Source organism: Carlito syrichta, unplaced genomic scaffold (genome assembly GCF_000164805.1).
Source record: "Carlito syrichta isolate Samal-C Ts95f unplaced genomic scaffold, Tarsius_syrichta-2.0.1 Scaffold302307, whole genome shotgun sequence".
NCBI lineage: Eukaryota > Metazoa > Chordata > Mammalia > Primates > Tarsiidae > Carlito > Carlito syrichta.
The window spans coordinates 525,937-597,532 of record NW_007246403.1 but is presented as its reverse complement, the minus strand read 5'-3'; the positions used below and the strand labels follow the sequence as shown (position 1 = coordinate 597,532).

At 47.7% G+C, this 71,596-nt stretch overlaps 1 protein-coding gene across 1 annotated transcript; it reads right to left on the bottom strand.

The window, feature by feature from the left end:
• Window positions 1–12,593: 12,593 nt before the first annotated feature.
• Window positions 12,594–29,730, bottom strand: NCF4 (neutrophil cytosolic factor 4). Its single transcript, XM_008056283.2, has 10 exons — window positions 29,577–29,730; window positions 24,282–24,366; window positions 23,745–23,898; window positions 21,785–21,855; window positions 18,867–18,994; window positions 17,755–17,812; window positions 16,754–16,852; window positions 14,266–14,396; window positions 13,995–14,060; window positions 12,594–12,792 (listed from the first exon to the last, which is right to left on the bottom strand). The coding sequence occupies exons 1-10, from the start codon at window positions 29,606–29,608 to the stop codon at window positions 12,597–12,599; spliced, it is 1,020 nt and encodes a 339-aa protein (XP_008054474.1). The 5' UTR covers window positions 29,609–29,730; the 3' UTR covers window positions 12,594–12,596.
• Window positions 29,731–71,596: the final 41,866 nt, after the last annotated feature.

The window sequence follows — 71,596 nt, the reverse complement described above, 5'->3', positions numbered from 1 at the left end:
TGCCTCCAGATTGCAGCCACCATTACTGTGCCCCTGTTCCTGGCTGTACCACAGTCACCATCTCGAATTGCTCTGAGTTTCTTGTTAAACTTCTTTCCAGGTAGTCTTCTTTTTATGAAGCCTGATTTATTAAGTGAACGTTGTATGCCAGGCAATGTAAAAAATGTATTTCCTAGGCCTGGTGTGGTGGCTCACGCCTATAATCCTAGCGCTTTGAGAGGCCGAGGAGGGAGAATTGCTTAAGCAAGTTTGAGACCAGCCTGGGCAATATAGCAAGACCTTGTCTCTACAAACAAACAAACAAATAAATAAGGCAGGCATGGTGTTGTGCTCCTGTAATCCCAGTTACTCAGGAGGTTGAAGAGGACGGTTGCCTGAGTTCAGGAGGTCGAGGATGCAGTGAGACGTGATTATGCCACAGTGCGACAGAGTGAGAGTCCTACTCAATAAAATAAAATAAAATAAAATATCCTTATTTTCACAAAATTCCTGTGACAAAGGAAAGTAAGAAGATAAGGAATCTCATTTCCTAATACTTGGTTTTTCTGTTCAATGATGTTTCTAAGAATCATCTAGGTCATCATTGTGCTATAATCATTGTATAAACCCACTATTATCTGGACAGGTGTTTGAGTTGTTTACATTTGTTGGGAGCAATTACAAAGAGAACTGCCATTATTATGAGTCTGTTTTACAGATGGGAATACTGAATCTCTTACCCAAGTTATCCAGCTGGGAAGTGGTGGAGACAGAACCCATGTTTTCACTTCCAGAGCTCATGTACTCCCTACTTTCTTGCATTCTCTTCGTAGCAGCCCCCAAGTGAGTAACCGCCTTTCTATTTCAGCATGAACTGCCTTCTCTCCATCCCCACGCCCATACCCAGTTGAATTTATCCTTCCTTCCTTTCGTCCCATTGCTCATTGACCCTTAAGACAACCTCCAGTCACGGTTACTGTAAAGGTTTACTGCACTTGTTTGCAGGGAAACAGCATATTAACCAGAACTTCAAAGGTGGAAAGTCCCGAAGTTTTCAGCCAGGGAAGAGAGCTCCAGGTCTCTCCTGATGGCAGTGCTGGACTTAGACTGGGGAGGCTCATCCCACCCTGTATTGCAGGAAAGCCCCACTTCTATCATGTTGGCCAGCAATGTAGAGAAAACACAATGAGGTCACGTTCATGAACTGCCTATTGCAGCCTTGGTTGCTGAAAAGAATAGAAACCTCTCCCTCTCAGAATCACCAGCACGGTGCGGTCACTGCAAAGAGGTGATATGCCATCCCTCATCCTGCCATGCCCTCTGGGGCCAGGAAAGAGAGGATTCATCAGTATCAATGTCAATAGCTGTGCAAGGTGACCCAGGGCTGGGAGGGAGTGGACGCTCTCCTGGAATAACAGATCAAAATAGTTAGTTCACACAAAATGAAGTCAAGGTTCTAAAAACTGAAGAATATGAATCTTCCATGGAAACCAATTTTTTAAACTTTTAATCTAGATGATATCTTTAATGTCATGTTTGATACATACAAAAGAATATATGTGATATATGTAAGTCATGAAGTATAATATAACAAACAGCTGTGAACCCACCATTGAAGCCCAAGTACGAGAACAAGTTTCAATACCAGTTGCTTGGGTCTACCTATGTTCCTCCCAGAGGAAACTACTACACTGAATTTTGTGTTTGCTATTTTTGTTCATAGCTCTTGGACTTTATAAGCATAGAATCCTATCTTCTGATACTTGATTTTCTCATTTGATTATGTTTCTAAGAATAATTCTTGCCACCCTTGTGCAGTAATCGCTGTACAAACCTACTATTCTCTGGACGGGTGTTTGAGTTGTGTACACTTGTCAGGAATTATTACAAAAAAGACCTGCCATGAATGTTTTTACTTAAGTCTCCTGATCACATGTAAGACCTCACTGCTAAGTCGTAGAATATGAGAATGTTCAACTTTACAAAATAATTACAAATGGTCTTTCAAAAAGAGGAAACCAATTTTGCATTCCTCTTATTACTGTTGAGCATCTTTTTAGTATTTATTGACGTTTGTTTCCTCCTTTTTAGTGAGATACCTATTCAAGTTTTTTGCCTATTTTCAATATAAATGTTTACATTTTTCTCATTGATATGTGGGAACTCTTTATATTATAGATAGTAATCTTTTGGTCATTATATTTCTTGCAAATATCTTCTAATTTTGGTTTCTCTTTTTCTTGTGTCTTTTGATGAAGAGAATGGTTTGAACTTATTGGAGTCAAATTTACTAATTTTTTGTTGTTGTTAAGAAACCTTTCCCTACGCCAAGTGTATGGGAACAAATTTCAGTATCCGTTGTTCAGTATCTACCTATGTCTTCCTCCCAGAGGAAACAACTATCCTGAATTTTGTGTTTGCTATTTGGTAGACAATACCCTATATATCTTCTCAACGTATTGCTTTTCTCTCTTACAATTTACTGCGTCTAAAATTGTCTTTTGGGATGGTTTGAGTTAGAAATTCAGTCTCACTTGCATTGTGTTCTGTGTAGTTGCACAACTGACCAAGCACCAGTCTTTGATTCTGTTCCTTTCTGACTGGTTTCCTTTCCTTTGATTGTGTTCCTTTGCCACTGATCTGCAAAGCTACCTCTAATGTATTTCTTTTTTTTTTTTTTTTGAGTTGGAGATATCACGTGCCCAGGGTATTTCTGAGCTCTCTGTTCCGTTGCTAAATTGTCGATCCCTGGGGCCATATTACATTGTTTTCATTTCCACTGCTTCATAATGAGTCTTGCTCTCCAGAGGGCATCTCCATCACTTCATTCTTCTTCAGGAGTATCTTGACTGTAACAAGTCCTTTACTCTTCTATGTAAATCTTAGAACAAATATTTGAAATTCTAAAGCAAACAAACAAAAAAACATGGGATGTTTTTCTTCTTCTCCTTCCTTCTTCTTCTTTTAGTTGAGGGGGAGTCTTACTCTGTTGCCTAGACTAGAGTATAGTGGCACAATCACAAGGCTCATGGCAGTCTTGACTTCCTGGGCTCAGGCAATCTTTCCACCTTAGCATCCCGAGTAAGTGGGACTGAAGACGTGTGCTACCATGCCTGGTTAATATATATATTTTTGTAAAGATGAGGTTTTGCTGTGTTGCCCAGGCTGGTCTTGAACTCCTGAATTGAAGCAATCCCCTACCTCTGCCTCCCAAATTGCTGAGATTACAAGCAAGAACCACTGTGCCTGGTCATGTTTTTTAAATTGCATCAAACCTATGGATGGATATCTATGGATCAACTGGGAGAACCAACAGTTGTATAATAATGGCCTCCTATTCATGAACATAGGTTGTCTTTTCATTTATTTTGATTTTCTTTAGTCTTTTAGTCAGATTTTATAATTTTATACATCCAGGTTTTGCACACCTTTAGTTAAATTTATTCCCAAGTACTTTAAAGATTTTATTGATGTTTCAATATCTCTTTAAAATTCTTCTCAAATTGTTTATTGCTGAAAAATAGAAAGGTAATCAATTTCTAGTATTAATACAATAAGTCACATAGTGAAACAGAGACCCAAGAAATCAAGAAACTTAAAAAGCCATACTTGCTGTAAAAGTAGTGTTTAGTTCACTATATTTTATATATCCCTACCTCATGTTCATTGTACTTTATGAAATCTTAGTACTTTAAATCCTACCTCAGACCCCGTAGAATTAGGCGTATGTTGGTGCCGGGTAGCGACTGATAGTGTAATTATATAATGTCTTAAGTAGTGTTTGTATTTAGAACTCTTGAGTTAAGCATTGTTAGTCCCAATTGCCATGCTGACTTCTGCTTTTACAATGGGATGTAAATATTAAAGCGATACGCCCCTTTCAGACATTCTTTTGCAGCAGACTTGGAGACCTAGTAATCTGCCTGCTTGCTCAGGTTAATTTATACGCAGTGACTGTATGAACCTAATTTATTTGACATTCCACTCTGCCCATTGGGTGGGTTTCTGTCAATCACGGGCAGTCAGGTTGAAGCCCACGAAAGGCACCTACCAATACCAAGTGTTCCCATACCCATTAGGAGAGATTACCCAATCATGTAAAATCAAGTTTAGAGTTCTTTCCCCTCCCTCTGTAATGGTGTATAAAGACTGCTTGCCATGCTGGATCAGGGCTCTTGTCCCTGAAGCCACAGCCGGCTTCGTTCGTGAGCCCAGACTCGAGCCTGAATAAAGATCCTTGTGTGTTTGCATCAGAGCTGGCTCTTTGGTGGTCTCTCAGATTTTGAAATTTGGGTTTAACAAAACTTTATTAGCACATATAATAATTTGCCTATATATTCTAGGGTGTTCTATATAGACAATTATATTAAGCATGAATAATGACAAATATGTTTTTGCCTGCCAATCTTTATGCTTTAATTTCTTTTTAATGCCCTACTGTGCTGGCTGGGGCCTCCAGTGTGGATAGATGAACCATAGTGGCATTTTTTCCTTAAATTTTTTTTTAATAGACAGGATCTCACTTTGTTACCCAGGCTGAGGTGGAGCGACACACTCATAGCTCACTCCAGCTTCAGATTTCTGTGTTCAAGTGGTTCTCCTGCCTCAGTCTCCTGAATAGCTGGAACTAGATTCCACCACATCCAGCTAATTTTTTATTTTTTGTAGAAATGGAATCTCACTATGTTACCCAAGCTGGTCTCAAACTCCTGGCCTCAAACAATCCTCCTGCCTTGGCTTCCCAAAGTGCTAGGATTACAGGTGTGAGCCCACCTTACCTGACCAAAATCTGCTATTTAATGTTTGGTACACTTTACCCACAAAATTGTGTATGCCTGATAAGGCAACACTTCCATTTCAATTTATTTGATAGCTAAAGGAAAATTCAGGGTGCTAGTTCTCTTTATTTTTAAAACCAAATTATAGTATTCTAAGTATTTGTTTAATCTATATTTTAAATATTAGAATATAAGACTTCTGATGGAATTCTCTTAGTATCTTTTTTTTTTTTTTTTGAGTTGGAGTCTCACTCTGTCGCCCAGACTGGAGTGCAATGGCACGCTCCTGGCCACCACAGCCTTGACCTGCTGGGCTCCGGTGATGCTTTCACCTCAGCCTTCCAAGTAGCTGGAACTACAGGCACGCGCTACCATGCCCAGCTAATTTTCTGATTTATTCTAGAGACAAGGTCTCGCCAAGTTGCCCGGGTGGGTCTTGAACCCTCAGGCTCAGGCAAACCACTCTCCTTGGCCTCCCAAAGTGCTGGGATTGCAGGCTGAGCCACCGAGCCGGCCCTCTTAGTATCTTTTAGGTCTCTGTTTTATTTACAATTATGGCTCTTCCTCATTCCTGATACTATTTTTTCTTCTCCTTGTTATCTCTATAAGTCTTTCCAAATACCTGTTTTGGGCTTTGCTGATCTTTTCGACTGTATTTTTGTCATTGTTGGCGCTGAGTTCTGACTTACCTTCACTAGCCCTTCCTTTTCTTCTTGAGCTAATTCTATTGTTCCTTTTTTCTGGACTTCTGATTTTGAAAGCTTTCCTTGTTAATTTCCAGCTATTTTTCTTTTTATACACTCTGTGTATTGTTATATTTAACAATCAAAAATGTTTTTTAAAAATTCTTACACATTTAGAAATTTAAAATCACACTTGTAAATAACTAATAGATCAAAGAAGATAATTATAATTGAATGTAAAGAATGACTACAATCAAATGACAAACTTGTGGGATATGGCACAGTGACATTGTTAAAAAGAGCCATTTGAAACACTGTGCTGTTAAGCCAATAGATGGAAAGGGGGGTCGTTATTCACTGAAAACCCTGTTACCAAAGGGAAATTAGGTTGTTAATACAAAAGAGGCAGAGAGGATGATGTCTAGAACCATGATGATTCCTGTGGTGATTTCTTAGCATTTGCTCACCTAATAGTTCTGGTCCATGGAATACTGAGGCAACCTAATAAAGCCAAGACAAGAGCTCAGATCCCATAGGAATTAAGTACTGGGTCACCCCACCAGATAAAGACCCCTATGGGTTCAATGCTCTCACAAAGAGTAAGAGAACATGAAATGAACAGTGAGAGGAGGTAGCTCGAATGACCAGTTGAAGACTCATGACCAGCTGCAGATGCAGGGGCTGTAACCATAGGTGCATATTATTGAATTCATGCCCCCTCCCACTACTTTAGATAAAGAATACCTGGAGCAGTTAACGTTTTTGAGTTGTAGGTGGGAGTACGTCTACATTGACATGGCCCTATACTGATATTGTAGCTGCTGGGAATTCCTGTGTTTCCTGTCTTGAGAACATTGGAGTTTTCACTTGCATAAAGGATAAGAGTGGGGGGGAGGATGAACAAGGTGGATTGTGCCAGACATCTTCATTTCTCCATTCACAGTCCACTCTCTCCTCTGCTCTGCTCTCAGCCCTAGGAAGCCAACCTGTGTGGATTATTGTCTCCTAGTCCTAGGGCTTCCAGTTCCCTATGGTAGTGGGGAACCCCTACCCTGAGGCAAAACAGAAGGAAGAAGGAGAAGAGGATGGCATAGTTATTCCTCTGGTCCCCTCCCCATAGGGTTACTTTGGGTCAATTGTGTCCACCAACCAAAGGTCACTGGTCAAAGAGACCCTCTCTACACAAGCCCACTCGTTCCAGGTTTTGGGAACACTTTCTTTATTCCTTTGGGCCCAGGAGTGAAACAGGTCTAAGGTCCTATCTCTGAGATATTGAATTATTTCTTGTAGTTTTCCTACATGCTGCCTACATTTTTGTCAATACTCCCTTTATTAAAACCTCCTTGAGTTATCCTAATTTGAGAATGCTACATTTTTTTCTATTGGATATATGTGATGAACCAGGAACAGAGTCATTGAACCAAGAAGCACACTGCAATTGATTTTAATGACTTCTTCCAGGGTCATTAACTTAGATTCTTACTTAATAAATCTGTTTTTAATTGGGTAATTTCCCATTATCTCCTGGTCACCATTAATTGCAAATTGTTCAAGGCCAGTAGTTAGCTAATCACAAATATTTACCATATTTTCAATGAGAATGTTTTCATCTGTGTTCATTGTGTTGTCATTAACATCATGACTTCCCATCAACCCTTATCTGTATTTATCGGCAATTTCCCGTCATGCAAAGAATGAACAATAGATGAACACTTTTCTTGTAATAGAGCTCTTTTAATGTATTTACACTTTTGGCTGATAAACGTTTTTGTACAAAAATAAAGTTTTATGTCATCTCATTAGTCACAAAAATTCTTCAAAGCCTTTATGGGCAGGTTTGTTTGCAAAAGTCATTACAGTTAGTCTGTGTCAAGCACTGGTTAATGTTGCTTTATCAACATCATTCCAAACATTAGCAATTGTGTAAATGATATTCTTAAGGTGAACTCTTCAGATGATTCATAGAATCTTAGTCTCTGTGATTACAGCAAGCACAGAGTCTAAAACTCATATCCCACTGAGGAGAAATAAAAGCTGGAACACTGCTTTCCACAAGTTGTTCAGGAAGGGGTTGTGCACAGCAGTTTTCCAGGAATAATAACAAGGTCAAAGATCACCACCAAATAAGTTTTGGTGCCAGATTTACACAAAAGTAGATTATGAATCTGTATCAATGTCCCAGCTATCTTTTGGTTAGAAGTTTCCAGAAATATCTCTTTCCATACTTATACTTTCAATGTTCTCATGTCTTTGTATTTAATGTGATTTTCTTGTTTATATGACACAAGGATTTAGGTTTTATTTATTTATTTATTTATTTTATTTTTGAGTTGGAGTCTCACTCTGTTGCCCAGACTGCAGTGCAGTGGCCGCTCCCGGCCACCGCAACCTCGACTGCTGGGCTCTGGTGATCCTTCCGCCTCAGCCTTCCGAGTAACCGGAATTACAGGCGTGTGCTACCACACCCAGCTGATCTTTTGGATTTATTGTAGAGATGAGGTCTCACCAAGTTGCCCAGGCAGGTCTCAAGCCCGCGTGCTCAGGCAATCCACTCACCTCAGCCTCCCAAAGTGCGGGATTACAGGCTGAGCCACTGAGCCCGGCTAGGGATTTAGGTTTGAAAAAACTCAATCTCACAATCTTTTAATTAGTGCATTAAGTCCATCTATGCTTACAGTCTCAGAATTATTGAAAAATGTGGATTTATTTTTACCAAATTGCCTTTTGAATTCTACACACACACTCACACATATATGCATACATACATGCACACATACACATATACCTTCTTGCATTGCACATCTAAAAACTTGCCTGGATTCTCTTTTTACTTGTTCATCTTTGTGACTTTATCCTTTATTTATTTAAATATTTTAGTCATGTAGTTCAATAATTTGTAGTCTTTGGGTTCTAAAACTAATTTTTTTTTCAGTTGCATGTTTTAAAGCTTTCATTTATTTATTTATTTTAATTTTTTTAAAAATGTGGGTAACAATTCAGTGTTAGATATACAAACATTGATTATGCACGGCCCTGGTTGATGAGGTATGCCCCTCCCTTCCTTAGCAGTATCCCTCCACTGCCAATCTCACCCCTCCCCTTAAACAGTTTTCCACTACTGGCAATCATTTTTTACAGCACTATGAGTGATCAAGTTCAGCTCATGAGTGAGAACATATGGACCTCTGTTCTTTGTTTCTGTGATAAATCACTGAAAATGACCTAACGCATATCCAGAAAAAGTTCTGCAAAATCCTTATATCTGTCCTTTTTTATGGCTGCATAATATTCTACTGGGTATATACCACATTTATTTTATCTATTCCAGCTTTGATGGGCAACATGGTTGGTACCATGTTTTATTACAATTGTGATTAGAGCTGCAAAAAACATACTGGTGCAGGTATCTTTTTGGTAAAATGATTTGAGTTCCTCCAGGTATATTCTTGACAGAGGAATTACTGAGTCACATGGTAGGTCAGTATCTTGTCCCTTTACAAACCACCAAACTGGGTTCTAAAACTATTGTTTATTGTCTCTGCCTATTCTCACTTACAGAGATTTGGTGATCTTTGACAATGAGGCTTTTGCTTGATATTAATTTGGGTGACTGACTCATGTCAGCCTAAACTGGGAACACTTATAGGCAGAGAGTCAACTTTCTTCTGCTTGAAGCCAGGGATGCCACTCTTTGAGGATCCCCTCATCCTCACTCTCAGGTCCTAGCACAGGACTCCTCGGTCCAGCCTTCCCATCTCATGGCCTTTCCAGAAGTCTGCATTCTCAACTGCCTCTACTTTCCAGAATAAAACCCCAGATTCTAGCCCCACCTCTGATTATAGTTTTTTTGGAGGGAGGGAGGGGAGTTAATGGGAGAGTCATTGGAGTACCCCTCCCTTCTTGTGAAGCTTGTGATTCCTCAAAGGGTGTGTCCTACTAGGGTCTAGTTGTTTCTTGGTGAATCTGGTCAGGTAACACATTAGAAGCTAAATAATTAGGTTTGAAAGAACACACCTTGCAAGGTCTGTTTAATTTTTCTTAAGCAGTTATTTTCTAGTGTACTATTATAGGTTGAATTGTGTCCCTCCAAAAAGATACATTGGAGTCCTAACCCCCAGTACCCCTGAGTGTGACCTTATATGAATATAGTGTCTTTTCAGAGGTAATCAAGTTAAAATGAGGTTATAGAGTGTGCTGCTTTAAAATTTTTCATAAGGCAAGTCTGCTTCACAATAAATTCTCTCAGTTTTTGCTTGTTTTGGAAAGTTTTTATTTCACCTTTATTTTTGTAAGATAGTTTTGTTGTACATAGGATTCTTGATTGAAATTTTTTCTTTCATTCTTTCAGCACTCTGAATATGTCATCCCATTGTCTTCTGGCCTTCATTTCTTCAGATTAGAAATCAGCTGCTAAGCTTACTGTGGTTCACTTTTATGTAATGAATCACTTTTCTGTAGCTCCTTTCAAGGTTTCCCCTTTATATTTGGCTTTTAGTATTTTGACTATGATGTGTTTAGATGTGGATCTCTTTGTATGTATACTTCTTGAAGTTTGTTGAACTTTTTGGAAGTGTAGACTGGTGTTTTTAATAAAGTTTGGAAAGCTTTCAACCATTTTTTAAATCTTTTTTTTTCTGTCTTGTTCTCTCCTCTCTGGTACTCTCATTATGTATATGTTGGTGCACTTCACGGTGCCCCACATTTCTCTGAATCTTGCTCATTCTTCTTCATTCCTCTTTTTTTCTTAAGATCGTATAATCTTGATTTATTTGTCAGTTTGCTTATTCTTTCTTTGCCAACTCAAATCTACTCTTGAGCCTTTTTGGTGGATTTTTCCTTTCAGTTGTTGTTCTTTTCAACTTTAGAATTTCAATTTGGTTCTCTTTCAAAAAATCATTTATATCTTTGTATTGATATTATCTATTTCATGAGTCATTGACACCACACCTATTGTAATTCTTTAAACATGGTTTCCTTTAGTTCTTTGAACATATTTGTAGTTCATAATCTTTGTTTGCTAAGTTCAGCATCTGAACTCCATCACCCCCCCCACACATGCACAAAACTGTTTCTTTTGCCTGCTTTTATCCTTTCTGTGTATGGTTTATACCTGCCTGTTTCTTTGCAATTCTCATAATTTTTTGTCAGGAACTGAACATTTTAGATAATATTTTGTAGCAACTCTCAATACTGTCCTCCTGTTTCTTCTAGAGCTTAATATTGTAGTTATTTGTTTAGTTACTTGTATATTGGTTTAATAACTTGACTAAACTAATTTTTTGACATCTGTTTCCCCCACAAGTGCAGCCTGTGATGTCCCTGCTCAGTTTTTCCATCTTGTTTTTCATTCTATTTCTTCCTAGGGGTTGCCACTGGGTCTGCATAAACCTCCTACTGGTGAGAAGTTATGCTTAAGCTCTTTTAACCAGTTATAGTTTCACCCTCTACTTTTGGCTGTGCATGTGGCTTGGAACATCTTTCATAGATCAGAGTGTTTTTTGCCCCATGTTCAATCAGGAGCTAATAGCTCAGAGTTTCTTTCTCCAGTCACTCCTGAGAGCGATCAACCTTGGGCATGCACACAGTCTTATAGACTACCAGGAAATGAGTGCAATTTTATTTTTAAGCCTGACTTCCTAAGAATTCCCTCTGGGTCAGAGGAGCTTATTGTTCATCCATTGCTTGGTCAGAGGTTATGCTTAAGCCCCTTGTGCCAGTAAGACTGGGTGCTTTACTGATGGATCTGTATGTGGCTTAGGGAGTGACTTCAAGTCTGCCACCCTTCCTACTTTGATTTCTCCTGAATGCAGCCTAGCAGATGTGTACAGTCTCCTGAATCCTTGGAAATGACTGTAATCCTAGAAAAGATATTCTTGGTTGTTTCTTTACCTGATTCTCTGTTGAATTTCTAACCTTACCTTTCTCTTGCTGCCATGAGCATCTTGCTAATATCAGTCCCCTCTTAATTGCTGGCCACCAAGATTCCCATTATTTTTGACAACTTCTTCAGGATTATTTTCAATAAAGTCAGTCCACACAGGAAAAACTGTGGAATTCTCCCTCCTTAAAGCCTGACTCTCTCCATGGGCAGAACATTTGCTGGGTGCAGAGAAATTAGACCATTTCTCCTGGAATGATATCCTGTTCTATGAGTGGGAAATGGAGTGGGGCACTGTACCCCTGGATCTTCTCGGGTTGTTCCTCTCAGCATAGAACCTTTGCCCTACAAGAGAATTAGGGACCAGCACTTCTGGTCTGCTGCACCTGTGGTAGAGACTTCTCCTTAGTAGGAGATAAGTAGTAAAAGGAATGTTACGGGTTGAATTGACAGATTCAAATCACAAATTATATGTTGAAGTCCTAACCCCTAGTACTCCAGAATGTGACCTTATTCAGAAATAGGGTCTTTACAGAGGTAATCAAGTTAAAATGAGGCCATTAGGGTGGGCCCTAATCCAATATGACTGGTGTCCTTACAAAAGGGGGAAATGTGGACACAGAGACAGACATGCACAGAGGGAAGATGTATAAAGACACATCGGGAAGATGCCTTGTGAAGACAGCTCCATCTACAAACTAAGCAGTGTCAAAGATTGCTGGCAAACCATCAGAAGCTAGGAAGAGGCAAGAAAGATTTTTTTACAGGTTTCATAGGGAGCACAGTCCTGTGGACACTTTGATTTCTATCTCCTAGCATCCAGAACTTCTGCTGTTCAAGCCTCCATTCTGTGGTTTTGTTTTTGTTTTTTTGATATGGCCACTCTCAGCTGTGATTGCCTAGAAGTGTGACAGGTCTGCAAAGGTAAGAGAGATTTGCAGCCTGTCCCTTCTGGGGTGAAACTGCAGAAGGCTAGGAACTGAGGGGTCAGCTGTCTTCTCGTTGACACCCATCCAGAATAGAGCATACAGAGTGGAGTTTCTGTTGTATGGCGCTGGGGGTTGGGAATGGGAGAACATTATGGTTCACATGCCACAGACTCACCGTCTTATTGAGATTTTATGATCTTCTTGAATAAATGTCTCTTTATTTTTTATATGCCCTTAGAACAATTACTGGAGACTTTAAATAATTGATTAGAAGTATTTTTCATAAGTTAAACAGTTGTTTCACTAGAGAAAGTTTCCACCAAGCTCCTCATACCACAGTTTTGGAAGCTCAGGGCACTGTGTTGTAGACCCCATAGTTGTCCTTCTGGGTGACGTGCAGCTTCCAGGGGAAGAGGCGCTTCTGGGAGGGGAGGCCTTGCGCCTGCCTCACCATGAGTCCCACGTCCTCATCTGAGAGCAGCCGGACCAGATCCCCCTCAGCATCCCGGTAATTCAGGGCGATGTCCTCCCTCTGGAACTCCCGCCTGCATGGGAAAGGTCAGGGTTAATCAAGGGCCCGAAGAGAGAATCCAGGGCCTTGGAACTAAGCAAAGGGGCAGTAAGAGGGGGCAGAGAGAGTTTTATGTCCTGAATCTAAAAATCACAAAGCTTGATACAGGCCCTGATCATTCAAGTAGCCCAACATCCCACCGTACAGATGGAGAAACTGAGGCCTAAAGGGGAAAAGGGACATTCACAATGAGTGACAGCCTGAAACATCTTGTGTATAAATCTGCTAAAGCCTTAAGAACTAACACGAGGAAGAGGAATGAGCTTGGCTGGACACAGAACAGTGCAGAATAAAGCCCCAGGGAGACACTTGTGAGGGGCTATTGTGGAGAACCTTGTAAGGACTGGGACTGTCTGATGTGGGTGTGGGAAAATGGGCATTCTTTAACCTGTCTGGTGAATGTAGAGGTTGACCTGAGTTTTCTATAGGTAATTTGATAAAATGGGTCAGAAGCCTAGGAGACTTGCAAACACTTTGGTCCCCAAATTCCTCTTCTTGAAAATCACAAGGAAATAATCAGAAAAGCCATCCAATAGGTGAACAAAGATGGTTCTTGCAACATTGTTTAGAGTCATAAAAAAATGGAAGGAAACCTACATGAAAAGAGGCTATGTTAGCAATGGTGCATCCACAGAAGAGTTCAGTACAGCTAAAGGAATATTCGGGTGTGCATGTTGTATGTGACTGATGAAATCTGAATGCATATCACATAGTGACAGGAGTAGAATTATGAGGCGATTTCATTTCTTTGTACCTTTCTGGCATGATTACTGACATTTCTTTTTAAATGAGCAGGTCTTACTTTTACAGTCAGAAATGCAACAACGTTTTTGCCATTCCATAAAATAGCCTTCCAACAGTGGCCTGGACCTTGGGAAGTAGTGAGTCCCTGATGGTGGATGGTTCAAATCCAAGGCTTTTAGTGAGAGAGACTTTAGCCCCAGCTACAGATTCAGATCTGAACTCCCAAGCTGTGACCTCAGCTAAGTCCCTGGACCTCTTTGTAGCTCCCAGCTCATCTCCAGCACGGGGAGAGGATACCTAATCTGCAGACCAGGCTGCGGATAAGATGAGAAGGCCAAATAGATGCCAAGCACCCAGCTCCTTACTACTAGCATCTCTCCCTCCGTCCTCTTCCAGGGGCAACTGATGCCCTGCCCTGTCCCCAGCCCTCACCTCATGAGCTCCAGCAGGTCTTTGAAGCGTGGGGTGCTGCTAAGATCTTCCTCCACTGCAATATCCCTGAGGGGGCAACAGGCAGAGGTGAGGGGCACTGGGCCAGAAGGGGGACAGCGGTGGGGGCCAGGGATGAGGCTGGTCAGGCCACGCTGACCTTGGCACAGCATTGTGGCTTGTCTGAAAGGCAAGCTATGGAATGGGGGACACACGAGAGTGTGGTGGGAGTGGGGGGTGGCAGGGATGGCAGGCAGGACGCCAGGCCACGAACTTGATGGTGCTGATGGTGTCCTCGTAGTAGTAGCAGCGCAGCCAGTTGGTGGGGTCGTCCTCCTCGGGGAAGTCTTTGAGGATCTTGACGAAGGACAGTGGGAAGATGCCTGTGGCTCCCCGGACAGTGCCCTGGGGAGGAAGGGAAGGGATGCCCGGTTGGCGGGAAGAAAGGCCAGAGGGCCACACCTTGGAGCCCCCAGCCCCTTTATAAGGATGGGCAGACAAGGTCTGGGCCCCCTTATGTGGGAGAGGGGAAGAAAAGTGAGGAAGTTCACCAAGCTGTCTGCCTTAAGACTTATATTTCAGTTTTAGAGTAGGTGAAGATTTGAATCGGTCTGGAAAGCTGCTTTCATTATATTCGTTTATTCATTTATTCATCCAACAAAGACATCTTGAGCACCAGCTCTGTGGCAGGCTCTGAGATCTCAAGGTAGAGGGAAGTCCTCACCCTCATGGAGTTCCCAGTGCAATAGCGTGTGACGGCCGTGAATATGAACCGCAACCAGTATGGTGAGTCGGATGGTGAGAGCGACTCAGGAGGCAAATAGAGCAGAAGAGGGAGAGGGTGAGGGGTGGGAGGGGCCTGCTGGTGATTCCCACACATTCATTCATTCCACAGATGCCGCCGAGCACCTGCTTAGAGCAAGTAGACCAGAAACCTCTTTCTCCAGCCCATGCCTTTCTCCAAAACGCAGGCCCAAGACCCAGCCACTGCCTGGGCTTAGTGCACAGGCTCTTCTTAATCTTCACCACACTGTGAAAAATGGATTACTTACACACCGTTTTGCAGACATATAAACTGAGGCTCAAAGTGATTCCTGCCCTGCTCCCCTGCCCCTCCCCCAACCTGAGGTTAGAAGTTGACACATAGGACTTTCCAGAAAACAGGAAGGAAATAGATGTTTTTTGTTTCTGGAGAGTGACCCAGAGAGACCCTCAGGGGACTGTAAGCTGTGGAGTTCCTGAGACAGAGCTTCAGGATCAGGGTAAAATCAAAACTGCTCAGTTGGCCAGACCAGGGGCCGCTTGCTCCTCTCCAGTCCATAGGCACCAAGGACTCTCCAAGGTTCTGGGACTCCTGGGGGCTGGGCCTGCCTCTGGACCCATCCCAGAAGCTCCTTCAGGCACCCCTCTTATCCCCCTTCCCCCAGGAGCACGGAGTCAAGATAATTTCATTGAATAAGGACCTAATACAAAAAACTGGCCCCAGGTCAGGGCAGGCCAGGGCAGACCAGGGCCTATACGATGTCCTACTCCACTCACTGAGTCAGAACAAAGCCCTTCTGCAGGCCACGCTGGGACAAAGCAGTGACGGGGACAGGGCCTGGCTTTGAAGTGTCATTTAAGTCACCTGAGGACCATGTATCAGTCAGGCACCAGGCATCCAGGTTTTTGGGCAAGCCCTGGACATCTACCATGTCCGTCACCCCTTCCAGGAAGGGTGTGAAGAAACTTGCACAGAAAAGGAAACCATGGGGTTGAGCAAGTTTCCAAAGGTCTACAAAGCGAGTTAAAAGCAGAGCTAGGACTTGGCCCTCAGGCTCTTCGTAGCTCACCTCCTCATCCCCACCTTTCACTGCTGCCTGCGCCAGAGGCGATGTGATCCCATGTCATGGGCCTGTGCTTCTCAGCTGGGGCCATTCTACCCCCCAAGAGCATGTCTGGGAGACCGAGGTGATTGTTGCAACTGAGGGGTGCTGCTGGCACCTAGTGGGAAGCCCAGGGACTCTGCTAAACACCCTATATTGCTCAAGGCAGTCCCATGAGAAGGAGTTATCTGGCCCCAAATGTCGACAGTGCCACTGCCGAGAAACCCTGGTACAGACCGAGAAATGAAACTCAGTAGGTTCACTTACTGGCCTGAAGCAAACCATTTCACAGGATCAGAACCAAAGGCAGGTGCATGAGCTCCAGAATGTTCTGCTCCTACCACACACCTGCCTCCCCAGTGGCTGTGTTCCCACAGTCTCCCCACACCTGCCTGGAACTCTAGACTATCCTCAGATGACATCCCTTTCTTAAGGCCATAACTGATCCTGACTCAGTCTCTGACCCACCACTATACCTGAGGCGAGCTCACCTCGAAACTCACTTTCATCCTCACCTCCAACCTCACCTCCATCATCACCTCCAAACTCTCCTCCATCCTTATCTTCAACCTCAGCTTCAACCTTACTTCCAGTTTCACCTCCACCCTCACCTCCATCCTCACCTTCACCTCCAAACTCACCTCCGTCCTCACCTCTATTCTCACCGCCATCTTCCTACTCCAACCTCACCTCCATCCTCACCTCCAACCTCACCTCCAGTATCATCGCCATTCTCACCTACAACCTCTCCTCATTATCATTCCCATCTTCCTCTCCAACCTCATCTCTCATCTCACTTCCATCCTCACCTCCAACCTACCCTCATTCTCACCTTCAACCTCATCCCCATCCTCACCTCCGCCCTCACCTCCAGCCCCACCTCATCTCTAATCTCACCTCCAGCCAGTCTTTGTTGATCCGACTGAGAAGGAAGATCACATCTCCAGCTTTGAAATTCAGCTCCAGTTTGCTGTTTCCAGTGAAGTCAAACAGGGCCTGGGAAGACGAGAAGGGTCAGGAGGGAGGGAGGAAACATTAAGGTCCTACTAAAGTACCTGACACACTTTGGTGTCCTGTTTTACAGATGAAGAGTCTGAGGCTCAGAGAGAAAGAGTGACTGGTCTGAGGCCACCCCATTTATTAGTGGAGAAGATGGGATTTGAACCAGGTCTCCCTGACTCCAGAATGGGTGCTCCTTCTAGACCTGGAGAGATGAGTGCATAGGGGAAAGGGTCCAAACTCTTTAGCCCAGGCACCTTCCACAGCCACCAGGCCTTACCACAGGCCTCAGGCCTCCCATAACCCCCACCTCCTGTCTGCCAGGGCTCTGCCCACACTGGTCTGTAATGACCCTCTGTAAGCATGTCCCAAGGCGTTGTGAGCTCAGTGAGGACAGAGCCTTGTTGAGTCATCTCTGTGACTTCAGTCCCCAACACTGATACTGATGCATTCCTAGGACACTTATCTAGTAGAGGAAGCCAGTACTACAAGGGGCCCACCCTCCAAAAACTAATTCCAGTTTTTTGGGGGGGGTTCCCTTTGTTATTCTTATTGGTCTTATAACATTTGCTAGATAAGCAACTGATTGTGAAAGGAATTACAAGGAGAAATGAAGAGATATCACTGATAACACAGCCACATGAAAAAAATGACAAAGTTGGAGGAGGCCCAGGCACGCTGGTTGGAGGAGCATGTGGATGGATGCGACCCCTGTTCCCTCTGCCTGCTGGTTGCATTCCCTCATGGCAGCGGGGCTAGGAGTACCCATGTCAGGCTGGGACCATAGCCTCTTACTTCCTCCCAGCCCAGCACACAGCAGCACCCAGGAGGAGGGACTCAGTGGCGGCAGTTGGACAAAGGCTGTTGCCTGCAGCGTGAGGGCCTGGCTGGTGGGCTACCTCTGCTCGAGGAGCTTCCATGCGGTCAAAGCTGGCAGCTTGTGGGGACACGCTCTTGCTGTGGAGAGAGAAGAGGGACTTGTCAACCCTTGCGACTCTTCCAGGGCCCAGCACCCTGCTTCTGCAAGAAGACCCTTGCCAGGAGTGAGGGAGGAGAGGGAGGGTTTGCTAAAGTGTGGCTATAGTGGTCCTCTGGGCTGGCACCTGTGTCTCTAGCTCTCCCAACTGCCCAAAGAGGCCACACCTTCGGCTTCTTTATGCACCAGGACGCTGAGACTCAGAAAGGAAGTGAGAAAGAGACTATATTCTTGTTTAGTGCCTTTAAGGTGCCAAACTGTTTACATTGGTTCCTTCTTCTCCCTACAGTCGACCTCCAATGTGAATGCGATTATTCTAATTTTTGAACTGAGGCTTGGAGAGGTGGCATGCCCTGTTCCAGGGCCCACAGGTGGCACACCTGGAATTCAGACAGTGCCTACCGGGGTGCACAGGGGAGATGCCAGATACCAAGAGGACACTTAAGATATCGGCTGGAGGGAGACGGGGGAGCTGGTGGGGAAGTCGGGGCTCAGGAGCTCTGCCCAGCTTTTCTGAAATTCTTAATAGCAGCAACCTCGGCGTGGGACTCCAGCACTATTTCAGTGGCTTGGAATCTGGGTGGTTATTTTTTGCTTAGGAGGGGGCTGGAAGGGAGGGGTGGGCTCTTTGGAAAAAGGAGCAGCAGCGTCCCCTGGAGGCCAGTGTGTTACAGCCGGCACACAGCCAGCCTGGAACCATGACAACTCAGGGAATGTTTGTGGATTTCAGGGCTCTTTCCGCCTTCCAGCGCTCTCCACTCTTTCCAGGCACGCAGAGCTCTTGGGCCATCCTCGGTGGGGACCAAACCACGTCCCAGTCCCGTCCTCCAGGCCTTACTATGATCACCAAGACACGTGCACCTTCCGTGCCTCCAGACCCTGTGCTTGACTTTCCAAGCTCATCTAACAAACCAACCCATCCTGGGGTGCCCAGGAATAGAACCGAGCTGTATTCCTTCCCTCCCTCCAGGTAAGACGCCTTTCCCGCAGGGGTTCAGGACTCTGCCCCTGGGAGCGCAGGGGCTGGTCACCCACACTTTCCGGGTGCGTGGGCGGAGGCGACGGAGTGCCTGAGGCACCTGCTCCACGTCGTAGACCGACTGATAGAAGAAGATCCGGACGTCCTCGTCCATCTGCACCCAGACCGGCAGGCTGAGGAGGCTCTGTGTCGGGGAGGGCAGGAGGTGGTCAGCAGAAAGTTCTGGACACCCAGCCCAGCTGCTCTCTCCCCGTCCGCCTGATGTTTGCTTGCTTCTCTCTATTCATGCACCCTATGCCTGATGCCTAGAAAGATACTATTTAAAACAATAACAACAGCAAACCCGGCAGGCTGAAGGTAACACTTCACAGCTTTGCTCCTGGCTCCAAGGTCAGGAGGGGACCACTGGCTTGAGTGGCGTCCATTGGAAAAGACATAAAGTTCTCATCACAGTAATGGTGATGACAGTTAACAGGGCCTGGCAGTGACTGTGTCAGGCACTGCACTGGGTCCCACATGTGACACCTTGCCCCATCTCCCGATAACCTGTGAGTTAGGATCAGAAAAAGGAAGGAACCTGCCCAAGGCCACACAGGCTAGCAAGTGTGCCCAGAGCCATCTGCCACTAAAGCCTACCGCTTTGCTCAAGGTGAGACAACAGGCACCCAGAGCCTAGTGGGGCCACCCCACCAAGCTTCACGCTGCACGGGGCCAGGAACACTGAGGTCGCCTTTGGGTGCTGCAGCACCAGAGGCACCCAGAACTCTGCAGAGAATCTCGTGGGGGCAGCAGGATGGGAAAGGGATGGGAAATTTCAACCTGAGCCTGCAGATCTTAGAAAAGGCTATCATATGGGGTGGGGGGGAGGCCCACCTGGGCGATGTTTAAGGGGCCGGGTGCTCCCGGGATGGAATCTCAACTCTGCTGCTCCCCAGCTGGGTGACAGGGGGCAAATGTGACTCAGGATAGTCATCAATAAAACAGAGATAATAATAGTACCTCCCTTGTGGGCTTGTGTGAGGATTAAATGAGTGAATACGTGCACAGCTTGGAACAGCACCAGGCATACACCAAGTGCCCAATGTTACACCAAGTTACGTAATGTCACCATTGCTGTTATTTTTACACAACATAGCACGTGAGTAAGAGCTCAAGCCCTGGAGTCTCAGAGAAGTGAGTTCAAGTCCCATCCTCCCACCTAACTGCTCTGTGACACCGAGTAACCTTGCTGCGACACCGAGTAACCTCGCTGCGACACCGAGTAACCTCCCTGCTTGTAAGTGAGGATAATAGTACCAAATTCGCAAGTCACTGAAGGGATTAAATAAAACTATGCATTCACCCATAAACATATATCAAGAAACTCCTGTTTCAGTCAAAGCACATCACATGGTTCCAGGTAGGGGTTACATGATTTATATTCTTCATGAGGATGGGAGTGAGACCAGGGAGCAGAAGTTACAGAGAGCTGGGCTTTTCTCATAGCTGCCAACCGTGGGACAAGTAGCCTGGCTAAGGGCAGAGTGATAGTGAGCTTCCTGTCTCTGGAGCACAGGATGAGGTTGCTGTGACAGATTTCTGCACTGACTGACCTCTGGCTCTGGGAAGCCATTCAGACACAAACAGGCAGAGATGGGATCCTCTGGGTAGCTCCCTGCCATGACCAGGTATGGAATGACGAGCCCCAGGTCCCCAACCACCCCTCCCGCCTCCTGGGATACCAGGATAGAACCAAGCTCTATTCTAGTGCCCGCTTCCCTCTTCCAGCCCAGAGACAGGAGGGTGGAGTCTCAGCCACCCTGAAGGCTCAACTATCACAGTGCCCTTTTAAGGGCGGAAGCCCGTGTGGGTTTTCCTCCCTCCTTCCTCCCTGCTCAGAGCCCAGATTCTAGCAGCGATCTGCTTTCTCCTCCCTCCCTTGCCTTCCTCCTGTCCCTCCCACCATTAAGAGCCAAGATCTCTCACGTCCTAGAAGCAGGTTCACAGTTCACAAAGCACCTTCCTGTTCTTTACTCAACAGTACCAGCTTCACTTCTCGCAAGGCCAGAGAACCACGGGGAACTTCATGGGTTTGAAAATCAAGGCCGAGAGAGGATGGGCACCTTGCCCCGAATCACCCAACCTGTCAATGTCAGAGCCAAGACTAAAGAGACTCCTTGAGCAGTGGTCTTCTGCACAAGGACGCCTTTTGGCTATGAGGAGGAGGGCCTCTCCTGCCAGCTGCCTGAGGTTAACATCAAGCCTGTCACCCTCAGCTGCCTGAGGTCAACATCAAGTTCACATGGTGCACTGACTACCTCATAAAAAATACCGTCCCTCTCCTGGGCAGCTCTGAGAGATGGCTATTTTTTCCTGACCACTTTGGCCTCTGCCCTAAAGATGCTCCTTCCTCTATGTTCTCATCACATAGGGACGCAGATAGTTTGCAGGTTGGGAAACATACCAGGGCACCCAGCCAAGATGCATGAGTACAGCTGAATGCCAACCTGGACGCTGGGGGACGGGGCGCCCAGAGGGTCCTTCTCTGTTTTGCACAGAGGCACTGTGTGTGCAACCTGCAGCCTGGTGGGCCATGCCCTGGGATGTGGGTGTGCGTACACGGCTGTGCGATTTCATGAGTGCAGACTTCAGGGCCAGGCACTGATCTGATCCACTGCAGTGTCCTAACACAGACACTTGCCTGCGAGCTTGGGGCACCTGCAAAAATTTGTCGATTCAAAGTGTGGCACCCAGCCAAGATGCATGAGCACAACTGAATGCCAACATTCACCGGGGCAAGTGCTTCTCCACTGCTCCTGCCCCAGTCCCCGGAGCCCCAAGGACGCTTCCTACTCTGTCCCCAGGCCAGACCTTTAGGGACTGAAGATGGGGTCATCAGAGCCAGAGAGCCAGCCCCATTCCCAAAGGGTTGGTCCCCGGCTTCCCCCCAGGCTCCATGCCCTCCCGAAGCTGAGGTAGGGTAGCCCACTGGTACCTTCATGTAGGCATTGAGGGCTGGGATCCGCATCTCGGCGATCTCCTGTTTCACGCCCATGTAGACCTTGGCTGAGGAGAGGCAAAGAGCTGTCCTAGGTGCCTGGCCCAGTGTGGCCCAGCATGGCCCCAGGGCTGGAAATCCCTGCCCGTGCCCTGCCCCACCCTGCGTTCTTCCCATTGTCCTTCACGGTGCTGAAATGGCTACTCAGCACCATTCGCTGTGCATTGGCTGAGTTTCACTATTGCCAGCTGATATTGTTCTTGTTTGTGTTTCGCCTATTCTTTCAAACACACACACACATACACACACACACACACACGTTTGTGTTTTGCCTTCTTTCACATACACACACACACACACACACACACACATACACACACACGGGAGATTCTTGGTTCCAGTATATCAGTCAGCTTTGTTCACAGCTGTGTCCCCTCACCCGGGACAGTGTCTGCACATGCCAGTCACCCATGGGGCTTTATCTTCCCGTGGAGGACTCGCCCCAGAGCAACTGGATCAGACTCTCTGGGGGTGGGACCCAGGGGTCAGGATTCCTTCAATCTCTCTGGGTATTTCCAATATGTCACCAAGGTTAGGAACCGTGTGGCTAGAGTCATGCCCAGATGAACACAGATTTGTTGTGTGGATGGCTGAACAATTCCTCAAACGCCAGGAGGAATGTTCTGGGGAGGAGGAAACATAATGGCCGAAGAAGAGGCAAATGTCCCCCCAGGAGGTCTCAGGCAGAGAGCCCCCACCGGGGGGAGTATGGGGGTGGTAGAAGGGTCCTGGCTAGAGTTAGCCACTAAGGAGTCAGTAGCAAGAAGATGACAATCAAAGCCCCAGACATGGGTCAGCTTGCCCCGGTGAGTGTCTGGAGTGAGAATGACAAGGTAGAGGACAGTGTGGGCCCGGGGGATGCCCACCTCCCAGGGAGCAGCAGAGAAGGCAGATTCTGTAATAGTATCAAACTAAGGGAGCCTTCTTTACAGCATGGGGCTCTTTAAAGACAGAAGAGTGTTGAGGGGGAGAGGTTTATTCAAGGAAAGACAGGACTAGGCTGTGATGGGAAAGCCCCGGAAGAGAGGCGTGGGGAAACTATGGAGCTCCAGAGGGGAGGCTGGATAGAGCAGGAGACCCCTTGGGCAGAACTTGGAGTGGATTCCTCGGTGAGGCTAGATGAGGAGGAACATGGCCACACACTGAGAGAGAGAAGGGGCGGGGAGTGGGGGGAAGTACACAGTTGGGATTTGAGGACGGAACAGTGTGGGAAGGGCCCCTGGGTTTGGGGAAGGATGGTCATGGTCCCTGTGTCTGGCTGGCAGGGCATGGAGGGAACCCTGAGACCACCCATGTGTAGCTCGCTCGTGGAGGGTTTCCTCCTGCAGGGCTTAGGCACAGGGACAAGAGCTGAGAAGTCAGGGGCTTGGCGCTGTCCAAGGTGCACATTAGGACCAAGCCTGAGAGGAAGATCAGGGAGGCTAGGGGCTGAGGGGACTGTCTACAAGCAGAGGTGTGACACCCCCGGCTTCCTGGCAGGACAGGGCAGGAAGGAGAGCCACAGGAAAGGGTGGGAGCCATGACTGTGAAGTGAGAGGACTGGTCTCGTGGAAGGAGGCAGGGGAGGGCTGTACGGTGGGGTGTGTTTAAAGAGAGACTCGGGGATTGCTGTCTTGGAGGAAGGGAGGCCGGGTGCTGGGGCGTTCCAAACCGTGGCCTCCTCGGTGTGGACGGCAGAAGCCGTCGGCTGTCAAGGTCATCGGAGTCAAGGGCTGTGAGGCCAGAGTGCTGGGGATGAGGCAGAGCAAGACCGAGGGGGCGGGTGGCAGCCCGTGACTGCCAGGAGGGGGCTGTGAACTAATTGAAGTTTTCACATGGGGTTGAGATAAAGTCACCAAATAGTATCAGGGGACCTGGACGGAGAGACCTGGGACAGAAGACGGGAATGGCGGCCTACCTGGGAGCACCGGCAGGTTGCAGGTCAGGGCACTGGCTTTGCTCTCCGGCCCGAAGCGCTCCTCCAGCTTGCTCTGCAGGGCATAGAACTGGCGGTAACGGCGATAGATGAGGTACTTAGAGCCTCCTTTCGTCTTTACCTCGATGACGAAAACCTAGGGGGGCCAGAGGCCAGCAGGGAGGGCTCAGAGGCTGGGGACAGAAGCCAAAGAAGAGGGAAGGTGGCGGATCTGAGGTCACAGGGAGGGAGCAGGGCCTCTCAGCCTCAGTACCACGCTGGGCTGGATAATTCCTGGTGAGGGCAGGGTGTCCTGTCCCTGGAGGATGTCCAGCAGCATCCCTGGGTTCTACCCACTGGACGCCAGGAGCAGCCTTGCCCCAAGATGCAAAATCTAAATAGTCAAGGTTCTCGTCCAATGATCCCCCAAGGGGTAAAGTTGGCAATGTTGAGAAATGCTGGGTCAGAAGGTGAGGCTTTCGCGGTCAGCTAGGTGGGAGTTCAGAGGTTAGGGGGTGAAGGCCAAGGGGTTTCTCTTACAAAATGACTGGTGAAGCCTCTCTTCTCCTCGATGTCGGCGATGTTGGCTGAGATGGCAACGTCATCGGGGAGCTGTTCAAAGTCGCTGAGAGGCAGAGAAGATAACCTGTTTATCGCCCCGACTTGTCCTGCGGACCCTCTGGGGTTGAGGCAGTGTACCAGGCCCCCCCACCAATGCTGGGAGTACAGAGATGACAAGACACAGCCTGGGCCGTGCGAGCACAGGGGTTGAAAGCTGGGGACCATGTGAGGGTCTGACACTCTGTTTTGCAACCACACGGACCCATCCGAGAACAAGGCATCACACACCTCATCCTCCCCAGGTCCTTCTTCCAGGCCCTGGGTCACAGGACAAGCCACATCAACACGCTCTGGACAGAACACTGCAAGGGCCCCCCAGAGAGTGTCTCATGTTGCCCCAGTGGGAGAATCCTCAAAGAGGAGCCAGGTCCAGAAGGTGGAAGAAGAGGCCACCAGGTAGGGAATTGTGGGGGGTGGTCTACCAGGCAGGAGGAGTGGTGTGTCCTGAGGTTGGGCCCAGATCTGGTGCAACCTGAGACTGGAGGGGCAGGCGAGGCCAGTCTGAGGAAGGTCTCAGGGGCCAAGCAAGGAGCTTCTCCAGGCAGCAGGGAACCATGCAGGGCTTTGGAAGAAAGGGAAGCAGGATACAGCTGGTTTTCAGAGGCCCCCTCGGGCAGCCATGAAGAGAGTAAGGAGGGGCGGAGATGTGGGGAAGAGAGCACCATTGTGAGGCTCTGAGGGAGCCCATCCGAGGGATGACATGGGCCTCAGCTGACAGCAGAGACAGGAGGAGGGCACAGGTACAAGGCCATTGCCCTTAGCAGCCACCGTTAGCATTCTCTGTCCCCTGCTTCTTTCTGGCTAGCCAAGCACCGGTTTTGTTCAGGGTGGCAACGTGCCTGACCCTAAAATGATAGATCATACTAGTCTGAGCCAAATATAATGATCTTGTTCCTGTTTCCCAGCCTCCCTTTGTTTGTTTTCCTGATCCGAAGGGATGGACAAGGCCAGCACGGTCTCCTCCCTTGAAAGCAAGTGTGACAGCTGGACCTACAGCAGCCATGATGCAGCCATGAGGCAAAAACTCAGGGAAGACCAAAAGACTCCCTGGGGTGCTGGTCCAGAAGTCACTAGGTAGCAGAACCAGCCCCGGCCTCCCTCTGGACCTCTTGCTATGTGAACAGATAAGCCCTGTTTGTTTAAGTCACTGTCAGCTTCTCAGCCCCTGCACCCTAATGCTTTTCTCATGGACACGTTGCCAATTTGCGAATTGTTCCTCAGTCAGGACCAGCAGGCGTTAGTCACTGTTTGGACGTGGGGGTGAAAGGAAGGGCAGGATCAAGAGTGACACCTACACGTCTGACCAGGAAGGGGGTGGAGGATGGACTCTGTTTGGGGCATGCTAATTCGAGAGGCCCCTTGGACTCCTGAGTTGATGGCCAGCAGGACGCAGGGGTATAGCTCAGCTGAGCAGGGTGGGCTTGCCAGAGTGGGAGAGGGACGGGCCACCTGCCTGTGACTTGAGGCTAAGACCCCCGTGAAGAGTTCTCAGTGAGCCAAGGGTGGGAGTCAGGAGGGACAGGGAGAGGAATAGAAGAGAGACCGCGGAGGAGAGGCCCGGATTGCCAAGTGCAGCCACTTGCAGACAGATGAGGAGACAAGAAGCAAGTATGACTGTTCTGTGTAGTGACAAGGAGATGGGGCGGGACGGGAGCCGCACCCAAGGCCCCAGAGCTGGCCGGGACCTCGGGATCTACACGCCCTCTCCTAGTCCCTGCCAGTCACACATGACCTGGTCCGCCCAGGATCTGAGGCCGCGTCAGAACTCAGGAGGCCGCACCCAGAGGTGACTCAGGGCAGCAGTGGGTGGTCTGAGAAGCTCTCCACCCCACCCCAGAGCATCTCCTGGCTGTTGGTCACCTCCCGTTCACTTTCCACACATGCCTCCCTGGTGACACCCTTGGGAGAAGCTACCTCCGCTTTCTCCCCAAGACTGTGCATTTCCTAGGGGATTTCCTCTGCAGTGTGATGGGGGCGGGGCAGGAAGGAACCTGAAGAGAGACTCGGCCCTGGGCGGGTAGCAGGGCAGGTTGGGTCACAGAACTCCAGCTGCCCATCTCCTGAGGGCACACTCACGCCAGGCACTTTTCCAAGACCGAGGGGGAAATGGAGGCACAGCGCGGTTAGCTGACTTGTCCAAGTCGGGAAGCTGGAGTTTGGGCCCAAGCAGTCTGGCTCCAGAACTTGGTCCCTGAACGCTGCCACACTGCCCCTCACTCTGAGCCTTCCAGCGGCCGGCTACGTGATCTTGGCTAAGTCCCAGCCCTTCTCAGCCTGTCGCCCAGACTGAAATAATCATAATTTTAGCACTGCTTGAAGGCCAGACACTGTTCTAAGCCCATGAGCACATATGGGCCTCTGGGATCTCTTAGCTCCAAGAGGAAGTAGGGAGGTGGGCACTGAACAAATGGTGGCATCGTTTGAATGGTCCTGAGTGTGATTAAGGATGAGTGCGTGGTGTTTTGAGCTACAACACGAGCCTGGCCTTAATTTCGTTCCACAAAGAACCAGCAGTGCAGCGGACAAGAGAGATTGGGAGCAGAGTCTTGGATGATGGGTTAGGGTTAGGTTTAGGGTTAGGGTTAGGATGATGGAGGCTCAGGCGTTGTCAGAGGAAAGTAGAGCATCCTCAGGCTGAGAGTGGGCAGGGAGGGCTTCCTGGAGGAAGCAGCACTAGTGGTCAGCCAGGAAAAGCAAAGAGGAGTTGGCTACAGGACAGTGGGGAAGTTCTTTCTTTTTTTTTTTTTTTTTGAGTTGGAGTCTCACTCCGTTGCCCAGGCTGAAGTGCAGTGGCACACTCACGGCCACCCCAGTGTTGACCTGCTGGGCTCCGGCAATCCTTCAGCCTCAGCCTTCCAAGTAGGTGGAACTACAGGTATGTGCCACCACACCTTGCTAATTTTTAAAATTTATCCTAGAGACCAGGGCTCACCAAGTTGCCCGGGCAGGTCTTGAACCCACGGGCTCAGGCAATCCACTCGCCTCAGTCTCCCAAAGTGCTGGGATTATAGGCAGAGCCACCGAGCCTGGCCTAGGGGAAGGTCTTTCAAGCAGGGAGAAAGGCAAGTGCAAAGGCTCATAGCCAAGCAAGAGGGCAAGTTCAAGGAAGGAAGGAAGCAGGGCAGACATCAGCTGACAGTCCAGGCCCTGTGCAGCACTGGTAGATGAAGCTCAGATCCCCTAGGGCAGGGTTCTGCCTGCGCACTGGCTCTGTCCTCTCCTTGGCAAAATGGGGACCGTGGACGTACTTAGTCCTCTGGGTAGTCATGAGGTCCCATCTGTAACAAACCCCCAAACCCCCACAAGGGTAGGGACCCTGCTCATGCTGGATCCCCTATGCCCAGAACAGGACCCTGTACACAGTAGGTGCTCAACACATGTCTGCTGCCCCTGTCTGCATTAAGCAAATCCTTTGGTGGCCGGGGATGGGGTCAGGGGAGGGGGTGTGCAGCAAACCCAGCTGGAAGCCCCCGGCTGCTCAGGCTCCATTCACTCACTGTTTGTGGAAAGTCCTCCTTGGAGCTTGGCCTGGAGGAAGCCAAGGATCGGCCCTTGGAGAGCAGCTAGTTCAGGTTCATGGTGCCTGGCATGCAGTTGGTGCTCAAAACATGTCAGCTGGAACCGAACTTGCCACCCAGGGCAGCCCTTTCCGTCTTTGGATGTCTCTTCTTGGGGTCTAGACAGCCCTGGTGTGTAACCCTTCACTCTCTCGTTGCATTGGCCTCCAGAACAATCCAGGGCTGACTTTCAGACAAGGCATTCATGGTGCAGGGAGCCCAGGTGCCACCAGTACCTGGCTCCAAGGCCCATGGAGGCAGCCCTTCCACCTGAGGGTCATGGCAGCTGAAGGGACAGGGAGTAGGAGGCAGGGAATACACGGACCTATGGGCCGGCTTCCAGTGTCATCTCCTGAACCCTGTCCCCTGAGAAGCAGGAAGTGCCCCAAGCCTCAAACAGCTGCTGTTTCCGGAAGGTTCAAGTTTGCATGCCGGGCCCAGTTTCCTGTGGAACTTGTAGGGAAGAGGAAATCTGGCTGGACACCCATACCAGCCCCCCGAGAACACAACTCTGCGGCTCAGGAAGGCCATTCTGATGCTCTCTCTAGGCGCTGGCTTCTGCTTCCTCATATCCCCCCAACATAGGACGAGCCTTCTGACCTTCAACCTTTGGAAATTCCATCCCAGTCTCCACTTTTGGCCCCAGCTTCCACCACAGGCCCTTTGCTGCCCTCTTAGGCTCAAACTGGCCAGACTCGTCTCTGGTGGCCCTTCCAGTGGCCTCTGAACAGTTAACAGGGACATTCGCTTCCTGATGTCACCTGTTCTTCCAACCCAGGAGGGCAGGAGACACGCTCTGTGCCCTCACAGTCCCCGCAGTTCAAGGCACAGGCCTGGCTGCTGAGGAAACATTTGGAAAACGCTTGCTGGGAGATGAGGCCAGGCCCTGGGGAGGCTATGCTCCAAGCCCCAGCCTAGCCAGTCATTCTACATTACTCTGAGTAAGTCTTTCATCCTCCCTGGGCCTCAGTTTCCCCATCTGCACAATGGCAGGGTTGGACTAGAAGAATCTACGACTTTTTTTGTTTCAAAGATCCATTCAATCATTCATTCATTCAGCCACATGTGCTGAGCACTTAGTAGGTACCAACATTGTTCTACTTCCTAGGCACACAGCAGTGATCAAAACAGGCAAAAACCCTTGGGGGAGCCAATGATAAAGAAAAATAACAATAAATGAGTCCATAATATTAGGCCAGTAATATAAGGACTATGTAGAAAAAAGAAACAGGGCAAGGGGTCAGAGAGTAATTAGGTAGGGGCAGGCAGGGAAGACTTCTCAGAGGAGGTATCATTTGAACCAAGCCCTGAATTAAGAGAGAGAACAAGCTGAATTCTGTGATTCTGATTGAACAGAAGCTGGAAAGCCATCACTGACCACAGCGGGGAGCAAAGAGCCTTGCCTGGGACCCAGAACCCCACCACTCACTCGTGTGACCCTGGGAAAGTCACTCCCCCTCTTTGGGCTTCCGTGTTCTCATGTACGCCTGGGTGGTGAGCCACACCTCGAAGATGCTAGATGCAGTTCTAAGAGTCTGCATTTCTGAGTATTTGGGTTCTGACTCAAACCCCAGTCTCCAAATTGATAAGGGTCTGAGGAGGGGCGGGCCCTCCAGGAACAGTGAGGAGGCCCCAAGGGCCACATCGTGGCACTCACCTCTCGGCCCGCAGCTGCTGGGCTGTGGCCATAGCGGGCGGCGGTCCTGGGAACAGGCTGTGGAGGGTCTCCCCCAACCGGGTCCAGGCCAAGTTCACCTCTCACTTCCTCTTGTCACCCTGCGTCTGCCTCAGCTTGTGGCTCCTGAGGTCCCCTGGGCCCACCCTGCCTCTCTGCACTCCGTCCAAGGCTCCTCCTCCAGGCTCTGAGTCTAGCCTGTGGCCAGCACTTCCTCCTCCCCCGCCTCCAGATGCACAGAGATTGGGGAAGTGCCCACCCTCAGGAACCAGGTTTGCAGGAGGCCGCTTCCTCGATGCCTGGCCTGGGTGCCGAGCCTCAGCTGGGAATGGGAAGCCCCACTCCCTCAGAGACGGGGCTTCAGTGCTAACTCAGCCACCGAGGGGGCTTTGTGACCCTGGGGAGTCACTTCTCATCCTCTGGTCCATCCTCTGGGTGGCTGGATACCCAACCCTCACTCCCTCACTGCCAAGCCTTTACCCTTGCGATTGCCTAGGCCTGGAACGCCAGCCTCCACCTTGCCTGCCACCCCTTAGGCCCAGCAAATGCCGCCACCTCCAGGAAAGTCCCCTGGTTCCTCAAACCTCTGTAGTCCTAAAGTGTGAAGGTTGGTTTGGGCTCCCATTAGGCTCTGACTCTGGCGCCCTGGGCTGTTCTTCCTCATCCCTAGACCCGGTACCCAACCAAACTTTTCCATAGGGCTGCCAGCCCAGAATGAGCCTCACCACACAAACCTCATCACAGCCCTCTCTGTTTAAACTCTTCCACTTCACCCTGTATCGGGAGAAAGTATAAATTCCTCTCCCTGCCTCTGATGCCCTGAGGCTTCCCCAGCTTCCTCTCCTGAGCACCCTCCTTCTCACTGGCCTCCTTTCCGTTTCTCGACTGTTCCAAGATGCCTGCCCCTAGGGCCTTCCAGCATGCTTTTCCCTCTGCTAGAGTGCTCTCTTCCGGGGCAACCCCTTCAGGTCGCCTCCTGCTGTGGAAGCTTCTCTGTCCTCTCAATAAATCCTGCTTTCTCACTTTTAAAAAAATTCTCTCTTCACTGCTTCCTTGAGGTCTCGCCTTGGAAGTCACCCCTTTAGTGTGGCTTTCCCTGGCCCCTCACCCTGAATCAAGCCAGCCCCCCACCCCACCATCACACCCTTTCACAGATCCCTGTGTTTTCACCGCAAAGCTCTTGTCCATCTTGTACATTTCACATTTGTTTGTGTCTTCCTGTGTTTCGTGCCTTCCTGGCCAGCCGTGTCTCAGCTTCGGCCCCTTCTAACACGTGTGGCTATTTGGTTCTGAAGGGGGCGCTCCGAGAAGTCCACAGGGGCCACGGGCACAGCCACCCCCAGCCACCCCCAGCCACACACATACTCACACACTCATATGCACATCCCCACTCACTCCTGGGTCACACACATGGGGAGAAAGATGGTGAAGGGAGGTGGCAGATGAGGACAGCTGAGCCCTGACATCGCGGGCGTCCCTGCCTGGGCCTTTCTGACAGGCAGGCCTTCCTGTTCCCTCTGCCCTAACCTAGGCCTCCTTAGGATCCCCAGGACTTGGACAGGGGTTTGTGGGTACATAGTCAGCACAGCTCTGACGCTGGAGCTAGGGACTCCCACCCCAGGTCTCTTACTTCCCAAAGGGGCCAGGATAGGAGCCATTCTTAGGATCCCTCGGTCTGTCTTCTCCAAGAATGGGGAGCTCTGACGGCCTTGAGCTCTCCTTTGAGCCTCATCTCTGCTCGCACAGCCACCCAAGGGACCTACTGCCCCACAGAGAGCTCGGGGTGGAGCCAGGTTCCCCAGGAAGGAACCTGCTCTGGGCCCAGCGCCCCAGCCCTGACCCAATGAGGATTTCCTTCTTTTTACTCAGCCAACCAGGTACCGAGGGCTCTTGTGAAACCAGGTTCCCTTATGAACTCCTTGGGGGACAGAGACAAAGAAAGACAGAGGAAGGGAATAGAAGGGGGGGGGGATTTCCCATCCTACTCCATGCAGACAAAAGATACTATGTAACACGAGGTTAAGTATTTTAAACCTACAAACTCCAGCTCAACAGCAAGAAGGTGTAATTTCCAGGGTCTAAGAGGAGGGGGCAGGAACCTACACCCGTGAGGGGCTTGTGCCACTTAGTAGCTACCAACATTGTTCTACAAGTGGGAAAACCAAGAGTGGATGGACATGCACTGTTAGGGCTGAGATCCGAATGCCAGATCCAGGACTGGGTCCTGGCGACAGGTCCCGCTGTTGGCAGGAAATCAAATCTGAGCTCTCCGTGTGAAGTCGGGTGTCACAAGTGATTATGAAGACAGAGTCCCTCAGCTGTCAGCCTGGGATCACCGCAGGAGCCGAAGTCCTCTCCCAAGCTGTGGGAGGAACGAGGGCTGTGTGTACTAGATCAGAGCCTCAAGCCTGACATGACTGGTGTGAGGCCCAGATATAAACTTCCCATGTGGAGCAGAAATCTTAAGCCAAAGCATTACATAAAAATAGTTTGGAGTCAGGGAGACTGTAGGTGCTGCCCCGTGAGCTCACCAACCAAAATTACAAATCCTGTAAAGAACGCACACCCTGCAAAAGACTGTATAGACTCGATTTATAGAAGAATTCACACCTGAAGAGCTAGAAATAATACACACGATGGATCCATGAGTCGCTGGGCTAGTGGGCGAAACAGTTACATGAGGACGAAAGGGAGTAGCATTCTTAGGGGCTGGTGTCTGGAAGTGCCAGCACCTAGCCACAACTGAGGAAGAGGAAGATGTTGGCCTATGATTGGTCAGAAAAGACAGGAAATAGCAAAACAATGATAGCAAGAAAATGGGAGCCCCAGCTGGGAAGTGATTGTGTAAACAGTGTGTGTAGCATATGTGTAGAGCTGAAAACACATATTTGCATCTAAACTCACACAACGTGTGCAGGCAGGTGTGTGTTTGTCGATAAAAGAGCAGGTCACGTGTACAGTGGCCACACTGTGAGTGTGAGAGAATATCTTAGATGCTCTGATCTAAGTGGGCGCAGAATGTGCAGACACACCATGCAATGGTACTTGGGCAAGCTGGCATGTCCTCTTACATCCTTGCTTTACTAATCTGTAACGCAGGCTGACCTGATGGGCGTGTGGTAAGAATTCATAAGAAAAATGAATGAAAAGTGACATACAGAATTTCTTAGTCATTTTTTAAATAGTCTCCCATGTGTACATCTATGTGTGTGTGTGTGTGTGTGTGTGTGTGTGTGTGTGTGTGAGAGAGAGAGAGAGAGAGAGAGAGAGAGAGAGAGAGAGAGAGAGGGAGTTTGGGTAGGACAAGCCCTCACGTTTGCCCCCCCAGGCTCCTTCAAGTCTTGCCTTCCAAACCCCTTCCCCCAGCACTCCAAGACTCCTCCTTAGAGCCCTGACTCAGCCACTGGGCAACCTCCTCGAGGGAGCCAAGGGTGTCCAGGGGAGACCCCGGAGCCTGCGGTGGGCCAGCCCCTCCCCTCCCCCGCTCCTTCTCTCCCTTTCTGCTGAACATGAGTATTTCTCTGGCTCCTCTCACACAGAACACTGCTGCTAATTTTATGCCCGAGCTCTGATACAGTGTAATTTGAGGCCAGACACCCTGTCAGCAGTGGGCTCCCATCCTGCGGCTGCTGCTGCGGTTCCTGTGTCTTTTGCCCCCATCCCTCCTGCGGACTCCTGGTGGCTGGGGGTTGTGGGCGGATGAGGCAGGGGAAGAAGAGTCAACTTCTTCACACCTTCCATTGAGGATGGATTTATGAAGCCTTTCTGGGCAGGTACAAAGAAATGCCTGAAGTGACCTCTCACGCATGGAGACCCGGGTTTTGGTCATCTCCACTACCCACAGTCTGTGAGTAAAACAACAAAAAAGCCATCGAGTGGCCAGAATTGGCAGCTCAAAGTCCAGGCACTGACACCTGTCTACTTTATTCACAGAAGGAAGCACCTCTGGCCTCCCTGCCTCCAGGCTTGTATGAAAACACACCCAAACCAAGCAACCTAGAATACTGAAACAGCAGCAGAAAGAAAACCGCTAAGGCAGCCAGGTACAAGTGACAGTTAGGTGACAGCCTGACAATGATGATGAGGACAAAATGCTGGAAAAAAAAAACCAGACTCAAAAACAAATACCAGAGGCCATTCAGAGGCGGGCATCTCTGCATTACATAAATTACTCATGTCCAAGAAAAGGTTTAAAATGTTCCGGTCACACCTGGGGGCTCCAGAGCTTGCATGGGGAGGGGACATGTGAATCACAGAAATGCCCCGCACCTTTCCTCATGCAGGCGCTAGGATGTGCAAGGTAAACCATCGACCCTATGTTGGAGATGAGGAAACTTGCCTCTGGGCTGCCAGGGATCAGGGGGGAGAATTCCGGCACAAGAGTTAGAGCACTGAGATGGGGGAGAGGCCAGCGTCTCCTGCAGGACCAGGAGACGCCCGGGGAGGTTGTTCGGGACATTCAGCAAATGCCCACAGCCCACATCAGCCACTCTCCTGGGAAAGAGAAGGAAAATCCCTGATTGGACCGAGCAAGATTCCTGGGGATTCCTCCACACTGAATTCCCCAATCCTGACCCACATGTGTCTCTCTTTGTAATTTATGAGGGGAGCTTCACTGGATCTCCTCCCTGAGCCACAAATAGCCATCCCTGGCAGGCCCCTCTGCAGTATTTGAAGACAGGGCGGGTGAGGTGTGGCCAATTAGACAGCAAGCTCCCTGAAGGCAGAGGGCCCACCCTTCTCTGAGAAACCCTGGCACAAGGCACATGGCACATGGCACGTGCCCTGGCCCTGCCTGACACTGGTTGTGCGCTCTCCAACCTCCTGTTTCCGTGTTCCTTCTTCTAAGTGGAGATAATATTTGCCCCACAGGATTATTCTTCAAAATGTGGGCTGGGTGTGGTGACTCGTGCCTGTTATCCCAGCACTTTGGGATGCTGAGGTGAGAGGATTGCCTGAGTCCAGGGGTTCGAGACCAGCTTGGGCAACTTGGTGGGTCCTCATCTCTACAATAAATAAAAAAATTAGCTGGGCATGGTGGCACACGGTTGTAGTCCTAGCTCCTCGGGAGGCTGAGGCAGAAGGATCACCTGAGCCCAGTAGGTCAAGGCTGCAGTGGCTATGAGCCTGCTACTGCACTCCAGCCTGGGCAGTACAGTGAGACTCTGACTCAAAAAAAAAAAATGTATTAGAGTACCTGCTATGCACCAGACACCTACTGTGTGCCTGGCTCGAAATGAAGCAAAGTCATTGTTCTTGAGACACGTACCTACTAAGGTGTGCTAAGTAAGGCAATGAATGTTAAGTGCTAGTGCAATGCCTTGTGCACGGTAGGTGCTCAGTAGATGTTAATGTTATTATTGATGATCATTTCCTTGATGTGGCTTGATCCTTCCCTTTCCATTCTCCCTGTGCATATCTTGCTCTCCTTCATCACACAACTTACATGAAATTCCAACTTTTCTCCGGTCTGTCATTCGCTGTCACCACGCGGGGTAACGGTGACCCACACTTCAACTTGCAGAACTGGTTTTGCAAGCAACAAAATGTTGACGGGAACGACCACCAGGGAGCGCCGCGACTCAGGCACCGAGTCCCCGCTCTGCAGCGCCCTCTAGAGGAAGAAGGTCATCAGCCACACTAGAAGGACCGGTCCCAATGGAGGGTCAAGTCATAGCTGGCCAGACAGAGGCAGCCTGCTGGATCCAACCAATCTTTCCAGGCGGCCCCATCAGTCAGAATCTGAGCAGCCCTCAGGAGAAGATGCCCCCTTGGGTTGAGAATCCTGAATCTCCTCTCTGGGATCATAAATATGATAACAGCCGAGATGCACCGAGAGTTTCCAGTATCCCCACCCCCACACCACAAAATTGCCAGGAGGGGCCAGCCGGCTGGCATGTGCCGTGCCCTTAGGACAGCGCCTGGCCCACAGTCTGGCTTGATGCATGCTGGCTCCGATTGTTTTACTGAATCTTTACACCAACCCCCATGAAATAGGTTGTTCTTTTCCTTGTTCTGGAGATAAGGAAACCGAGGCTCTACGGGGTTAGGAGCATAAACCAGGGTGACTTTGTGATCGGCAGAGTGAAACCGGACCTCAGATGGGGCTGACTTCAAAACCCACACTGTTAATAACTGTGCTCTACTGGCCCTCATTCATTCATTTATCCATTCATTTATTCACTCCACAAGTATTCATTTAGCATTTAGCATTTAGCATCCACTCTGCACTCTGTATAAAGGTCACAGAGATGCAAACTGCATGGGCGCTCCCCTCGGGTAGTTCCCACCGCTGCAGAGGTACACAGATAAGCACACATGCACAACACGGACACATGTACACATGTGCACATGCATTCACGCATATACATACTCACATATACCCACAGGCACACATACACTCATGCTTACACTGATGCACACATGCACATACGGAGATAAGTAAAACTCAAGGAGAAACCGAGAGACAGATGCTTAGCACCCAATTTTCCTAACTCCATCTCCAATGCTATCTTCAGTCCCCAGGGGTTGCAAACACAAATGTCTACAAAGGCCTGGCAGGGAACCTCACAGTTCCAGATGGAGCCAGGGGTGGAAAGGTAAGGGGAGCGGGCTGTGGCCTGGGGTCTGTTTCTCAATGACATCACCTTCTGGCACAGAACTCTAAGGAGTCCAAGAATTCTACAGTTTGTCACGCAGGCATGTTGTCAAGGTAGGAGGCTGGAACTTGCTTTTGAGCAGTTGATTGGCTTGATTTATAATTGTCCAGATTTAGAATCGTGGTACTTGGGCCTCTGTGTGTACTATTGCTCCAGGCCCTAGAAGTGTTGAGGTCAGTGAGCAGGACAGATGGACTTGTAGGTCACAGTGATTCTCTGGATTTCATTCAAGGCAGAAAGAGAAACCACCTGAGCCTTTTAAACAAGGAGTAATCTGATTAGATTTATGTTTTTGTAAGATCCCTGGGTCTCCTGCTTGGAGGGGCTCACAGGAGGATAGCATTGAGAGCAAGTGGAGAAATCACCATAACAGCATTCTAATTCCATTTTATAAAATCAGCTTTTCCCAAAGTGTAACTTACATACAATGAAACTTACCAACCTAATGTATACAATTCCCTGGGTTTTGAGACTGTGTAACCAACACCATAGTCACAAGATAGAGCATTTCCATAGCTCAAGGACCCCTCATGACCCTTTCCAGTCAATCTCCTGCTCCACCCCCAGGCCCTGGCAACCACTCACCTGGCTCTATCACACTATTTTGCCATTTCTGAAATTTCAGACAAATAAAAGCACAGGGTAGGTAATATTTTGGGCCTCTTTTTTTCACACAGTATAATGCTTTTGAAATCCATCAAGGTTGATGTGTACATCAGTCATTTACTCTTTTTCTTACAATATTTTAACAGTATTTTATTCTATGGTTGTATCTCCATTTGTTTTCCATTCACAAGTTCATGGGCATTAGGGACATTTCCAGTCGGGGGCTGTGAAGACAAAGGGGGTACAATCACTGAGCATGCACGCTTGTGCGGGCATGCACTTGCATTTCATTTGGGCAAATATCTCAGAGTGGGATGCTGGGTCATATGGCAGATAGACATTTAACTTTATAAGAAAATTCTTGCCCAGCATGGTTGTACCATTCTGCATTTCCACCAGCCAATATTTTAGGAGACGAATGCTCCAAGGTACCCGGTTCATGCTAGCTCCAGGTCAGAATCGACTAGGGGTGTGAATGAATCAAGGCCTCTGGCTGCTGAGTGAAATATTTCCTCTTGGCTCAAACCTGCTTTGTGGTGCTGGGATTGTGACTCCAAACCACCTTTCTGCTCTGCCAGTCGATTTCTGTTAGTCTCTGCCAGTAGGGGGCACTAGAGGGAGACCAGAAGGACTGGGCGTAGCATAGGCTTGCTCCATTATATTTGGGAGCTGGACCCAACTGCCCTGCCCTGGAAGCCATGCTGGTCCCAGTAGCAGTTCCAGTTTCTAGTTCTTTCCACATTCCCAGAACCAGCTCACTCCTCTTCCTCTTCAGAGTTCTGAAGTTTCGAGTTCCATCTCACAGGGCTGTGAAAACCTCCTCTCCATCTGTGCCCACAGCTATAGGGATGATGGCTGCTTCCTGAAGTTCCTATCTCTGGTTACCTCCCCTTTGCTTTTTCAGTCTTCCCCAATCTATTTAATCAATCTCCTATATTAAATTCTCACTGTTGAAATAACTTGTGTGCCTTCTCTTTTTTTTCCAAGCCCAACCATTCTAGCAGGCAACAGACCCAGCTCTCAGCTTAAAGAGTGTCCCAAGGGAAGCAGGGCAGCCAGGAAGAGAAAACTCTCACTCTCTGGCTATGGGTCTTCAGCAACTCACTCAACCAACCTCAGCCTCAGTTGATTTATCTATAAAGACCCCCACTAAATATTTGAATAAGGAAGTGGAGGAAGAAGGCATTTCAGATTAGTTATTGACACCTAACTAATTCGGACGTGTTACACATTTTATTCCGCTGTCCTGCAGGCAATGCACAATCCTTCCCCTCCTTGCTCTATGCTTTTGTCCTTCTTGATGATATGTCGCAGAAACTGTGACTATCCCCCACAATCCACTCTCCCTTTTCCTTTAGTGATCAAAGTCCCTGAGATACAGCTAGAGTCATGGCTTCCCAGTTAAAGATGACATTTCTCAATCTACCTTGCAGCTACTTGTGACCATGTGACACGTGCTGGCCAATGGGATGGGAGGGGAAGTTATGGCACAGCTTCCAGCAGGTTCCTTAAAGGAAGAAGGTGTATCTTCTGTCTCCCGCCTCCCCTTCCCCCTGCTGTGGAGGGTAAGTATGGAGAATGGTTGAGCAACACAACAGAGGGAGCCTGGGTCTCTGTTCAGATTGTTCAGTGAAAAAGAAGTTTCGATTGTGTTTTAGCCACTGATACTTTTACTTTTGTTGCAGCTGCTGAACCTGTGTTCTACCAAATATACCAGAGCAGAGATTGACAAACATTTTCTGCAAAGGGCTAGTGAGCAAGTATTTTAGACTTTGCAGGACATTGGTCTCTGTCACCACTGCTGAATTCTGCTGTCATGGCATGAAAGCAGCCATAAACAATAAATAGTGGAATGTGCATGGCTGTCTTCCAAAAAAGCTTTATATATATATATATATATATATATATATATATATAAACCCAGCAGGCCAGATGCGGCCCTCGGTCTGTGTGGACGCTGCACCAGGGTTAAGAGCAGAGTCTCCCTTGCAAGAATTCTCAGAGGGGGATAAGACAGATGAGCTGAGAAGAGCACAGGAAGGTGAGTTCAGGGTGGGGCAGAGCAGCCACTGAAGGTCTCCTGGTCTCCGGGGAGCTACCTCTGGTTCCTGCTGCCTCTACAACGCCACTGCCTTTGAAACTCTGCCCCGGGAACAGAGGGCTCCTCTGGCTGCGATTTGCACAGCCCAGACTTGTTGGAACTTGGCTTTCCCAAAGACACCAAAAGAGAACAAGATATAGCCGGCAGCAAAGCTGTGGCTCCAGGCTGTCCAGTGCCGGCATGGACACACATCCTGCCTCCAAATGGTAACTAACACAGAGCGCCAACCTTTCCCGCCATGGGCCTCTTCTCTTCCTCCCTGTGGGGCTGCTCTGAAGCCTCTTGTTCGCTCAGGCTCTCCCTCTGGCCCCAGCCCAGGGCACATCTTCCTCCCCTCCCCCTCCTCCTTTTTGCCAGTAGATTCTCTTGACGTCTCTGGATGCATTCCCCTCGCTGTTCTCCCTCCTCTCTGATCTTATGATTTTTCTTCATCCCTCTGCTTCTTTGCATCACCTAAGAGTCAGAGCTGGTGAGAGACTTCCCCTGAAGACTGGGGCAGCCCCCTCCCCAGCTCCTTTGCCCGGCTGCCACCTTCCTTGCAGCTTCTCACCTTCCCACCCCTTCCTGCTGAGGATTATGTACCATGGACTCATTTGAGGCAAGGACCCAGTCATGTTCATCCATGAATCACCAGTGTCTGAAACAAGACCTACAAGCATTGTGGGAGGGAGGAAAGGGAGGGAGTGAAGAAGGGGCAATGCAGATGGGCAGACGTGCGGGAGGACTGAGCTTTGGGTCCCAGGGCCTCCCCTTTGCTGGGTCTGGCCTGGACCCGGATGGCTGATGCAACACACTTCCTCCTCCTCATGAACCCTGCCCTCTTTTTAAAGGGGCTCTTTCTCTCTCTCCTGTTCACAATATGGCTCTGCCAGGGAGCCCTACCTCCCCAGAGTTGCACCCCAGAGCAGAGCTCTGCAACTCGAAGTCCTGCAAGTTATGTAACTGTCCTTCCAACCTATGACTCTGACAACCTGTTTCCACTAACAGCCTCCTGGCCAATGCCTCAAAGCACCCCTGTCCCCAGCCCTCACCTGGAGTCCTTCTCCAACCCAGGCTTCTGCTGACAGTCCACACTGCTGTCTCAGTTCCCCCTACACCACTCACTCCTTCACCTTCCCCCAAGTGTCAGATCTCCTTCCTGGAGGGGCACTTCTCCATCTGCCTCCTGGGTACCTTCTCACCCTCCTCACTCTCTGGGTGGATTCCGTCCACTCCTGAGCACGCTGTCACCATCTGCACATGAAAGGTTCCCCAGTCTTTCCCTGAGCTCCAGGCCTGTGTGCCCCAAATGCCTCCTGGACCCCCGCCCCCACCAGCTGTCCCCTAGCCCCTCCAGGCCGGCATTGCGGCTTCTCCTCCCACATTCTGTTGCCACCATCCTCTGAAGCCAGAAACCTGGGAGTCACCTTGGACCCTCTGGTCTCCTTCACCTGCTACAGCTGATCTGTCAGGAACATATTTTGCCTCCTTAAGGGTCCCCCCTACTGCCTGCCTTCTCCATCCCTGCCACCGGGTCTCAGTTTAAACATCCCCCTCTCTTGCCCAAACTATTTCAACAGCTTCCTCCCTGCTCTTCCTGTCCCATCTCGGCCCTGTGGTTTGTGGTCCACATCGGCTCTGGGAAGGCCTTTCCTAAATTGACTAACTCCTAGGCGTCACGTCCCTGAGACATCCCCGTGGCTGGAAAATGAGCCCACATCGTTCCCATTCAGCTGGGCTCCAGCCTGACCAGCCCAAACCCACGGTGCAGGCAGCCACCCCGTTGTGCCCGGGGCCTGTGCCCACTCCGATGCCTCCTCTCCCTCCCCACATCTTCTCTACTAATCAACTCCTACGTCTCCTAAGGACTCCACACACCTCCCCCTGGAAAGGTGGCACAAGGATTAGGACTGTGACGTCTGCCTGGCGCACAGAGGTGTTTAAGACAATGGAGTTTGGATTGTTACGGGGGAGCCCTGAAGCCCCCAGGGTGACAACAAAGATGATGATGCGACGGCTTTCGTGTTGACCTTTGAGTGAGCTTCACCCTGAGGATGACGTTTGATGCTCAGACCACTCAGACCAGTGAGACGGGAGGGTCATCCCTTCCCCATTCCACTTCGAAGCAAGATCTAGGCTTTCCCCAGCAATCCCTCAACTCTTTCCAAAAGCCCCTTCTTCTGTGATGAGGGGGAGGAAGGATCCTATCTCTCCTTGCTCCCACAGCCACAGACTCCCACCTGCACCCTGGGCCCCCAGAGGTCTGCATTGTCCCGTGTGGGGCCTGGCCCTGCCCCTCGGCCTCCACAAAACACAGTTACAGACTTCTGTGGAAGGGCAGAGGGTACACATGACCGGGGTAGGCGTTCACCCCCTCTTCCACCACAGGACACTTCTCATCACTCTCTTGGTCCTTGGGCTGGAGGCCTGGACCCGGGTGCAGCCCTTCCCCCATACATGGCCCTTTTCTCCCAGGCTCCATGCCTCGTTCAGTGGCTCTGACTCCACACCTGGTGCTGCTTTTCATTGGTTTGCCAATATTTGAATCCAGAAGCACTTAGTTGGCCGGGCTCGGTGGCTCAGCCTGTAATCCCAGCACTTTGGGAGGCCGAGGTGAGTGGATTGCCTGAGCCCGAGGGTTCGGGACCCGCCCGGGCAACTTGGCAAGCCCTCATCTCTACAATAAATAAAAAACTAGCCGGGCATGGTAGCACGCACCTGTAGTTCCGGCTACTTGGAAGGCTGAGGCAGAAGGATCTCTGGAGCCCAGCAGGTCGAGGCTGTGGTGGCCAGAAGCGCACTCTGCACTGGGCGACAGAGTGAGACTCCAACTCAAAAAAAAAAAAAGGACTTAGTTTACTAAAACAAGAAAAACATCGGTAAGTCCCTGTTCTTCCCTTTCTACCCACAAAGGAACTGTTTAAAACCTTGCCACTATTTCCTCTGAATACTTCTACAGTTCTAATTTAAAAGCTTATATTGGCTGGGCTCGGTGGCTCAGCTTGCAATTCCGCGCCTTTGGGAGGCTGAGGTGAGTGGATTGCCTGAGCCCGCGGGTTCGAGACCCGCCTGGGCAGCGAGACCTCATCTCTACAATAAATCAAAAAATCAGCCGGGCGTGGTAGTGCATGCCTGTAATTCCAGCTACTTGGAAGGCTGAGGTGGAAGGATCGCCAGAGCCCAGCAGGTTGAGGCTGCAGTGGCCGGGAGCGGCCACTGCACTCCAGGCTGGGCGACAGAGTGAGACTCCAACTCAAAAAAAAAGCTTATATTGCTATCTTTGATTTATTGATTGATTTTTAGATATTATGTATGGATCTCCTGTGTTGCCTGTGGACACACATATGTAAGTGTGCACACACATGCACACACCCACACACACACTACCTTTCCTTCTCCCTATCCCTTACAAGTACTTATATCATTACTTTTAGTTAAAATAGGAATCCTGTGTACATATTTATGACCATTCATATTATTCATTTAATAGTCATCATGTGTATTATGATTAATTTTTTCCTTTTGAGCAATCTTTGTTTTTCCATGAATTCCCATAACTGCTTTGACTTTTTACTTGCCAGAATGTTCCAAACATATACATTGCTGTTGGAGACCCGCTCCGACTGAGGGTGAGTTAGGACCCACACCGGAGAATCTGGACAGAGAGAAGAGACCACTCAGAGGCAGTTCTTCTGGGAACAGTCTGATCAGGACTGAAGCCAAATTGTATTCGGACTCCTTCCAACTTATATACCATTTTCTATACCCTCCAGCAGTGTGATAATCACTTGCTGGGGGCCTACAAGTTCCGCATATCGCGCTTTACAAACTATGCATCACAAGACCATCACGAGATTTGCAAGTTCCAAGCAAACAATTCGAATTCCATGATGCCTGTCGTGCTTCACAAAACCCACATTAAGGTCACAGGTGCACAATTTCAATACAGATCGTTCAAAGTGTTTTCCATAATGTTCAATAAGTCATTCATATTATACTCTTTGTTCTAAACCCTGATTAATACAAAAAACTTTCTAAGTTAACTCTAGGTTCAATCCAAGTTCATTGACTCCTAATATTTTTTAACGATTAATATTATCAACTTAACACTATACTATAATCTATAAGTTTACTTAAATGACTTAGCTGTTAGTTATACTATTAACCTATTATGATTTAACGTAATGCCTTATAATTCAGTTAAAACTTATTCTTAAACTACCAAACTTTACTATAATTCATATGAGTTTCATATGTCTAAACTTTAATTCTTATATGATCTAGTGATTGGACTTTAATACTATGCTATATCTTATTAAGCTAATACCTCATCATTAATTCTTTTATAAATCTTATAGTAACTATTATATTTGAATAATGTAGCAAAAGGAAACAAAACAGCAAGCATAAATTTACGCAACTATGAGTGTATATGTATATATTTTATCCTAACAAGTCTACTCTAAAAATCAAATAGTAGCTGTCACACTCTTGAACAAGGAAATGCATGGCCGCCATGACGGTGGTTATGGGTTGAAGCAGACAGAGTTTCGGTAATTAACGAAACAAAAGAAAACTAGGGGCAGGGCGATAAAACTATTATGGTAATTTAGTTTCTAATCTTAGCCCTAGGGGAAACTGCTTTCGGAACAAGAGCTGACTAACCAGTCTACCAGGAAATAGAAGTTTAAAAATGTCTTGAGAAAGAAGTACAACTTAGAAGGGACAAGGTCATATAAAATAATTCTGCTGTGCAACTTTCCATCAGGTGTATAGAGATTTACTTATAAGTTTTACTGCCATGTATGCACACTGGTCACTAATCACATGCCAATATTATAGGTATAACTGATATCCTATGTCAGAGGCGATCTTCCAGTGGGCCTTTACAGGCCTCAGCCATGTAACTATAGATGTTGGCTCCCAACACATTGCCAATTCTTTCCAGATGCTTCATCATGTTGCCTGACTTACCATCTACTCTACTTAATGTACTTTTTTCCCCCCAAGTCCTCTGACTGCCACCCCAAGCCCCAGCTGGCTGCCCTCTGGGTCTCCTCATACCTTCCAGAGGCTTCTCCCCATTGTGCTCATTCTCCTGTGTTGTAACCACCATTTCCTGATGCCAGGGCCTCCTTTTTGTTTTATTCCTTCATTTTGCTGGAGCACATCCTCTAACATCTTCCTAAGAATGGATGCATTGGCGGTAAATGCTGAATCCTTGCATGTCTGAAAATGTCTTTCATTTTATCTTCACACTTGTTTGAAGTTAGATGGGTAGAGGTTTATTTGTTGAAAACCACTTTACCTCAGAATATAAAGGCAATTTTACATTGGTTTCTAGCATCCTGTATAGATCTTGAGAAAAAGTACCAGTATCAATCTTATTTTTGTTTCATTGTATTCATGGTTTCTTTCTTCTTTCAATGCTTTGGGACCTCTCTTCATCTCTGGTCTTCTGGGGCTTGAAGTGTGGGGACAGGCGTGGGCGGCTTGGGGGTGGGAGGATGCTCTAACCTTTGGGAATGCTGACTTCCAGCCAACACGCTGCTCTCGGGCCCGTGTCCCATCCCTGCCATTTGCTCTACAGGTCCCTTGGTGTCCTAAGAGTCTCCTCTCTGCCATCTTCAGAGAATAAATCTCCCCAGGAGGCTCAAGGGTCAGCCCTTGGCTGCTCACTCTCAGCTGTCTCCTGCCTTCCTTCTCACCTGCTCCCCTCCTGTCCTGGACCTTGCTGGGTCTCTGGGTGCATGCATCTACCCTCACTGGTATTCCCCTCAGCGTGTGTGGTTCCTCTGTCTTTCCAGATGCATTACTGTTCCTGCAGACAAACCCTGCCTGCCATAGAGTGTTGCACTCTCTCACCAGTTGATGTCCTTGCTATTCTCTTTGGCCTTTTAGGAGTATACTACACACACACACACACACACACACACACACACACATTTTCCCCCCCTCTATGTCAGTAAGTGCTTGGGAGGGAAGAGAGGCCAACGCCCATAATTTTTTCTGAAAAAGTAGTTTACTGCTTTTGTATGTATGTCTTCTATCAGACTTTTCCCAGGAGGTCTCCCCTTTTTAACAAAAACAACAAAAAATTAATCAAGTTGTTTTCTTGAACTTGGAAGTCATCTGCCACCCTTTCCCCCAAGAATGCAGCATAGTGGCATCTTGCTTTTGAAGGTCGGCCGTGTGTATTTTTTCTCTTCTCTGCATTATTTCTCTTACAGATGAGGAAACCGGGGCTTGGTGAGAATGACCTGCCGGCTTTTCTTACATCATGTGGTCAGAAGTGCCAATGTTTCACCTGATGGGAAACCAGACGTGGGAACCATGGGCTGGCCAGAAGCTTTACCTGTGTTCTTGCAGTGTTGCTGGCGGCAACAGCACCTATGTGATTCACAAGGACACTGAGGTTCAGAACTGCCAAGTGCCACACCCACACACCCCTGCAGGGTTAGTTCTATGGAAGGCTCACTACAGCCATTCTACTGCTTCCCTTGCAGACATTTCAAACCTTGTCACATATTCAAAGATGGTTTTCCCTGGACCCCATGGGCATCCAACAAGCTAACCGTAAAACATGCTATAAAAAACACGAAGCAATGAACACATGAGAGAGGGTTTCTCCCGGTTGGAGACTATTATCCTACCTGACCAGTGAGGACCCAGAGGCCCAGAGAGGCTGGATGCCCAGTGCCAGGTCACCCAGCTCCCATCAGCCCAAGGACTCGGAATTCTCAGCACCTGAAACAACACCCTCCATTTTCTAAACTGTCATCTCAAAAGCCAAGCCCATTTGCAAGCCTATTTGGACAAAGGTCTCAGTTTTACATGCAGCCCGTGTCATTTGCTTAGTGTACACTAGGGCAGGATGGGGAGGGCGGGCTCTGAGCTCCATATCCCCATCCCGAGGGTGGGGGGGTCCTTGGGCCAGGGGATCTTTAAGCAAAAATAACTGGGCCAGATGGGTGTCCATGGTGCCATGTGGTGAGGGAGGCTTTCCAAGCCCTGTGGACAAACCTGGGAAAAACGGGTCACATGGGCCCCATGCAGGCTTCAGAATAAAAGCCTCCCAAGAGAGCTGGGCTGGGGGTGGCTGGCAGAGCTACAGGGCAAGGGCCAGGGAAGTTGGGGAGACACAGGAAGGATACAGCACCCAGGGAGACAAAGAGCCTTCCAGGGAGAAGGACTGGGCGGTACCAATCGCTAAAACATTGAGATGCTTCGATAGCAGCCGGTTGCACGCACTGACGCCAGCACTGATGCCATCTCCCTCCCCCGCAGAACCTCCTCACAATCCAGCAACTAAAGGGTTAATGCCTGGCACATCCAGGGGCCTGCAGAACAAGCATTTTGAATATAAGCTCTGGAAAAAAATAAGGGTATGGCCTGACGCCAATGCCACAGTGGCTTCTAGAGCGTTCGCTCGACGCTTTGGCCCATGAAGGCACACACTGACTGAGGTGTGCAGAGCCCCGGATGGTGTCAGGCACCTGTCAGGCCCTGGAGAGTCAGCAGGAGGCAAGTACAGATCATGGCCAGGTATGCTCAGAAGCCCAGGAGTTGGGTTGTTTGGCTGAAAAGGAAGCAGGAGGGGAGAGACAGGAGAGGAGAGGTGGAGAGGCCAGCGAGAGATGGACCGAGGAAGGTCTCTGAACTTTATCCGGCAGGCAGGGGAGGAGCCTGGGGGGATTTGTGTTTAACCAAGAGCTCCGTGGGCACTACTCAGTGGAAGCAGGGTTGCTGCTGGGCAAAACTGGACACTGGTATTGGGTTGAGGGTGTATTCATGGGCAGGGCTGACCGGGCATGAGGAGGGGATGGTAGACATGGACAGCTGGAAGGCTGGATCGCTGATCTCTGGCTGGTTCCACACAACCGCACCACGAACCCAGCAACATCCCACAGTTATCCCCATCTGAGAGACTGGAAGGTGAAGGCTTGCAGAACCTGAGAACTGTGTGCTCAGCACTGCTACTCCAAGGGCTTTACGGATAAAGTTCCCAGTGAGGTACATATCCCTTTGGTTCCCATGTTACAGATGCAGAAACCAAGGCAAAGAGTAGGCAAATGACCACCCAAGGTCACATGACCGGCCCAGGGTCACACCATTTGCAGACTGTGAAGTCAGATGAACACAGTCAATGTGACGAGAGGAGAAAACTCAGAAAGAGACCTATGTCGGCTTTGAAGAAACGTGGATTTATTCTGTGTCTTAGGGGGAGTCTCAGGAACAGTGATAAAAGCGACTAAAAGGAAAAGGCAGTCTCAGTAAAGCACGTCCCAACAATCTGGGCTGCCTTGTGAAGTAATAAGCTTCTGGTCAGTGGGAGTATTCAAGAGTGAGCTGGAACTGTGAGGATGAGGAAGAGGGAGGCTCTGCATCCAGACTGAGTGAATCCGAACCCCAACGTTCAATAGCGTCTGAGTGATTCCTCAGTTTTTTCATCTGTAAAACGGGGCTAAGGATAGTGCCTATCTCATAGGGTGGTTATGTGAGTTAATAAATGGACTCACCACTACCAGCATTCTCATCCCTAAAAGGATCAGAAAGTCAAGCAGACACCCTCGGGGTCGGTGGTAAATAGCACTGGTCTCCGAGCTGGTCAAGGAGGGACCCAGGGAAGCAAACTTCCTCTGGCTTCTCTTGAAGGACAGGCTGCAAGCAGGATCCAAGCACTGGGTGTAAAATCTTTTCTGATCCTTATTATCTTAGTCCCATTTTATGGGTGACAAAACTGAGCCACAGAAAGGCTACATCACTTTCCTGAAGTCACTCAACTGGTAAGTGGCGGCTGGCGAGCTGAGCAAGACTTCCTTAAATTTGTGTCCTTTTTGTGTTAGTTTGCTTCCCAGTTGCTTTTCTTTAGAGTTAGTGAAGTATTTTGGCAGGTTCAGTCTGATTCCAGGATATTGAAGAATAAATCCAGGAAGGAGGTTATGGTCCTTGTTGAGCCAGTACATACAAAGGATAGCAGTGACCTCTCAGCCCTCAAGGCCAGAGTGAAGTACTGGAAGGGGTCAGATTTAGACTCCAGGGAAGGTTCTGTCCAGTGCCCACTGGGATGCTGAACTTCAAACTTCAAGCCCCTCGGGGTAGTAAAGGTAGGAAGCAAAACCCAAGAGAGCGGAGACAGGTGGGTAATTTGTAAAATTCTTTTTATTTCTTCATGGACAAGTCTTATATCTGATGTGAAGTGGTGTTAGCCCAATTAATTCTCTGTCTCTCTCTCTGTCTCTGTCTCTCTCTCTCTCTCTCTCTCTCTCTCCCCGTCTGTCTTTCTCTTTCCCCCAAAGGCTGAGGTCTGATGGATAGTTACTGTCCAAAATCAAACTGACCTTATACATTAGTCAAGGTCCAATAAAAAACCAGAAAGCACACATGCCAGTTACCTTAGTAGAGGGAATTAGCTAGGCAGGTCTTGGAGGACTGAAAAGGCTACAGAGGACAACTGGGATAACTAGAGGGAATAACTTCAGGAAGGAGCATCGCCCCCAGGGCTGTGGGAACACAGGGGAGAGGCGAACAGAGCCCAGAAGTTCAGAGGAGGGGCCCCAAAGAGCTGAGACTTGGAAGGCTGAGCAGAGGGCATGGGCCAGCTGGCCCTGAGATCTTGAGGGAGTATCACGGGGTTGGCTTGGGGGTACTGGAAAAAACTGGAGGCAGCAACCAGATGCTGCTGCTAGGATGAAGGGCCACTGCTGACGGAAGAATGAGGTTGGGGGGATGCTCAGGGGATCCATAGCAGAAGGGAAACCACAAGGTTCTTCCCCTCCCTCCTGGCAGTCTCTCTTTCTCTCTCTCTAGTGCCCACTAGTGGTGGCGTGAAAATGACTTTGCAAAGTCCCGGCCCCAGAACCTGGAGCGAAATACAGAAGGATGAATTGGGGGCTTAAAATGAAGAGGTGGAAGGCAACCAAAGAAATGGGCCACAGGCCTTGCAGCAACTCACAAAGCAGAATTTTAAGAGATACAGACTTTCGGAAATAAGTTCTGATTTATCTAACATTTATTGAGCATCTACTAATTTTGCTGGGAACTGTTAGAAAGGTTGAAACCAGAAAAAAAAAGTCAGAGCTGAATATTCAAAGCTGGCTCTCCTATTGGTTTGTTGGAGATCTCAGATGAGTCACAGCATTGATCTCTATTTCCTCGGTGATAAAATTCAGATGGGGGTGGTGGTAGGCTACTGCATGTGTCATGGCAAAATTAGAAGAATTGAATGAGCTGATGGATGTGAGTGCCTGACACATAGTGGCTTCCATTTGGCCCTTTCCTTTCCCCCTTTCTTTTCATTCTCCTCTTTATCTTGGTCCCTCCTCTGCTCCTGGTCTTTTACTTCTTCCTCCTCCGTCATCACCAGCACCATCACCACCATCACCATCTTGATCATCATTTATTTGGTGCTTCCTACTTAGATGCTGTGGTAAATGCTTTGCATGCATTATTTTATTTATTCCTTACTACAGTCCTAGCAAGTGAGTAATATTATCATCCGTACTTTAGAGATGAAGAGCCAGAGGCTTAGAGAAATGAAATGACTTACCCAAGGTCAGTATAAAATGGAAATTATTACTCTCATTTAAAAAACGAAGGTAGGCCAGGTTCGGTAGCTCAGCCTGTAATCCCAGCACTTTGGGAGGCCAAGGCAAGTGGATTGCCTGAGTCTGTGGGTTTGAGACCTGCCCAGGCAACTTGGAGAGACCTTGTCTCTACAAGAAATCAAAAATTAGCCGGTTGCAGTAGCATGCGCCTGGGGTTCCGGCTACTTGAAAGGCGGATGTGGAAGGATCGCTGGAGCCCAGTAGGTCCACACTGGGGTGGCGATGTGCGTGCCACTGCACTCCAGCCTGGGCGACAGAGTGAGACTCCCACTCAAAACAAAACGAAAGTATTGAGGTGCACAGAAACAAAATGGCTTGCTCAGAGTCGTCACAGAGACTAGCAAGTGACAAAGTCACACTCAGATGCCCTCTTCAGATTGTTCTTGTGCAATCGACTTGCCAAAAGCAGTTGTAGGCCTTTCCACTTTGTTTCATATTACATATTACAGAAGTGTTTTTCTTAAGTCAAAAAGAAAATAGATTAATTCACCCTGACACTTAGGTTATTGCCAGAAAAATTTTTAATGTTTAAACATAAATAATGTTTAAAAATAAATCATGTACGTGGCAAAAAAAAAAAGTCCCTCCACAGTATAGTTTATTGTATGGTCAATCCATACGTGTCTCTTATAGATAAAAATTTAAATTGTTTATAGTTTATTTATGCTACTAGCAAAATACAGGCATACTTTGGAGATGTGGATTTGGTTCCAGACCACCACAATAAAGTGAATATTACAATACAGCAATTTACATGAATTTTTTTCCCAGTACATATAAAAGGTATGTTTATACTATACTGTAGTCTAATAAGTGTGTGATAGCATTATGCCTAAAAAAAAAAAAAATACATGCCTTAATTGTAAAATACTTTACTGCCAAAAAATGTTAACAACCATCTGGACCTTCAGTGGGTTGTTATCTTTTTTGTGGGTAGTGAATCTTGCCTCATTTTTGATGGCTGCTGACTGAGTAGGGTGGTGGTTGCTGAAGGTTGAGGTATCTGTGGAAATGTCTTAAAGTAAGACAACAATGACTTTTGCTGCATCAGTGGGCTCTTTTTAATGAAAGATTTATCTGTAGCATGTGATGCTGTCTAATAGCATTTTACTCACAGAACTTTTTCCAAAGTTGGAGTCCACTCTCTCAAACCCTACCTAAGTTTATGCAATATTCAAATATTTTGTTGTCATTTCAATGATGTTTACAACACCTCCACCAGGAGTAGATTCCACCTCAAGAAAGCATTTTCTGTGCTCATCTTTAGAAAGCAGCTCCTTATCCATTCAAGGTTTGCCATGAAATGTCCACAATTCAGTCACATCTTTCAGGCTCTGCTTTTAATTCTAGTTCTCTTGCTGTTTCTACCACATCTTCAGTTACTTCCTTCACTGAAGTCTTGGACTCCTCAAAGTCATCCATGAGGGTTGGAATCAATTTCTCTCAAACTCCTGTTAATGTTGACATGTTGAACTCCTCCCATGAATCATGAATGGTCTTATTGGCATCTACCATGGTGAGTCCTTTCCAGAAGGTTTTCAACATACTTTCCCCAGATTCATCAGAGGAATCACTGTCACTGGCAGTTAAAGCCTTACAAAATGTGTTTCTTAAAGTAATCAAACTTGACCGGGCTCAGTGGCTCAGCCTGTAATCCTAGCACTTTGGGAGGCCGAGGCAAGTGGATTGCCTGAGCCCGCGGGTTCAAGACCCACCCGGGCAACTTGGCGAGACCCTGTCTCTACAGTAAATCAAAAATTAGCTGGGCGTGGTAGCACGCACCGGTAGTTCCAGCTATTTGAAAGGCTAAGGCAGAAGGATTGCCAGAGTCCAGCAGATTGAGGCTGTGGTGCCCAGGAGCATGCCACTGCACTCCAGTCTGGGTGACAGAGTGAGACTCCAACTCAAAATAATAATAATAATAATAATAATAATAATAATAACAACTTGAAAGACAAAATTACTCATCGATCCGTGGGCTGCAGAATGGCTGCTGTGTTAATCTCTTCGTACATCTCCATCAGAGTTCTTGGGTGACTAGGCGCATTGTCAATGATCAGTAATACTTCAAAAAGAATCTTTTTTTTTTCTAAGCAATAATTCTCAACAGTGGACTTTAAATATTCAGTAAACCATGCTGTAAACAGATGTGCTGTCACCCGACTCTGTTGCTTTGTTTATAGAGCAGAATAGATTTGGCATAATTCTTAAGGGCTTTAACATCTTCAGAATGGTCAACAAACATTGGCTTCAATCTAAAGTCACCAACTACATTAATCCCTAATAAAGGAACCAGTCTGTCTTTTGAAGTATTGAAGCCACGCCTTGACTTCTCCTCTCTAGCTATGAAAGTCCTATATGGCACCTTCTTCCACATCCACATGGAAAACCTGCTGTTCAGTGCAGCCACCTCCATCAGTGATCTTAGACAGATCTCCTGGATAACTTGCTGCAGCTTCTCGACCAGCATTTGCTGCCTCACCTTTTATGTTCTGGAGACGGCTGCTTTCCTTAAACCTCATGAACCAACCTCTGCTTGCTTCCAACCTTTCTTCTGCAGCTTTCTCACCATGCTCAGCCTTCAGAGAATTAAAGAGAGTTGGGATCTTGCTCTGGATTAGGCTTTGGCTTAAAGGAGTGTTGTGGCTGTTTGATCTTCTATCCGGACCACTCAGACTTTCTCCCGGTCGGTAATAAGGCTGGTTCACTTTCTTATCATTTGTGTGTTCACTGAAGTAGCACTTTGAATTTCTTTAAGAACTTTTTCTTTGCAATTCACAACTTGGCTATTTGACACAAAAGACATGGTTTTCAGCCTATCTTGGCCTTTGACATGCCTTCCTCACTAAGCCTAATCATTTCTGACTGTTGACTTACAGGGAGAGATGTGCAATGCTCCCTTTCACTTGAGAACTTAGAGGCCATCGTGGGAGCTATTAACTGGCCTAATTTCATCACTGCTGTGTCTCAAGATATAAGGAGGCCCATGGAGAGGGAGAGAGATGGGAGAATGGCTGTTTGATGGAGCAGTCAGAACACACACAACTTTTATGATTAAATTCTCTGTCTTATATGGTCACAGCTTATGGTGTTCCAAAACAATTACAATAGTAACATCAAAGATCACTGATCACAGATTACCATAGCAGATACAATAGCAATGGAAAAGGTTTGAAATATTTTGAGAATTACTGAAATGTGGCACAGAGAAATAAAGTGAGCTCATGCTATGTAAAAATAGACTTGCTGAACACAGAGTTGCCACAAAACTTCAATTAGTAAAAAACATGGTATCTGTGATGCAGAATAAAACAAAGCACAATAAAAACGAGGTATGCTTGTATTCTGAATGAACATCCCTCAAGGAGAGTATTCATATGCTTATTCATATTATATATGTATATAATACACTAAAAAATAACAGTCTTCATAGGGTTACCACCTAGTGGTGGAATTGCTGGGTCAGAGGGCATGTGCACTTTTAATTTGAATAGAAATCACTAAACTCCCCTCCTAAAAACTGAAATTTACTTTTTCTTGCCTCATTGCCATCACTGAATACGATCATACTTTAAACATTTTTGTCAATCTGACAGGTAATAAAGAATCCAGTGTTGGTTTGTGTTTCCCTGGTGGCAGTTGAAGCTGAGCATGCTTGCATGCATTTATTTGCTGTTTGCGTTTATTTTTCTATTCTCCTCCTGTTCATGCCCTGGGACCCTCTTTTGTATCAAATTGCTCCTCCTTTTCTTATTCATTATGAGCTCTTTGCTAATCAGCAGCATCAGTCCATTCTCGATCATGCGTATGCAAGTATTTTTGTTGCCATTTTGCCATTTACTTTTGACTTGGTCGACTTTTGCCTCACATAATTTTCACGTTTCTTACAGTAACATGTGTCAATCTATTTGTGTGTGGTTTCTGGGCAGCCTCATGGCTTCAGAGCCATCCCTCTCCTTGTCAGCAAGTTGGAGGCATTTCCCTGGGTTGCTCAGTGACGTGGCAGCGACTGGAGGTGTCCCTGTTCTCATCCTCTGCTACCCCCTCGCGGAGATGCTGCCCCTCAGAGGACTCAGCCAACACTGTCCTGGAGCCGCTGCTAGACTTTCACGGCCAATTTTGGGATGCACCCAGCTTTGGTTTTCCCCTGACATCCAGCTCCTTTTAAGGAGCTATGCATCTTATACGTTCCTTAATCCTCCAACTAAATTTACCAGCTGTTGCTTGCAGCCAAGACATCAGCTAAATTAAACTTTGGAGTGGCAAACACGGTGTATCAGATGCACTTTGGTGAGCCGTGGTGGGAGCAGCCACGCCCCGGCTGTCCTGAGGGCTGGGGGTCAAGCCCTCCCTGCCCTCCTGGAATCTCATCATAACAGCATCTCCCTTCACCCAGAAGCACCGTGGTCCTGTTATGTTGAATCACTTCCACCATCACAAAGACTTCTCCATTCATCCGCAAATATTTACTGAGGGCTTAATTTTTACCAGGCATGTTCTGGGGGTGGAGAAACACTGAGGTTTTATTTCTCATGAGGGAGACAAATGATGAACAGATGAATGTGTTATCTACAGTCAAACAGCAGAAGAGTCCTGAAGAAAACAAAGCAGAGACTGAGAAAGAGAAAAGTGCAAGGGAGGGCTGGGTGCCTCTTGAATATGGTGGCCAGGAAGTCCTTGCTGACGAGGCGATGTTTGCACAGAGACCAGGGTAAAATGCTAGAAAGAACCATGTGGGTATCTGGGGAAGAAGGTTCCAGGCATGTCCTGAGACCAGCAAGGCCACAGTACCTACGGTGAAGGAGGAAGGGCTGGGTGGGGGTGGGGTGGGAACCATACCTTGTAGATCGTAAGAAGAGGTTGGCACTATCCTCCATGTGCTATGGGAAGTGCTGGGAAGACTGAGAATTGGGAGAAGAATGATCTGATTTTCATCTTCAGTGGGTTCAGTTTGCACATACCCTCAATGACAGCCCAGACGTAGGAGAAGTAAGACATGGACTGACAGTAAGGGGAGACTGATGGTAGCTATGCATGCAAGCTGTGGTGGTGGCATTTTGGGCCCCTGAGAGCAGCTCTTGGGGATGGTTTGAGTGAGCAGTGTGGGCATGCCTCGTGCCACAGCTGGCTCATGTCGGCCATGTGTGTGAGGCCCTCTCTACTCTGAGTACAGAGTCACCACAAGCCTGCATGCTTCTTATCTGGAGGGAGAAGGCCCTTCCCTCACACCTGGACACTCAGGCCCAGCAAGCTCTTTGCTTAGGTCCAGCTGTGACCCTGCATCCTGGTTCTAGGCCACAGCTGCTTAGCCTGGCCTCTGAGGACCAGCCGGACTGGCAAGGAGTGACCATCCTGTGCAGACACGGCAGACTGGGTCTGGCTGTCAGTGCTAAAGGCTCCAGATTTGCTGGCTGGCACAGCCGGTGCTGAGCCAAACGGTGCAGTCCTGCGCCAGCTCACGAAGAGGCTTGTAGGAGCAACAATTGTCAAGCACCATAAAACACCTGGAGGGCACCAGGGGCTGGACAAATGCCAGCTCCCTCTCCACTCTACAGGCTCAGGCAGAACAACTGCAGTGAGCCATGAATGCCACCCTGGGTGGCATCTGAAACATGAGTGTCAGGGCCAGCTCAGGAGGAGCCTGGGCATGATTTGCTGACTTGACCAAAATTTCACACACACACACACACACACACACACACACGCCGTACGCGCGCGCGCGCACGCACACACACACACACACACACACACACACACACACACACACACAGAGTCTGCCCCATACAAACAGGCTTCATCATTAATTTCTGCAGAGTGAGGACCTACAGGGCCAAATATCACCCTCATGAGTGCATTGTTAAGCCCCAGATTCCACCGTTAAATTCCACTTGGGTCACCAAATTCTGCACATATGCAAACATGACCAGGCCTCTCAACTTGATGTTTATGAAATATACAGAGCAGTAGATGTCGCTAAAAATGCCTCTCTGAGCTGGGCTCGGTGGCTCAGCCTGTAATCCCGCGCCTTTGGGAGGCTGAGGTGAGTGGATTGCCTGAGCCTGCGGGTTCGAGACCCGCCTGGGCAGTGAGACCTCATCTCTACAATAAATCAAAAAATCAGCTGGGTGTGGTAGCACATGCCTGTAATTCCAGCTACTTGGAAGGCTGAGGCGGAAGGATCGCTGGAGCCCAGCAGGTCGAGGCTGCGGTGGCCGGGAGTGGCCACTGCACTCCAGTCTGGGTGACAGAGTGAGACTCCAACTCAAAAAAAAAAAAAATGCCTCTCTGTCATTCCATGCTCTGATAAATTGGAGGTGGAAATTGTGCCCATCGGAGGAAATACTGTCATTGGGGCAATCACCAAACCACCGAAGCTTTATGTGGCAGGTTCCACTGTTGAAGCACCTGCAGATGCCACCTGTGTAAAAGCAGTTTGGTGGTCAGCTCAAACACCAAAGCAACCACGGCTTCTTCTATTGGTTCCTTTAACCCTCCTGCTCAATCTTCCTCCAAGCCAGCTTTAGCTTTCCAGAAAGAAAAGAGCATTCCTCTACTATTTCCACTGCAAGTTCATTCTTTTGTAGCTCCCGGAACGACAGCAAACAGGAGGGCAAAGCCCTGCGGAGCAGGCATGATGGCTCAGCACTTCCCGGGCCTTCTGAATGTATCAAAAGGAAAAGCTCGAGGTTCCAACAGCCCTTGACAGAGGCGCCTGGCACGTCAAAGAAATGTGCGGGAGGCTGGGCAGATTCATTTCCTCCTGGCATAAAATATTCCTTCTGATCACAAAGAAATCTGCTCAGAGGTAACTGCAGCAGACCACAGAACTGCTACTGGAGAGGAGCTAAGTGGCAAATCACGCCTTTGATGGTAACAAAAAAGAGAGAACGCAAGATCACTGGATTCAACTTTGTCCTTTCCTCTCATTCTTCAAAAGCTAAATCCCCAGCACCCTCATCACCTCCACCTGAGAACCATCGGTCTCTCACATCCTAGTACCAACTAGTTGGTTTGTGACCACGCAAGTCAATGGCCAGATGACCCTGGGGAGGGAAGAGGGCACAAAGGTTATGATGAAGACACAGGCTGGAGAAACCCCACCTGGCTTCATGGCACCTCTCTTGGTGTCCGCCATTTTGCATCTGGCAACAGAAGTTCCCCAAGGGTCTCAGAGGCTGCTCCAGTGGGAAGGGTCTGGGAACTGAAGGAAAATAGCACACGGCTGGTCTCTTCTTGGCCGCTTAGGGAGAAGACTGCAGCTAAGGAATCTCATTTGCCTTTTGTCTTACCATGGTGTATTTCTTGAATTTATTTGGCCATGAAATGCTTCTTAATCAAACATCTGCAACAGTATGTTAAAATGGAAGTAGTGTTACTGAAATCTTAGGTGAGGTCCAGGATAAGAGCTACCTACTACAGTAAGTCCCTACATATGAACCTGCAAGCTGCAAACTTTCAAAGATATGAACGTGCATTTTTTTTGTATTAGTTGTGTGAAAAGTATTATAAACCTTTTACAGTACAGTGTTCTATAGTTGATAGTGTTATTTGGATACCTAGGCTATTTGGACTTATGAATATATTGGACTTACAAATGTCCTCTTGAAATGAAATGGGTTCATATGTAGGGGACTTACTGTATTTCCATATGAGATTCCAGACTGGGAACTTTTTTTTTCTTTTTTCTTTTTTTGGAGTCAGAGTCTCTGTCAACCAGGCTGTAGTGCAGTAGCACACTCGCTCTAATTTTTTATTTATTGTAGAGACGAAGTCTCGTCATGTTGTCCAGGCTGGTCTCGAACCCATGGACTCAGGCGATCCTCTTGCCTCCACCTCCCAAAGTGCTGGGATTACAGACGTGAGCCACTGTGCCCAGCCAGAACATTTTTCTTAAAAGTTCAGATAGAGAATAGGTTTTGTGGGCCGTGGCTCATGGGGCCATAGGCTGGAGTTTGCCAACCCCTGTTCTAGACCCCATATGGGTCTTGCAAATGAGAGGGTTAAAAAGCAGTTTGGGCTGGGTGCAGTGGCTTATGCCTATAATCCCAGCACTTTGAGAGGTAAGGTGGGAGGATCACTTAAGGATATAGTAACTGGAGGATACTTTTAGAAGTCCAGGAGTTTGAGACCAGCCTGGACAACACAGCGTGACCTCATCTCTGCAAAAAGAATTTCAAAATTAGCTGGGCATGTGGCATGTGCCTGGAGTTCCAGTTATTCAAGAGTCTGAGGTGGAAGGATTGCCTGAGCCCAGAAGGCCAAGGCTGCAGCGAGCTGCGATCATGCCACTGTACTCCAGCTTGTGTGACAAAGTGAGACCCTGATTCAAAAAAAAAAAAAAAAAAAAGCAATTCTGTGACTCTTGGCTTCTCATGCATGGAAGGTATGAAAGGGTTTAAGTTGGAGAGGCAGAGGAGTTGAAGGTGCAGATTGTTCTTCAGAGAGAGTTTTTGGAGTGCCGTGATCCCCAACCCCAAAGGAAAACTGTTGCGATATAGGTCAGTTTTCTAGTACTGCAGAAAAATCATCTCAAGCCCATTCTTCAATGGCAGACTATTTCTAAGGGTTATTCCAGTTGGGTAGTTGAGTACTTTTCCTGCTGCATATATGTCATCTTGGGTTACTCATGCAGTGCCCTCAGCTGGGATTTTGGCTGCTGCTAGAAGCCCAAGATGGCCTCACCCAGATTCTGGCACATTGGCAGGGGTGGACAGAAACTGGCCAGGCCTGTCTCTCATGCGGGCTGTCATCATTCAGAGGTTTAGCTTAAGCCTCATCATGTGGTAGGTCCCAAGGTAGCAAAGGTGGAAACTGCAAGTCGTCTTGAGGCCTAGGCTCTGAAACTCACACAGTATGGGTCACAAAAAAAGTCAAAGAACATCCCAGAGTCAACAGGAAGGAGAAATCGATTTTGTCTTTTGATGGGAGGGGTAGCATGCACATGCGGGAACGGGAGGAGTTGCCGGTGGCTGTCTTTGCAGGTCATCTCCCCCAGTCTTCCCTCTGGCCGTAAAGGTTTACAATTCTCCAGTAGGCAAAATGCCCTCATTCCCCTCCAAGACTTCTACAAGTATCCTCCAGTCACTGTATGCACTCAGAAGCCAGTAGGCATCTGGTCCAGATGCAGAAGAGGTTCAAGTGCATCTCTTCTCCATCTGGAAACCTAAGAATTAAATGTTAATTTATTTGCATCCCCCCATGCACCCAACATATATTGATGGGATTAGGACATGATAACTGCAATGAATGCTTCCATTAAAGAGAGAGAGAGAGAGAATGGTCCATAGCAATTTGAAATTTAGCTGGGCACATGTCGTCAGTTGATTCAATATTTGCATGGGTTCAAAACCCACTTCTGGCAAAAATTTCTTTACCTTTTCTATTGCTGAATGAATGCTAAGCCCAAAATGTAATGTCTTCAACAACAACAATTAGTTTGCTCATGGTTCCACAATGAGGCGAGACTTGGTAGAGGGACTTGTCTCTGCTCCATATGGTGCTGGCTAAATCAACTCAGCAAGGGCTAGTGGATCCAGATGGCTCCACCGACGTGTCTGAGACCTCGAGAGTGTGACTGGAATGTCTGAGGACCAGGTAGGCCTCTCTCTAGCCTCTTGTTATCTGTCCTTCTCCAGGGTCTCTCTCCCCAAAAGTCTTCCTGTCTCTCCAGCAGCATGACCAGATTTCTCTTCATGGTTGCTGGTTTTCTGCTGCGTTGCATTTGTCAAGCAAGTCAGGAGCAGCTGAGCTTCAATGAGAGAAAAAATAGATGTCATTTCTTGATGACAGAAGATGCAAAGATTGTGTTACTATCATTAACCCATCATCATCTGCCTTCTGGTCAAATATCTGAATTCCTTCCACATGTAAGAAATATTTCCTCCCTCCCAAGGTCTGCGAAGTCTCATCTCATTCAGATGTCAGGCTCGAGGACCAGGATCTCAGCATCCAAGGCCTTTCAAATGCAAGTCCTCTTGATTCAAAGATTTGGGAACCAAAATGACAAGGTTTCTCCCCCTCCACTCCCGCCATCTCCCTCCCCTCACACCCAGCCTACAATGGTGAGACAGGGACAAGATAACCACAGTAGACACTCCCATTCAAAAAGCAGAGGAAGGGAATCACACGGTCAGGTCCACAACAAATCTGGAAATCCAGCTGGGTCCCTGTTACCACTGCCCCTACTCCAGGGCAGGAAACATTATTCCATTAGGAAGCCGATCCTAATCCATTGTTCTTCTAGATCTTGACTCTGGACTCGATTCACTCGCTGAGTCATCTTTCCTTTTCCATATAATGACCAATATTTGCAGCTGAGTAGCTTTCTCAGCTTGCTTCCTAACTACAGCTAGCTGGGACTCCAAAGACCTCTTTACAGCTAGCTGGGACTCCAAAGACCTCTTTACGTTTCCTTGAGTCCAGGCTGATGGTCCTTTCACTAATCACTACCCTTAAACACTTTGTAGGTTTCCCATGAATCTTGTTGGGATTTACGTGTTGGCCCCAAAAGACACACTCATAATTCTCTCCAAGACAGTCTTCTCTTTACTTTGAGTAGGGAAGGCTATGTGGGAAAACTCCCTTAAGAGCTTTTAAACCCTTTTTTTTCCAACTGAGAGGATGTGTGAGAATAACCTTAAGCCTTTTGGAGGTCTTTAAAGGTCTTACAGCCTCGATGTGATCTTTATCCCAAAGCCACATTTTACTAGAAACACCTCCTGAGTTTTATCTTTGCCCTGAGAATATTTCTTTTTCTTATTTTTATTTTTTTTCTTTTAGAGAGACAGTGTCTTGCTCTGTTGCCAAGGCTGGAGTGTAATGGTGCAATCATAACTCACTGCAGCCCCAAACTCCTGGGTTCAAGCAGTCCTTCCACTTCAGCCTCCCAAGCATCTGGGACTATAGGCATGTGCCACCATGCCTGGATAATTTTTAAAATTTTTTGTGGAGACAAGTTCTCACTATGTGGCACAGACTGGTCTTAAACTCCTGGGCTCAAGCGATCCTTCCACCTTGGCTTCCCAAAGTTCTGGGATTACAGACATGAGTCACTGATCCCAGTCTACTTCTTACTTTGAGAATTTTTTTGCTGCCTGAAGAGAATGTCCTGGGTCCTCTGTTTCCCAGAATTCTGCTTGAAAATTGAATAGTTTTTTCCTTTAACTTATTGTTTACAATACCTTATTGTGCATCACTAAAATAAGACATTGTCATTTCCAACATTCTGTTTGATAGAAGGCAAATACAAGAGGTCCCAAATTCACCTGCATTATTGGAGGCAAGTGTTGCTACAAGTTCTTCTACCTCATAAGGGGGTACCCTTTCCCTAGTCTCAACTAGCAACTGTCCCACTGTTTCTGAAGTCTCCATTCTGTACAGTCTCCCCTGGCCTTTCTAGCTCTACCTACCACCAAGTCTCAAGGCCAATATCATGTCCTTGATGTTTTGTGCCTTTAATATCCACTTCTAGGTACCAATTTCTATGCCAGTTTTCTGCTGTTGTGATTAGTGCCTTAAAACAAAAACACTGTGATGTCTCTTGATTCTGTGGATCAACTTGTCTCAACTGGGCAGTTCTTCTGTTCCACATGGGGTCAGTTGAGGTCACTCATGTGGCCCTTTCAGCTGAAAGCTGGAGTGGTTGGAATGGGGGCGTCTGACTGGACCTTTCTCTTTCCATGTGGGGTCTCATCACTCAGTGGTCTACCCTGAGCTTCTGTAACTGGTGACTGAAGCCCCAAAAGAGCAAAGGTGGGCACCGCACAAGGTCTTGGGGGTCCATGCTCCAGAACCTGTGCAATTCACTTTTACCTTTTCCTTTGGTCAAAATAAGTCACAAGGTCATCTCTATCCATCAAAGAGGTGGAAGAACAGACTTCCCCTCTCCTGGAAAATACAGAGATAAGAGAAATGGATGGTGACCATCTTTGCAGATTAATCTAATATGAGGAACTTGGGAAGCTCTGAGCAGACCAATGAGAAAGGCTGACCCAAGTATCCTGGATGTTATGGCCCACTGGATTGATGTCTGATGTATGGAAGTGGCCCGAGGACAGCAGAAAAGAGGACCCTGATTGAGAAGTAACTGTACACTCAGCTACAAAAATCCAGTTCTGTCCAAGGAGCATATTTGATGTAGATGTGATCACACAAGAAAGCAAGCCAGCATGAGGTCAACTTAGACCCTGCCCTTGACAGCTGCCTGCAAGGGCAGGTGATGAGATCTCAGCAGAAAGCTACTGGAGAGGGCTGATGCCCACAGGTAAGGGGAGGAGTCTTAAGAGCCCTTCCTGAGAGGCATCACCCACATGAAGGTGAGGACGCCTGAGCAATGAGGCCTCCACATTACCTTCCTCAGTGGCCTTATTGAAGACTCAGCTTTAAACATCTGCCAAACCCAGAAAGGGCCCACACCCACTCTCAATAGTACCAGTCAAGTAAGAACTTTCCCACACTTTTACTATCAATTCTCAGCAAGCTGAGAGCAGGGAACCAGGAAGAAGTGGGCTACATCCCCCTTTCCCATCAAGGGCTCCCACTTATACCACACTCCAGCTAGAATGGGACAAAGTTTCATCTCTGAACAAAGTTTGGGGGTTTGATGATTAAGCAAGACTAGACATGCTAGCTATCGAGCTGACAGGTACCTGTGGCTACTTGCACAAGCGAGCTTGTTATTACCTCCAGGATCGGGGAAGAGACTAACCCACAAGCATCAGAGTGAGGATAGGAGAGGTATACTTCCTCCTGGTTATACCTGCTTGGTAGATGTGACACTTAATAGCTCTTCCCATTCCAGAGACATCGCTTGGGAAAGACTCAGAAAAAATTAGCAGCAGACTCCAGAGCTGGTTAACACCAGCCAGGCCTGGTTCACATGGTGAGGTGCTTGCTTTTATTTCTGGCTCCCTCTAGAACAGCAGCCCCCAATCTTTTTGGCATCAGGGACCAGTTTTGTGGAAGACAATTTTTCTATGGATAGAAAAGGGGAATCATGTAACCTGAATCTCTTACATACACAGTCTCACAACAGGGTTTGGGCTCCCAGGAGAATCTAATGCCACCTCCATTCTGACAGTAGTTGGAGCTCAGGCAGTAACACAAGCAATGGGGAGCTAGAAATACAGATGAAGCTTCGCTCGCTCACCTGCAACCCACCTCCTGCCATGTGGCATGGTTCCTAATAGGCCATGGACCTGTACTGGTCTACAGCCCAGGGGTTGGGGACCTCTGATCTAGAAGACTCTATCACCACAACCCATGGACATGATACAAGTCCATACATGCCCTTGCTACAACGTGGTGGCTCATAGCACAGGATTCGGAGTAAAAAAAACTTAGGTTCGTATTCTAGTGCTGTGCCAGTTATTATCCTTGGGATCTAGAATAAATCACTTGATTTCACTGTGCTTCAATTTTCTTATCCATGAAATGGGAATAATCACACCCCCCTTGAAGGACTGTTAGGAGGACTAAACTGGGTAAGGGTGCAAAGCATTCAGCTGGTGCAGAGTAAATCCTTGATGCATGTTAGTGTGTCTAGGGCTGTGAAAGGGGGAAAGTGTATTGACTTGGAATCATTGTAGAGACACAAGATATCTCTGGAAAGCAAAGGAAGAAGCTGGCGACATCGGCTGCCCTTGGAGAGGGAACCAAATAACTGGGAATGGGAGGGAGAGAGAGTTTTCACTGTTTAATTATTTTTGTACCTTTTGAATTTTGAAGCATATAAATGTATTAACTATCCCAAACACAAATTTAAACTTAAATATTTTCCAGCATTTTAGGCCAAGAGCAGTGGTTCATGCCTATAATCTCAGTACTTTAAGAGTCCGAGGTGGGAGGATTGCTTGAGCCCAAGAATTTGAGACTAGCTTAGGCAACATCGCGAGTCCCTATCACTACGAAAATAATTTTTAAAATAGCTGGGTGTGGTGGCATGTGCCTGTAATCCCAGGTATTTGGGAGACTGAGGTGAAAGGATCACTTGAGCCCAGGAGTTCAAGGCTGTGGCAAGCCATTGATCATGTCACTGCACTTTAACCTAGGTGACAGAGTGAGACTCTGACCCCCCAAAAAAACTACTCTTTTTGGCTGTTTGGAGCCTATTGAAAACTTTTCCCAATATTTTATTATGAAAATCTCCAAATATACAGAAAAGTTGAAAGAATTTTACACTGAACACCACATATCCACTGCTGAGAAATTACCATGACCATTTCACTGTACTAGCTTTATCTCATATCTCTTAATTTTTTTTTAATAAAATGAATCTCTGAGTCCCAGGCAAATTACATTATGTATTAAAGTCTTAATGTTCTCTTTATAAAATGAGGAGTGTAGATGGAGTATTATCCCTGCTATCCACTCTACCCAAAGCGAATTTGAGTGTCACAGCTGTCGACTGTCTTGCCTATATGTTATAAGCACCTTCTTGGGGTGGTTTCCCAGTTTAAAATAGTCCCTGCTTCTTGAGAACAGCCCCCATCACAAGTGTGTGAGCCCCAGTGGCTCCATGGATGCTATATGGCCTTGCCCCGCTGGGGCAACTAGTCCAGGGGTAGTGGAGTAGATCATCCTGCTGCTCACTGCTATTTCTGAGTCTTCTCTCCTGCCCTTTTGAGGCTAGGTGGGACCATGTGACTTGCTATAGCCAATGAAATATAACTAGAAGTAAGGCGTGTCCCTTTCATGCAAAAGAATTTAAAATCCAATGCAGTGCCATTGCCCTAAACCAGTGAGATGCCATGTTCTAGATGGTGCAGTCATAGGAGAGTGGACCCTCCCTACACCTGGATTGTTGAGTTGTTATGAGGAGGTCAGTTGCCATGGGAAGTTGTCTGGATCCCCAATGGATAGTGTGAATGTGAAATAAGCCTTGTGAGGAGCCCCTGTGACTTGGGGGATTGTTTGTTACTGCAGCACAATGAAGTCCATGCTGACCAATACAGATGAGCACCTGACATGAGCCTGGCCCATCAGATGCTGTTGCCTGCATAGTCCAAACTGGAATTAAGTGAAGCAGTCCTTAGCTGTGACAACACTGTCTACCAGAGATGAGACTTCTCTCTACATAGATGAAGCCAATCAGAGAGAATTTGTGAGAAAAGAAGAGGTGTGTGTGTGTGTGTGTGTGTGTGTGTGTGTGTGTGTGTGTGTGTGTGTATGTGTGTGTGTGTGTGTGTGTGTGTGTGTGTGTGTGTGTGTGTGCGTGCGCGCACATATGTGAGAGAGAGAGAGAGAGAGAGAGAGACAGAAAGACAGAGACAGAGACAGACAGAAGCACATAAGGCCCAGAATCCCTGATTCAAAAGATTCATTCTATCAGGAGAGGAGATTCCCATGGATTTATTAGCAGACCTTTTCCCTTCCAACTTGGGTGGGGGGAGTAATTAGGCTACTTTCCAGCCTCTAGGAGATTAAGAAAATACCTTCAGGCAATCTCTAAGTACACATCAATCACTGGGTGCTTCTGAATGCCTTGTCTCCAGAGAGCTGAGCTTGCCCCATGGGGTGAATCAAACAGGCCCATTTCTGTCGTAAGCAACAGAGAAGCCAAACCAGACTGGTTAAGGAGGAAAGGAGAATTCCTTGGCTCATGGAACTGAAAAGTCCTGAGGCAGATCTGGCTTCATGGACAACCAGACAAGAGATTTTCACAGAAGAAGGCTAGAATCTTAAGGCTCAGAACCTAACCTAATTAAGGGGCCTCACCCTGGTTCTGCTAACCTATTTTTCTGGAAAATTACTATGTGATACCAAACCACGGCAATATGCATTTCTCAAATCCCAGTGGTTACTTCAGCTCTCTTTACCCATGCATCTTCTCCTTACCATTCAAGGCCTAGATCCAAACCTACCTCTGTAGAAGCTTCCCTTACCTACCCCAGTCCCCAAGGTCTCTACTTTTCTCTGAGTCCCCATTGAAATCCTATCTTTTCATGTTTCTAGTCAAATCAGAGGTCCATATAACCTTTGGATTGAATGCCACTTAAAGCAAGTTCAAATAAATATAGAGGTGAAGAACAGACTATGCAAAAAGCACTTGCAAACACTTCCATTCGCTGTTCATCCACCAATTCCTCCATCCATCCATCCACCCATCCATCCTTCCAAACATTCATCTCTCCATCCGTCTCCCCATTCCTCCATCCACACATTCATCCGTCCAAGCATTACTCCATCTATCCTTCCATCCCTCTGTCCATTCATTCTTCCATCCATCCTTTCATTCTTCTGTTCATCCATCCATCCATCCATCCTTCATTCCTTCCATCCATCCTGCCATCCATCCATTTATCCATTGAAACCAACATCGACTGACTGCCTATAATGTGCATGTCCTGTGCTCAATCCTGTGGATACACCAACGTATACGGCACACTTGTTGCCTTCAATGGTCTTGATCTCATTTGAACAAAACCACGTAATCATACCAACAACAGCAATAAGAAAAAGAATCATCGATAGCTAGCATTTTCTTTGTGACGGGAACTGTGTTAAGCAATTTACGTGCACTACCTTTGTGCTAACCACAGCCCCAGGAAGCAATACAGTAGTCAGCGTTTTATGTTTTTATTGCTATTTAACAAACTACACAAAACTTAGTGGCTTAAAACAACAGTCATTTTGTCGTCTCTCCAAATTCTGTAACCTGAACTGGGCTCAACTGGGTGGCTCTTCTGCTCTGGCCTGTGGCCACTTACATGGCTGCAATCAGCTGGTAGGTGGACTGAGGGACAGGCTCTGCTAAGACACTTGAAATCTTGTCTTTCATCTCTTTATGTGATCTCTTGAGCTCTCTCTCGAATATGGTATCTCCACATGGCCTCTCCAGCAGGGCACCTGAACTTACGTGACAGTCAGAGTTCCCAAGAGCACAGAAGCTATCAGGACTTCTTCAGACTTAGGCCCAGAAAAGGCACGGTGTCATTTCATCATTTAAAGTTTGTTGTAAGCCCCTGCCACAGTCAAGAGGAGGTGGCAACACAAAGGTATGAATACTAAAAAAAAATTAGCTCATCAGGAACCATTAGTATAAGAGACTATCACAGCCAAGATTCTTTCTGTTGTAAGTGAAATAAACTTGACTCAAACTAACTAAAGATTGTTTTAAAAGTGGATCGGGGAAGGGAGATTTAGTAGCTTTGTAGCTGGAAGCCCAGGTGTGCACTGTCTTCAGGAATAGCTGGATCAAGGGTCTCATTGATTTCAACGAGGGTTCATCTTTCTTTTCATTTCTCAGACGTATTATCATTGTGTGATTGGTAAGATGACTGCGCACACTTCTAGAACCTCATCCTACCAGTTTCGCAATCCCTGTGTGAAGAGATGATCTCTTCCCATCTTCTTACAGGTAGATCCAGATTTGCTCATTTGGGGTCATGTGCCCATCTTTAAACCAATCACTGTGACCAAGGGGAATGGAGCACTAGTATTGGTCAGGTCTGTGATACCAGTTCATCATTATAGCTCTATTAATGGATTCCTTATTTAAAAGAAGGGAGGGAGGGAGGGAATGAGAAGGGAGGGAAAGAAAGAGAGAAAAAGAAAGAAGAAGGAAGGAAGGAGTGAGAGAAAGACAGAGAGAGGAAACAAAGTCTGCAAAGAGTTAAGGAATGCTGGGCAGACAGATGGTATTAGCATCCTCGTTTTACAGATTAAAAAGAAATACAAAAACCTGACCCTCACACAAAGTAAAAGAAGAGACTTACCCAAGTTCAAGTTTACAAATTTAGAAGATGCTACAGCTAAGACAGGAACCCAAATCTCATAAATGCCAAAGCTCCTGTTCTTAATGGCCAAAGTATACAACAGCACTTGCAAACATACAATGGCAAGGTGATGTGACCCTAGCAATGACAGAGAGTTGGTTACAGTTCAGAGGCAACAGAGCAATGGACAACGGTGAGGTGATGAGTCAGGGAGGACTTCCCAGAGGAGGCTTAGCAGAGCTCTCATGGAGGGTTATTCCAGAACAAGGGAAGAGCATGTTCAAACGTGCCCTAGGAACCTGCACTGTTTTGGAAGAGGAAGAAAAGACGGGGTGAGGGTTTCCAAACTGAGGGGTAAGGACTTCTGGGTCCAAGTAGTTATTGCAGTAAATCTGGTAATTTTTTTCTGAATCTAGTCTGGTCTATAAACAGAAAAATTAAAATACCATGTATAGGCCGGGTGCGGTGGCTCAGCCTGTAATCCCAGCACTTTAGGAAATCGAGGCGAGAGGATTGCCTGAGCCCAGGGGTTTGAGAACAGCCTGGGCTTCTTGGTGAGACCTCATCTCTACCATAAATCACAAAAAGTAGCCAGATGTGGTGGTGTGCATCTGTAATTCCAGCTACTTGGAAGGCTGAGGCAGAAGGATCTCCCAAGCCCAGCAGGTCAAGGCTGCAGTGGCCATGAGCATGCCACTGCACTCCAGCCTGGACGACTCCAACTTAAAAAAAAATACCATGTATAACAATTCATCAAATATATTTAAAAGTATTTCTGAATTCATGTAGCTCTTTGTTGGGAGATATTTTCTTAATCAGAAGATGCTAAAAGGAGAACTATTACCACGCTTGGTTCAGGAACCATTTTGATATTAGAAAGAAGGCTTTATGCTAAAAAAGGACTGAGACGCTGATCTCTAATGCATGTTACAAAAGGGTCATTTCTACACACGAGGCAGGGTGAGCAGCAGAACCCACTCAGGGGCTTCACCACCATCCCAGAGGCAACAAGAGGCTCCTTGAGGCTTGTAAGCAGAGAAACGGTCGGTTCAGAGTGTGTAGAGGGGCTGACTCTGCAGACAGAGGTGCAAACCAGAGGCTGCTGGGGACTCTCAGGAGAGTATAACGAGGACTGTTGATTAAGTTCACGAACTCATCCTAGAAAAAGTGCTACCTACCTCATTGCTGAATATCACTATGGTCACCTTTGAAGTACTCCCCTTGGGAAACTATGCACCGACGCCACACCTAGTCTACCCGTCAAAGCAGTTTTGGAACTCTTTTTCTGGAATGGCCATCAGGGCTGTCATCGTGTTACCCTCGATGCCCTGAATGTCATCAAAATGTGTTCCTTTCAATACGTCCTTTATCTTCGGGTAAAGAAAAAAGTCATTGGGGGCTAGATCAGTTGAGTAGGGGGAGAATGTTCCAATACAGTTATTTGTTTACTGGCTAAAAACTTCCTCACAGACAGTGCTGTGTGAGCTGGTGCATTGTGGTGATGCAAGAGCTCCTTCGGGACCATTTTTGCACACACCTTTCTCATTCCAAGACTTCCAGTTAAGATTTTCCTGTCTCTCTATCAATGTTTATTTGGTCTGCTATGCTTCTGACAGTCAACCGATGATTTTGACACACAATTTAACGAATTTTTGCAATGTTTTTCTTCAGTTCTGCTCATTACTGACCATCCTGACCTCTCTTCATCAGTAACATTTTCTCTTCCCTCAGAAAAGCATTTAATCAATTTGCACACTGCCTTTTTTTTAATGGCATTATCCCCATAAACCTGGACTAACATGTCCCTGGTTTCACTTCCACTCTTGCCAAGTTTAAAAAGAAATTTAATGTTTGTTTGTTGCTCTAATTCAAATTCCAACCTTCTTGCAATGACAGCTCTCTGATGGTCAGTCCAGAAAAAGTGTTCCAAAATTGCTCTGACAGGTGGACTAGGTGCTGGCATCGGTGCATGGCTTCCCAAGGGGAGTACTTAGAAGGTGACTGTAGTGATATTCAGCATGAGGTATGTAGCACTTTTTCTAAGATGAGTTCTCAAACGTAATTGTCAGTCCTGGTGGGAAAAATAGGACTGGCCTGCTGTGTGACTTTAGGCAAGTTAGTCAGCCTCTCTGATACCTTAGTTTCTTCATCTGCAAATGGAGATGATTAGAGAATAAATGAGTTGATAAATGCAAAGTGATGAGAATTGCATCCAGGTCTCATACCATAGAAGAATATTATCACCCTGTTGTGTTTATGTCTATATGAATATTTATTATCAGGGTCCAAGAAGACATGACGGTACCCTGAGCTGTAGGACACAGAGACCTGGTGAAGAAATGCTCGAAGGTATGTGCATATTTATGCACCTCTATGTAGTTATCTGTGTCTACATCTATGCCAAATATCGTACACAAGATCTTTATTGCAAGTAGTTCAAATACTGTTTGAAGGCAGAAATATTCTCTTAGACGCTTTTCTCATGAACTCCTGCTGGGAACCGGCCGATGGCCCCACTGTGAGGAAGGGCTCTGGGGTGGGTCTTATCTAATGCTAAATGCAAACCAGTAGAGGAGCCAAGAAGATGTCGTCCTTCAGTCCAGGAGGTGTGGTTGGCCCGCAGATCTCTGCGAAGACTCAACGGAGAAGGTGAGGATGGTGTCAAGCTTGAATCTCTTGATTTCTCAGAGCTGGAGAGCCGAGGAGGACCAGGAGCAGACCATGCTCTCGAGGGGCGTCTCTGCCCCTTCACCCTTGCCCTCAGCACTCCTCAGGGCTCAGAGGGGTGTGAGAGGTCTTGCCACTGCCATTCCAGCTCACAGCCTCCCTCAGCGGGAAGGGGCACAAGCATGCCTCCCCCATCTTTCAGGCAAGGGGATAGGGCTAGAGAGATATGTAACGGTCCAGGGCGGAGAGGAAAGGGACAGGAAAGTGCTGACTGCGCAAGCGTAAACCAGACCCTGTGCCAGGAACTTAGGGATTTCAGACAGGAATCTGCTGACTCGGAGGTGGTGGTGGATTATGCCCATTGGACAGATGGGGAAACTGAGCTCGGACGGCCAGAGCATTTCCTCGAGTTCAGAGGTAGTCTCGAATTTGCAGTACATTTCCTTCCCTTGCAGTGTATAGAGGGAAAAGAGAAGAGGGAATTCTGGGATTGGCCCATGGCTTTGGCTCAGCTCTACTGAGGTTTCTGTGTCACTTGTTTAATTTCACGCCTGCCCTGGAAGGCGCAGTCTTCAGGGAGCTGCTTGCTCTGGGCTCCTCAGGCCGGAGGGTGGGGCCCCTGCCTAACCCCTTGCTCCAAGGTCACTCGACTATGGGACTGGACTTCCACCTTGGCACTGGAGAATAATCCTGGTCACTCTCCTCACCGCCATCTCCACCTTCTGAAAGTGAGGACCTTGGCCCATGACCTGTAGCCAGACTGAATTCAGTTGGGAGCGTCTGTTTCTCCCCTAGCCTGTATCTGCTTACCCCTTGGCCTGCAACACCAAGGAACAGAACCCTCCTCTCCTGCTTGTCTGCTGCACATTTTAATAACTGGGGTAGCAATCTGAAGGTTTTGTCTGTTTGTTTGTTTTTTGAGTTGGGATCTCGCTCTGTCGCCCAGGCTGGAGTGCAGTGGTATGATCGCAGCTCACCACAGCCTCGACCTCCTGGGCTCAGACGATCCTTCTGCCTCAGCCTCCCAAGTAGCTGGGATTACAGGCACGTCCCACACACCTGGCTTAATTTTTAAAACTTTTTTTGTAGAAATGAGGTCTTGCTATGTCGCCCAGGCTGGCCTTGAACTCCTGGCCTCAAGCAATCCTCCCACCTCAGCCTCCCAAAGTGCTGGGATTACGGGCATGAGCCACCATGCCTGGCAGGAGTCCTTGAAATCTCACTTACTGAAGCATCTGTTCAGAATCCTGCAAAGAGTTGAGTATATTTGTGGGTACGCTGGCACAATGTTCCTATCTAATAAGGCGTGTATATTACCCAAGCAAGGTCATGGTGATCCACCTCATACATCAGCACTTCCTGGCGCTTCCCACGATCCATTCTCTGCATGAGGTTGCTCCATTCGTGTAGTCATTTCACGCTCACAGCACTTGAGGAAAGGACTCTCAGGAGTCCTGATTGACAGAAACAGAGGCTCAGAGAGGTTGCGTATCCTTACAGCCGAGCTTAAACGTCCTTTCCTCTCTACTGAGTGACAGCAGCGGTCACTGCAGACCTCAAACACTCACCCCAGGACTCACCTCCTCACCTTAGCTCCCCTGCCCCAGCCTGGCGCCAGCTGGGATCCCCTAGAGGACACCAGGTTGCCCACGGCCGAGCCATTCTGCTC

Excerpts from the sequence above, each read along its gene's own strand:
- NCF4 (XM_008056283.2), bottom strand. The coding sequence starts at position 29,608 with ATGGCCACAGCCCAGCAGCTGCGGGCCGAGAG. Across the intron at positions 23,899-24,281 it reads GAGGCTTCACCAGTCATTTT|GTTTTCGTCATCGAGGTAAA; the intron begins GTAAGAGAAACC and ends TGGCCCCCCTAG. Across the intron at positions 14,397-16,753 it reads TCAACAAAGACTGGCTGGAG|GGCACTGTCCGGGGAGCCAC; the intron begins GTGAGATTAGAG and ends CTTCCTCCCCAG.